The sequence below is a fragment of the Myotis nattereri genome (assembly GCF_964212035.1).
Source record: "Myotis nattereri genome assembly, chromosome: 11".
Taxonomy (NCBI): Eukaryota; Metazoa; Chordata; class Mammalia; order Chiroptera; family Vespertilionidae; genus Myotis; species Myotis nattereri.
Genome location: NC_138086.1, coordinates 17,754,863 through 17,815,810, shown reverse-complemented (window position 1 = coordinate 17,815,810; position 60,948 = coordinate 17,754,863). Strand labels below are relative to the sequence as shown.

The 60,948-nt window shown below is 40.5% G+C and overlaps 1 protein-coding gene across 1 annotated transcript; it reads left to right on the top strand.

Moving 5' to 3' along the window:
• Positions 1-681: 681 nt before the first annotated feature.
• Positions 682-23,804, top strand: GPR37 (G protein-coupled receptor 37; the record flags this gene model as incomplete). The annotated part of the gene is made up of 2 exons (XM_081102563.1): positions 682-1,740; positions 22,493-23,804. 2 exons carry the CDS (start codon positions 682-684, stop codon positions 23,309-23,311), a joined length of 1,878 nt encoding a protein of 625 aa, XP_080958689.1. The 3' UTR covers positions 23,312-23,804.
• Between the last annotated feature and the right edge of the window lie 37,144 nt (positions 23,805-60,948).

The following is a 60,948-nucleotide window of genomic DNA, read 5'->3' as shown; positions in this document are numbered from 1 at the left end:
TCCCTTCTCGGCGGGGACTCGCCGCCCAGCAGCCCGCGCCTCCTCCTGGTCAACTTTGAGCAGGAGGAGAAGCAACTTTGACAATCAGTGGCCGGGGGTTCGAGTCCCGATTCGCCCCGGCAGCTGGGGCCTCGCCAGTCGCCTGGGTTGGGGGGCGGCGAGAGTTTCCTGGGCGCAGCTGGGCAGCGTCTGGCTGTTTTGCAACCTGTTTCCAGCGAGCGGGGAGCGCGCCTCGCCGGCTCCCGGAGCAGCAGCATCGCAAGGATGTGAATAGGCAGAGCGACCGTTACCCAGAAGGCAGCCACCCAAAGGCAGGGAGGAGCGTGGGGCTTCGTCCGGGCTTCTCTCCGTCGCAACATTTAATCCACGGTCCGGTGTCGGTTGCAACTTTTCAAGGTCAGCCACCGGGAGCGGAGAGTCCCTCTCGGAACCTTGGGGACGCGCAGCGCTCGGCTTGGATTTGGCTGAGAAATGCACCGGGCCCGGACGAGGCAGGATCGTAGCGCCGGAGGGTTGTGACCCCCAAATCCCACCCCCCACCCCCCAAGCTCCCGGTCAGCTCCCGTCCCCCGCTCGCCGGGCGGGGGTGTGTGACATGTGTCTAACTCTCAGCAGCAACTTCGGCAGCAGGTGTCGGCCCTGAGCGGGAGCCGCGGCTGCCGGGCGCACCCTCGCCGAGCCATGCCGGGCAGGAGCGCGCCTCTCGCCCGCACCTCGCGGTGGCTGCTCCCGCTCCAGCTCCCGCTCCTGCTCCTGCTCTTGCTCCTGCTCCTGCTCCAGGTGTCTGCCTCTGCTGCTCGCGGGCCCGCCCCTGCGCCCAGGAACGAAACTTGTCTGGGGGGAAGCTGCTCCCCTGCATGGAACCAGCGTCGCAGCCGGGACGCCTGGGGACCCGGTCCTTCTGCAGGAGACCTGCCCCGCCGCGCGCCCGGGAAGGGGGAGCGGGAAGCAGCGGCGCGCGGGGCGCCCTCGTGGGACCTGCCGGCGGCCCGGGGTGGTGACCCAGGTGCGGGCAGAGGGGCGGAGGCGTCGGCGGCGGAGCCCTCGGGACCTCCAGCCAGACCACCTGGCGCCTGGAGGTGGAGAGGTGCCGGGGATCCGGAGCCCCCTGGACCTTTGGGGAGAGGGAACCCCGCTGGTCTCCAGCTCTTCCTTCAGACCTCGGAGGAAAAGGAGGAGGGTCCTAGAGGCGCTGGCATTTTCGGGCGCAGCCAGGAGCCCGGTGTGAGGACGGAGCCCGGAGCCGGCGACCTTTATTACTGGCCGAGGAGAGCCGGGAGAAACCGGGGTTCCCACCGCGACTCCCCCTCCAAGACGGGCAATGGACCACTGGGGCACGAAGGGCGGATGATTGCACCCCCCGGAAGGGCGCTGGCTCAGAATGGGTCCTCGGGGGAAGGGGTCCACGAAGGCGAGGATCCCCGCCCGCGAAACAGCACAAACCGGCGCTTGCGACTGAAGAACCCCTTCTACCCGCTGACCCAGGAGTCGTACGGAGCCTACGCGGTCATGTGTTTGTCGGTGGTGATCTTCGGGACCGGCATCATTGGCAACCTGGCGGTGATGTGCATCGTGTGTCATAACTACTACATGCGGAGCATCTCCAACTCCCTCTTGGCCAACCTGGCCTTCTGGGACTTCCTCATCATCTTCTTCTGCCTCCCACTCGTCATCTTTCACGAGCTGACAAAGAAGTGGCTGCTGGAAGATTTCTCCTGTAAGATTGTGCCCTACATCGAGGTAATGCCTTCCAGAGGGTCTGAAACTATTGGCTTTACCCATTTCCGGGTTTTATAGCATCAGCACTGCTGCTCGAGGTACCTACCTGACTGCTGAACCCCTTCACTTTTTCTGTGGGTCCCTCCTTCATTTCTCTTGCCAGTTTATCTATCTGTCTATCTATCTATCTATCTATCTATCTATCTATCTATCTATCATCTATCTATCAAGAGGGTAGCTTTGTTCACTCACCCTCAAACTCATCTGCTCCCAGATTGTGCAATAATTATGATCTCATAATGTGTAGAATTGTTTTGATTTTAAATTTATTTCCCTGAATAGAGTGTCACATATATTTCTGATTTGGCACCAAGCAGAGATTCTAGAGTTAATAAGTGGCCAGTGCATGGTTGTCATGATCAGAATCCAGCAAGAAAAAACTTGTATAATTCATCTTCTAGATTTCCAGGCTCCAAGATGATTTTCCCCTCAAGAGATTATTGCATTTTTTTTCTTAAATATCAAAATAGGAGTAATATTTTATTCAACAAAGGAAATCTGCCTTTCTTTGTTTGTCAGTTGGCCTCATGATATATTAATAACCTCCTAAATTAGTTTAAGTGTCTTTGGCTGTCTGCCATGCTGTCCCATCTAAACTCTCATATCACTTCTTGTTTCTTTCTGTTTCCTTCTCAATTTCTCAATACTTTCATTTATTTTGTATGAACGAGCGTAAGCAAAAATAACACTTTGGCCATCCGGGGACAGAATTTATTTAACATTCTCAAAGTATATATGTTTAACATTTGCCATTGGCTATTTTAAGGGGTTGACTCTAAAACTAGAAGATTTTTTTAAGAAGAGGGGCATATAATAGGTTCTAAACTTTGGAAACAAAATTTTTTCTGCATAAAATTTGACTGTTTCACCCTACAGCTAGTGTCCTGCACTGTTATTATGGCAGTTGGAATGTGCTCTTTAAATGGCCTCTCTTTAAACACCAGCTCTTGGAAGGAGCCCAAGGGCTTTGCTGCCAGTTGCGTCTTTAGCCAGCTGGCCCTTGATTTCCTCCATTCATACTGCTTGTTTCATTTATGGAAGCAGAAGAAGGGAAACTGTAAATATTCCAGAGCCCCTGATCCCGTCTGGCACCAGGGCCAGTGACACTATGTTCAACATTGTCCCAGGGCCTAAGGCTAGGGGATAAGTACACAGAAACAGTACCTACTTAGAAGGACCAAGACAAGAGACAGTAAATAAGACCCTGTGTTATCCTGGCAGGGATCAGATGCAGAATCAGGCCGTGCTTGCTAACTCAGCTGTTCCTACTTTACCAGGATCCAGGATTTCTCTTGTTGCCAAGCTCCAAGGAACTCTGAAATATCCAGTGTATTTGGTAGACCATTCAATGTTGAATTGCAGAGAGGTAGTTGAATTTATGTTGGTGAATATGTGTCTACCAATTGCCTTTTCAAGGTCAATTTCAACTTAAAATTTCTTTTGTTTAAGAATGTAGAAGAAATTAAAATATGTAAAGAAGAGGCAACAGTAAACTACAAAATAAACAGGAGAGTTACTCCAATAAAAGGCATATGTATTGGACATGGAGAAACCTTTATCATTAGAGGAAAAAGTAATAAAGAAGACAGGAAAAAAAGAAACTGGGGAAAGAAACATTTTTACCAAAGTTCTTGGAAAAAAAACTTTAAAAGTAAAGAATTCCATCCGAATTCACACAAAAATTGGTTAAATTAATGAGACCTATAAATTGTGAGCGATAGTATTTATTATGTATGGGTTTTCATTTTTCTAATTCTAAGAAGTTTTAAAAAATATCTCCTGTGATTTCATCTTCCAATTTAATTCTCTGCTCCTTAAGAATACTTGTTTTTACCTCTTCTTATTAACACTAGTGGCCCGGTGCATGGATTCGTGCACATGGAAATTAATTAGAAGAAATATTTGCCCTTGATCTGTAATAGAAATGTCAACAACCAAATTCATGATCAAAACACACACGTGCAGTTGGGGCCAGTGAGAGCTTTATATGTATTGCACATGTGCGAGTCAACATTTATTTCTAAATTGCCAGTGCTGGTCATATGTACTGGCCAGTTGGTTGGTCTGACAGATGTAGGGTCAGAAACTTAGCCTTTTATATATAAAGACTAGAGGTCTGATGCACAAAGATTCGTATAAGAATAGGCCTTCCTTCCCCTGGCTGCCAGCACTGGCTTCCCTCTGGCACTCAAGACATGGGCTGCTTTGCTCCTGCCACTGCCAGGCATCTGGGACCAGGGCTGCTTTGCTCTGGCTGCTGCCGCCACCCACCAGGGGCATGCTTCGCACCTGGTGTGTGTCCTCTGGGGCTGGGGGTGGCACCCAGTCCCCTCCCGCCCATCTGCGTGCACAGCTCCTCCTGAGCAGTCCTGATGCAGCCTCCTCCTGAGCAGTCGTGATGCCTGGCTAATTTGCATATTACCTGATTTTCTATATATATAGATGGTTATTTTTTGGTCTCTGTATTTTTTCTTCTTTATAGACCTACTTAAAAAAAGTTATTGGTACCAGGCTTTATTTTCCCTAGAGAAGCAAAGGCTTTGGGGGGAAAAGATTTACTAATTTTTTAATTGAAAAATCAGACTACAATATATATTTTTACTGTTAAACTATGAGTGAAAATCTCAGTCTTTAATCTAAAATGTAAAATGTGTTCTCTACATTCCTACCTAATCTTAGTTCTCTGAAATAATTTTATAATGTTTTATCATGCTTAGTGAAAATAATTACAGACAGTCCTCTCGACATACGTTGTTTCATGGTTATGTTGCCATCTCCCATTTATTTATTAAAAAAAATAGTTCCGTCATTTCAATGTATGTACATAGGTGCTTTATGTTTTTTATTATTTATTTACCACAAGTAAAGGTCAGGAATTGTTATCTTTCTTTTAATTTTTTTTTCTGTTTCACTTCATTACTGCTGTGTATGTGCTCCATGTGAGTGATGTAGGTGCTTATGTAGGTGGATTCCGACTTACGGTGAAAATCATGCTAAGTCGCACTATAGGAACAGATCTCTGACTTAACCCAAGAACCTATTGTATTGGACTACCAACAGCTTCATAATTCCTGATTATGACAATAAGTACAGTCCAAAACCCAAAATAAAGCATTTCTGCCTCCAGGAGGCACTGTTATTTTCACAGAAGTCACAGAGATTTATTTGAGCCTGTTCCATGTCAGGTTTCCCCCAAAACAGACCCTAATGTGGGAATTTGTTTGCAGGAAGTATGTTGGGTACACACTCAAGTTCAACACCTAGTAGGGAATGAAGCATGCGGGACTGGGCAGAAGGAGAAGTTGAACTGAGATGCAGGTGCCACAATGACCACAGGGAGCTCTAGGTCTGAGGTGGCCCTGCCAAGATATCCTGAACTGAGGCCTGAGGGCCCACACTTTATGTTCCCTAATGGACCAGTCATTGGATACAAGTGGCTCCCAGAAAGGGGGCACAACCTTGAGCTGAGTGGATCTCTTTGGTCAAGGGCAATTTCTAAAGAGGGATGCATTTAAAAGCCATCAACCACCAGTAGCACTAGTGGTTGGGTGAATCAGCACTTCATTAGGGCGGCAATCTGGGTGGGGAACCACAGCCTTCACCACAGTAGCTTTTGGATTATCATGTTAAATTATAATCAGATGGCATTTTAAACCCACTCCTTGATCTTAAAGATGAAACATGACATTCAGAGAAAAGAAATGACCACCCTATGTATATATACCTAGTCAGTGGCAATCAGATTCTTTGTCTCAACACTTGATGTTGATGTTTACTATTAGACTAACATCTTTGAGGCAAAAGGGTTGCTGGAGTACATTCATTTTTATTTCTGTTCTTTGGCATCTTTAAACAGTATTTCTATATCCAATAGATGATAATAAAATAATAGGCATCAATTGGTATATGATGGTATTTATAGCTTCTTATATTATTACCAGAGGCCCGATGCACAAAAATCGTGCAAGAGTAGGCCATCTTTCCCCCAGCTGCCGGCACCAGCTTCCCTCTGGCACCCAGGACCCAGGCTTCCCTCGCAGCCCCTGCTTCATCTGGAAGGTCGTCCAGAAGGACATCAGGTCTAATTAGCATATTATGCTTTTATTATTATAGAAGTTTCATCTTGTTTCTCATAAATTGACAGTAAGGTTCTATAGTTGTTAGCTCATTAATTTTTTTTAAAATTGCAATAACCCTAGACAACTGCACTTTAAAAACATAATTATTTTCGTGATCAAATAAAGTTCTATAAGTTATATTTTATGTTCTTAAAATCACAAAGTGTTTTAGAATAGTGAAGAACATTACAACTTTAAACAATTGAAGGTTTAAAGAAATCAAACATTTGTTTAAGCTTTCTCCAAAACCTGTCTCTTCCCAATCATTTTCCTCTTGACCACAAGACTTCTAAAAATTATTTGAGATTGTATCTTCTTTTATTATCTAGCTTTTGCCTTTTCTTCATCTATATTTATTTGTTTCCTATTTTCCTTTCTTTTTTTATCACATACCCTCTTATTGATTTACAATGCATGCTTTACCATTTTTTTCTGTTTTCATGTTATTTTTAATATTTCTCATTTAAAAATTTTATCCATAATTTATTTTTATTGAAGTATTATTGACTATAACATTATATTAGTTTCAGGTATACAACATAATGATTTGATATTTATATACATTGTAAAATAATCGTCACAACAGGTCTAGTTAATACTTCTCACCTTACATAGTTACCAATCTTGTGATGAGAACTTTTAATATTTACTTTCTTAGCATCTTTCAAATATGTGATACAGTACTATTACCTATTATAATCATGCTGTGCATTACATCCATAATTCATTTATTTTATAGCTGGAAGTTTGAACCTTTGACCCCCTTTAATCATCTCTTCCACCCTGCATCTTACTCCTGCCTCTGGCACCCATCAATCAGTTTATGACTTGGTTTTTTTAATTTTGGGTTTTTTGTTTTGTTTTGTTTTGTTTTGATTCCATATATAAGTTTAGTCATGCAGTATTTGTCTTTCTGTGTGACTTATTTCACTTAGCATAATGCCCTTGAGACCCATCCATGCTGTTGCATATGGAAAGATTTTATTCTTTTTTATGCCTGAATAATATTCCATTGTGTATGTGTGTGTATGTGTATATATATATATATATATATATATATATATATATATATATATATCTCACGTCTTCTTTATTCATTTATCTGTCAATGGATACTTAGGTTGTTTTCATTATCTTGGCAATTGTATGCTGCAATAAACATGAGGGTGTATATATCTTTTCAATTTAGTACTTTAGTTTTCTTTAGATAATTTCCCAGAAGTGGAATTGCTAGATCATATGGTAGTTCTATTTTAAAGTGTTTGAGGAACCGCCATACTGTTTTCCATAGTAACCACAATTCATTTTGATTGATCTTTACAAATCTCCTCTTTTGCATTATTTTCATTTTTTACCAGTTTATTTTTTTTTATTTTTTTTATTTTCTGCAATGCGAGGATTAGCATAATCTTAAGGAGGTAGTGGAATTTTGGGGAGAGTTGGGTTTGTATAGAAAAATAGGAGACATTTCTTCAGCAGAAATTATAGGTCTTTGCAATTTGCATGCAACTCTTCTTTTTATTTCGATTTGTTGACATAGGCTTGAGGAGAGCATCCAATCTCCAGGATCTATCACTATAAAGTTTTATCATATTTAATATTGCTTTGAGTGGAAATATACTGGGAACACTTGTAGTTGATAACTTAACTTCTTCCTTTTCTTAATCCTCACTGGAGAATATTTTTTCCATTGATTTATTTTATTTTATTTTATTATTATTATTATTTTTTAGAGAGAGTGGAAGGAGGGAGGAAGGGGGAGAGAGAACGAGAGAGAGAAACATGGATGTGAGAGAGACACATTGATTGGTTACCTCCAGAACATGCCCAGACTGGGGCCTCAGAGATTGAACCTACAACCCAGGTATTTTTCCTTGACCAGATATTAAACCCGAGACCCTTCGGAACTCAGACCAATGCTCTAACCATTGTCAATGCTGGCCAGGACTGCTTCCTTTTTATTCCAGGATTATGATGCTTTGTGGCTTAGTGATAAGGACCAAGGGCAGATGGAGTGGTATGAAAGGAAAATAGGAGAGAAGGCATCCTAACAAATGCATTATTTTAAACTGGTTTATGAGATAGTCATCAGACAAAAACTATACTCAAATCAAGATTTATATGTGGAGAGAGAGAAAGGGGGAAAGATAGAACTAGAGTTAGGGATTGAGATAGAGACAGAGATGATAGAGATAGAGATAGAGATATAGAAAGAGAGAGAGACAGAGACAGAGAGAGAGATGGAATAGAGGATTACAGTAGAAGAATGGCAGAGGAGTTTCCTATCACACCATCTAACAAATGGTTAATGCCAATATTCAGGCATTGAATGTGGCAAGTGAAATATCTCTTTGCTCATTACTTGATGGAAGCCAACCAGAGTCCATGTATCCTCTGATACAGATCCACTGCTAAATATTTATTTCTTTGGACCTTAATGGGAGGTTTTGAATTATATAGATTCTTTAGTTTAAAGAAGTCACACCTTCATGGTGTGTGGTAGGGCAGAAGACATCAAATAGTTCTAAGATAATTCCAGCTCTAACTGTATTTTTTACATTTACTTGGATACAGATTCCTGCGTGAGGATGGAAAATGAATAAAGGGAATGCATTTCACTAGGGTCTCTGGACTAGAAATGATTTGTGAAAGGTCTAGAATCTCTTGTGATGAAAAGAGCCAGTTTCTCCCAATGGCTTTAGAAATACTGGTTTTAAAGTGAATGAAACAAATGGCCCTTTCATTGCTTTAAAGATTGTAGTTAGCACCAATGGGTAAGAAAGGAAGGTACTGAAAGCAGAAGATGATGGTACAACACAGGTAGGCAATTCTTCACAGGTTTCCCTTGAGTCCCTACATTCATGTAATAGCACATTCCTCTTGGCAGATGGTAAATTTGATTGAGTGTTGGATTAGCCATTAGGTATTCTAATGGACTTTTAAGTGGAAACATACAGTTTTATGAGCAATTTGAAAGTTACTAATATTCTCAGGGAAAATAGACTCAGTGTGTGAGAGTGGTGCTTAAAAAATATTTAATGCTTCCCATTAATCCCTTTATAATTATTTTCTGCATTCCCATGCAAATGAAAATATTTAGCTGATAACTCCTGCAGAAAGGAAAAAAAAATGCTATAGAGTATGCTCTTATTTATAATTCCATTCATGAACAGTGTATGGTGAAGTTTACTGAATTTGGGTTCCATGTAAGAAATAAAAGCTTTGTGATATTCAAATGTGAAAGTCAAATAATTTTTTTCAATTGTTGATTGTAAGAAGAATGTCATACTTTTCTACAGCTTGTCAATGAGGTATAAACAGGAAAATGATTTTTCTTTATCTCCCTTCTAGAAATATTAGTTGGCATTCAGTTTTTAAGGATTATATATAGAACAGCAGCACCCAATAACTGACTAAAGAACAGTTTGAATAATTCATTTTCTATCATCCCTTTCTATATATGTCATCATTCATTCATTTATTCACTATACATTCATTCATCAAATATTTATTGGGCTTCTTTTTTCTATGATAGACACTATGTTAGGAGGGGACTGGAGTGGAAGGGGGAGGGGAAGAGCTGAAAAAGTGTCCAGCGATGACTAACATAGATGAGTCACTGCTACTAATGTTATGGGAAAGTAAAATAATGTCTTCCCTCGTGATGAAAACTATAATAAAGGTTTAAACAAGGTGTTATGGAAGTTCACGAAAGGCCATGGAATAGGTCAGCTCACAATTGTACCTGGTTATGATCAAAGACAAATTAAAGTGAAAACTGTGCTCCCTCTAATTCTTTTTGAATATTATTTTTACAGTTAGTCTTCATAAATGCCATACATCCTAGATCTGTGGTGAAAAGTTACACCAATGAAAATATTTTAACTCTTGCATTCTTATTTTCTCAACCTTTCCTGGCATAAGAGAGCTATAAGAATAATTGGCAAAATTATTTAATCGATATGACAGTCTTAGAAATTTTGTTTATAAAACAGAGTTATTCTAAATATTCTTAAATATTTAATTATTATTTGGAATATAATTTCTGAGATAACCATCCTTATTAACCATACTAGAGGCCTGGTGCACAAAAATTTGTGCACTTGGGGGTGGGAGGGTCCCTCAGCCCAGCCTGTTTCCTCTCGCAGTCTGGGACCCCTTGGGGGATGACCACCTGCTGGTTTAGGCCTGCTCCCTGGGGTACTGGGCCTAAGCTGGCAATCAGACATCCCTCTGGCAGCCCGGCAGCCCTCGGGGGATGTCCACTTGTCAGCAGGGAGCAGGACTAAGCTGCAGTCGGACATCCTTAGTGCTGCTGAGGAAGCAGGAGAGGCTCCCACCACCACCGCTGTACTGGCAGCCATCAGCCTGGCTTGTGGCTGAGCAGAGCTCCCCCCAGTGAGAGCACACTGACCACCAGAGGGCAGCGCTTGGATTGAGCATCTGCCCCCTGGTGGTCAGTGTGTGTCATAGTAACCAGTCATTCCCAGTCTTTCTGCTGTTAAGGTCAGTTTGCATATTACCCTTTTACTATATAGGATAGAGGCCTGGTGCATGGGTGGGGGCTGGCTGGTTTGCCCTGAAGGGTGTTCTGGATCAGGTGGGGGTACCTGGCCAGCCTGGGTGAGGGGCTGATGGCTGTTTTCAGGCTGGCCACACTCCCTTTAGGGTGGGGGTCCCCACTGGGGTGGCTGGCCAGTCTGGGTGAGGGACTGAGGGCCGTTTTTAGGTTGGCCAGTGACTGAAATTCCCAGCCTCTCCTTTTTATCTTTTTTTTCTTTTTTATTCTGGGATTTATTTACCTTCTATAATTGAAACTTTGTTGTCATCACTGGAGCTGAGAGCTGGGCTCCTGCTCGCTCCAGCTCTGAGGCCACGGCCTGCTGAAAGCAGGTATCTGGGGTTTCTTTAGCTTCTATAATTGAAACTTTGTTGCTTTCGGAGCTCAGAGCCAGGCCACGGTAAGCGGGGGACCTTGGCTTCCTCCATCACTGGAGCAAGCAAGCCTCCTGCTCGCTTCAGCTGCGTGGCTGCCAGCCGCCATCTTGGTTGGGTTACTTTGCACATCTCGCTGATTAGCCAATGGGAGGCATAGTGAAGGTACAGTCAATTACCATGTTTGTCTATTATTAGACAGGATAGGACATTAATTAAATCGAATTTTAAAATTTTATTTAAATGACTAGCTTATGTAGCAATGTAATAATAGTACATTAAATTGAGTCCCTTCCTTCTGAAAATCTTAATGGTATACCTATTATTTAATTTGACCTTAGAGAACCTAGGAAGAAAAGCTGACTAGTGAGATACTTTAGACCCTGTCATTGAGTGGTGGGAAGGAGAACATGAAGAATGCTTTTCCAAGAATTGGATTAATCTCTCAAGCACACAGTCAGAGTGAGGACTTACCCTGAGTTCCTGAGGGCTGTCAAGTGTCAAGGTATCTGTCTACAAAGCATCCTTCAAGAGAAAAGAGGAATCGAATATGTCTGCAGAAGCAAAATAGATGTGAGCTTATATGTCTACCCAAGGTGGAGTAGGTGTGGGTCTACCTTGTCCTTGGCCCTGAGGCTGCCTGGTTCTTGATAGAGTGTTTCCACCTCTAATAGCTCTTCCTGTGTGTTGCACCTCTATTCAACCGTGTCATGTTGGCCACACAAGGATCTGTGTTTGGGATGTGGACTGTGGGGAGACAGATGGACGGGCTGCTGTGCAGTGAGGTTTGTCTCTGTCACTGCACTTCTTCTCTCATCCCCAGGGTTCCTCCTGTCCTTGTACTTCCTAAGAATTGACCTGTCAATGTCCCATAATTAACTCAACTTTATTGCCGAGACTAACTCTTAAGTATCCTAATTAGAATGGTAGTCTTTGTGCCAGAAGAGATGATCTCATCTAAAATTTCAAGGTGGAGAGGAGAAAGGGATCGCGGCAACCTCAACTATGGGGTCTTTCCATTGGCAAAGTAGGTATACTTTCCATTAAGCCCAGAATAGAATCACAGTACCAGGCTTATTCTTGAGACAGAATATTTTTAGTTTGTGAATTTATAGTAGTTTTCAGTGTTACTTGTCAGGACATTTGAGTGGTTCATACCATTAATGATGCTAAGGTCATTGATTTGATCTCTGCCTGGAGTGATTTGTTTTTATTACATCTATGACTGTGCTTAGGGCCACCCTTTTACTCCCTGATCATCATTTTCTACTTTCTGCCTTTCCTCCTGCTTTTACTATCTTCTCCTTGTGGCAAATCACTCCCATATAGGAAAAGCATCCTGTTAATCAATTCACAATAAGTTGTGAGATTAAGAGATACTTGTCTTTTGTAAGAGGTTTGAATGAGCATGAGTACTACTTCTGAATAGACTACCAAGAAAATTTGCAGAGAAATTTTGTCTTCAAATGTGGTTTATCAATATCTTCAAATCATAATTACACAAGCACAAATGGAGGAGGCCAGCTCTAATTTTGTTTTCAGTGTAGGTTCACCATCATGCAAATCAATGTCATTAGACAGAGGGAAAACATTTGTTACTTATTCTTTAGAAACTCATCAGAATACCAAGGTAAAAAAAAACCCTGAAATTCTAGGTAACTTGATGATTGATTAGAAATATCATAATAATACCAAGCATTGAAAACTGGACTGTGGGTTGGGGTAAATATTATGTTTTGAAATGAATATGGAATATATAACTCCCTTAAGACCTGTTGTTTTCAATAGATGGCTTTTTCATTTTAGGACACATGATATTAACCTTGCTTCATTTGCATTTTTATACTAATGAGCATTTGATTATACTTGTAATTAAATCACAACATTTTAGATGAGTTATAGTAAATATCTTTTTTTAAAATATATTTTATTAATTTTTTTTTTTTTACAGAGAGGAAGGGAGAGAGATAGAGAGCTAGAAACATCGATGAGAGAGAAACATCGATCAGCCGCCTCCTGCACACTCCCCGCTGGGGATGTGCCCGCAACCAAGGTACATGCCCTTGACCGGTATCGAACCTGGGACCCTTCAATCCGCTGGCTGACGCTCTATCCACTGAGCCAAACCGGTTTTGGCAATATCTTTTTTTTACTACAAAGAAATATACTGTTACAAAAACCAGAAATCACAATTGGTAAGATACCTTATGTCAAGGTGCGACTATAACGGTAAAGAAAGATTTGCAGAATCAAGACAAGTTTGGGGGTAATATATTGGCTTTTAAATAGTCTCAATTGTTTTTAAAATAAGCAAGAGCATTTTACCAGGCATAGGCAAGACAGAGGAAGGTGGAGAATGAGTCAGTAATGACAGTTAATGCCTTCAAAATATTTTTCCCCTCAACATTGAGATCATGTATAGGTGAAATGGATTGGGCACCATTGAGATAAATGGACATTTAGGATATGTGGGTGTGTTAGATGGAATCTCAGTGGTGCTGGTAAAAGGAGAGTGGCCATGAAGAGCTCTATTTCATTTCAGAGATGTGTGCTGCTGGGAGGGGTGAGGCACATCACGCCCACTCACTCTGTGTGCTTCGGAAACTCTAGTGGAAGTGTGTCACTGCCATAGGATCATGATTTGCACGCGCTCAGAAATAAAGACCTTTAGAGAAAGGCCACCTCATTCAAAGCTGTCTGATAAACAGTGGCTCTGAAAAACACGCTGTCCCCACTGGTGCTCAAAGAAGTGTCTCTTCCTGGGGAAGTTGCCCTAAAGTGCCGAAAAGAACAGGATTATGGAACATGCGGGAGGAAGCCAAAGGCATATAAGCTGCAGCCATTTAGAGTTTTCAAAGGAAAAACCCTACCCTGTGCTCCTCCTGCTTCTTTTCCTGACTTATTGTTAGGCCTGTAACTACGGACTCATAATAGATAATCATTCATGGCCCAAATGAATGGGTTTCCTTAACAATAATGCCCTTGTTTGCAGAGTTACTTGTAAACAAAGGATAGCACAGAAATAGATGCACTTAAACATCTTTTTGAGGTAAAATATGTTAGGCTAGAGTACAGTTGTCATGAGTTTGGTTAGAAATTTCCTTATTTTATAAAAATCAGTGTATTCCAGTGGCTTTGCTGTACTTAAAGCATGTAGATTTAATTTCATATAAAAGAAATTTTGCTTAGAAGTACATTGGTCTAGCCTTGCTGGTGTGATTCAGTTGTTGAGCGTCGTCCTATGAACCAGGAGGTCATGGTTCGATTCCCGGTCAGGGCACATGCCTAGGGTGCAGGCTCGATCCCCAATAGGGGTCATGTAGGAGGCAGCCTATCAATGATTCTCTCTCACCATTGATGTTCATATCTCTCTCTCCCTCTCCCTTCTTCTCTGAAATCAATAAAAAAATATGTATTTTTAAAATAACTACATTGGTCTATTTTATCCCATTAGAGTTATCACTAATTTCTATGAAAAGGTTTAGTAAAAGATACTCTCTATGTGATTAAGAATGGGACCTCCTGTGATCTGTGTTTCTGTTTCACAGCTTCCTCTCATTCATAATACTTTCTTCTTTTTAAAATATTTTTAATCCTCACATGAAGACATGCTTTTATTGATTTTAGAGAGATAGTAAGGGAGAGGGGGAGGGAGGGAGAGAGAGAAAGAGAGAGAGAGAGAAACATTGATGTGAGAGAGACATCAATCTGTTGCCTCCAGCATGCACCCCGACTTGGGATTTAACCTACCCTGGGTATGTGCCCTGACCAGGAATTGAACCCATGACCCTTGTACACTGGACGATACTCCAGCCAACTGAACCACACCAGCCAGAGCCACAGTGCTTTCTTATGTGTCTGCAGTGAGCTTCTGAGAAATGGAGCAACAGCTAACACAGGGTCTTCATAGGTGAATGTCTTTCATAGAGTGTGTGCTCTTTGTTCATATCTTTTTGAATGAACAGGAATTTAATGTAGCACCAAGTGAATATGGTGGACCAGGTTATCTCATGATGGGGAGTTTGTCTGGCATTAGAAGCCTCACCAATTGGGAAGGCCATTTGACACAGGAGCTGCCGCTGTCCCACCGGAGAGCTCAGCTCAACTTTCCCTGCACCTGTGGGTGCCTTGAAGTCCCCAAGCCTCCCTGCTCCGATGCTGACCTGGCAGGGGCGGGGAGGAACATTACTGTTGTGACCCTGGGATAGAACACCTCTGTTTGAAGGAAAGATTGTAGAGTTGTTTATTTTGATTCTTCTTGTTTCTGTGTTTTGGTGCCAATCCTCTGAAAATGCTCAATATCTTACTTTCTCCTGTAGTTAAACATTTCTACTTCCAGTTTTCCTCTGACGTTGAGGCTCAAAATTAATAGCCTTGTCTATTCAAAGTGTTTACAGTTCTGCTTTTGTGGATGTTAATTATCCCTCCCATTGCAGTTTAATTAATAAGAGATTGCATCTTACTCATTTCATCTCTCAGAATGTTGCTTCAAAGAACTAACCATCTAAGCTAGTGCTTAAGAGCTTCACTCCCAAGAGCATATCTCATGGTGATATTGAATTTTAGCAATCAGATATGGTCATTAAATGCAGAAGATCCGGTATCCATGATACAGTTTTATAATTATATATAATTGCACCATTCATCTTGGTAGAATTTCTAATGAGCTGTATGTAAACAAGTATATTTAAAAATTGTGATAGAAATATTTTCATGTTATCCCAACATTTAGCAGTTTTAATTACGTGGATACATTTCATATCTGAGTAAGCAGAAATTAGCGCATTATCCATTATCCAAGTGATTTTTATCAATTAATATCTGAGGAATGCAGTTTATTCCTTACAGATGTTTAACGCTTTCTGTGAATGTTTTGGGAAAGTACTGAGCAGGGACTTTGTACCTTTATGGTTCTCTCACATCATAAAATTGAGTGCAAACGTGAATTTATGGGAAAAAGATGTGAAGTAAAACACTGCAGGCAGTGATAGCAGGAGGGAGCAGATAGACATCTAGCACTGGCATTGGGCTGAGGTTGCTGTGGCAACTGCTTTGTGAGCGCTGTCTGCATTTGGGGCAGCATTTTCCTTAGAGCAGCGGTTCTCAACCTGTGGGTCGCAATCCCTTTGGCGGTCGAACGACCCTTTCACAGGGGTCGCCTAAGACCATCCTGCATATCAGATATTTACATTATGATTCATAACAGTAGCAACATTACAGTTATGAAGTAGCAATGAAAATAATTTTATGGTTGGGTCACCACATGAGGAATTGTATTTAAAGGGCCAGAAGGTTGAGAACCACTGCCTTAGCGGCTCCTTTAACAATCTCTCTGGAGCTCTTGTGACCTTTCTGGACAGTTCACCCTCTTTCCGCTGGATCTTGATGATAGAGAATACAATCAGAGAAGTCCAATTTGAAAACAGAAAGCTGGAAGCAGGAGCTTCCTGAAATTAGTCTATGAAAATTGGGGAAATTGGGGAAATCGAGGTTCCCTCAACCAATGAAGCATCAAGAGTATTATAGATCAGACATATCAGGTTCTGACTCGGGACTACAGCTTTTGGGAACGTGGCTGTAGAGCTGAGCATCTTCAGATGGAAACAGTGGAGACGAGTTGCTGGACAAAACGTTGGAGCACATGTAAATCTTGCTTAAAATGTGTCCTGGCTTTTGTTATCATGTGAGATAAATACACAGAACCCAAGGAAGCCCTGTTTTGCTTTTCGAAGAAGTGAACATCTTCTAAGTAAGAGTGAATGTGTAGCACAGCTAATGATATCTAGGAGTGGCCATCCGACGCACCGGTCTTAATGTACGTCCACCCACATTCATTTGTTATTACTTCTCAAGGAATGCTTTGCCACTGATGTGTGGTTAGGTATGCAAATGCTAGCTAGCTCTTGTGATAACTGATCCAGATTTTAAATCTCTAGATTTAAAATTAGGGAGAGTAATTGGGAAGAAGAGGCTACCCCGGGTGTGTTCTTTGTAAGTAATGACAGAAAACCACCAAGAAAATAGGTGTTTTGAGCCGCTGAGAGATTGCCTCTCTTTAGAGTCGCCAGTATTTTTATGTCACCAAGCTATTCTTTTCATAGAAATGTTATTCCAAATTTAGAAAGAGTGCACAGCAGCTTTGTAGCTTTGTCTTTGTGGACTGAGTTGACATATAGAGGGACAGGGAAACGTGCAGACACATCTGCGTTAGTGAAGACCCACAGAAAGCCATGCTGAGGATTTGTGCATATTTGATAATTTGGGAATTTTTGTTTTGTTCTACATTTGTATAGGAAAATGAATCAAAATATTTCAAAAGCTAAAATGTAAATGAAAAGTTTCAAAAAACTCTAAAATAGAATTTCTGCGATTTCTACATAATATTGTTTGATGTAGACTTTCAGAAAATGCCAAGTCCTTCTCAGATTTCCATTCAAATGGGACAATTACTGATGTTAAAAATATATAATCTGATCATAGACAGTGGCACCGTGTAGACCTCAATTTTGTTGTTGTTGTTAATCCTCACTTGAGGATAGTTTCGCACTGATTTTTAGGGAGAGTGGGAGAGAGGGAAAGACAGAGAGGAAGATTGATGTGAGAGAAACACATGGGGTGCTTTGCTTGCCTCCTGCACGCACCCTGATCAGGGCTGGGGCCAGGGAGGAGCCCGAAACCAAGGTTCTAGTATGTGCCCTTGACCGAAATCAAACCTGGGACCCTTTGGTCTGCAGGCCGATACTCTATCCACTGAGCCAAACTGGGTAGGGCTAGACGTCAATTTTGAAAATCGTTTTGAGCTTTTGGCATCGATGCTGAAAGCTCAAAATAAATTTCCATCAAGGTGAACTTATTAATTTGAGGGTTAATTTTTAAAACATGAAACTAAAGATGACTTCATTAGTCATATTAGATTGCTATTTCTTATATTGTTTATGGAATACTTTCTGAAGATTTTGTTAAATAGGAATTGTGGTTATAAACTCCATCAAGACCTCTTGTTCTGCACTGACCTAGACCGTTGTTAGTCATATTATTTCTTCATTTTTGCTTTTCACAGAATTAAACCCCTCATTATATCTCATTTCCAGACTGTCTTCATCATTAGGAGAACAGTCAGGGCATGGGTACAATGTCCTTATTTTCCATATTAGAAGTGGTAGACACTGACTAATGTGTAGAGTGTAAGAAGGGGAGAGACAACTTGATGTTGGAACTCTCAGAATCCAGATGGCTTCCTGGATGCTGGAGCTGCAGGAGGAGACCATGACTTCTGCCCAACATCGTGTATGAGACTGAAAGCCGGGCCCTCTCTCCGAGCAAGGACTTCCACCACCTGGTCGTCACCAAAACTGAGGTCATCTGGAAGTCATGGATGGTTTCTCTCCGTCTGGAACAAGAGAGATTGAGGAAACACCACAAAGATTTTCTGCTGAGCATGTGACTGCACGGGCAGATGCAGAACGTGTTTGGGAAAGAACTGAATTATTCTTTGAATCTGTGTCAGGGGAAATTTGATTTGTTAGTTCGCAGGCCTGCCAACATACTCCTGCAGATCTTCTCTTTTCTTAGTTTGAATGACATTGGGCAGCTATCAAAAACCTGCAAATAATTCCCAAAGATGTGTAACAGTGAAGAATTCTGGGGGAAATTTAGAACTTTACAGAAGAAAAATGTGCTTTTGCCACAAAGATGATCGGTATAATCATTTATAAGAAGCTGCTGGATTCACCAAAATGTAGCCCAACAGAAGATCACACAGAGAAGACAGGTGACATTTTTCTAAACTTTACTGAAGTTACTGAAAAAAAAAAAGGATTTGACTGAACTTTCATGTAACAGTTACTACCATTAAGACCTTGCCTGTAGCTGAGACCACAGGCAAGCAATTATCTGGTGGGGATTTGTTGGTAATTTGTTTAAGAAAAATCCTCTTGACTCTGAATATTGTTCTGAAAATAAACTTATTTTCTGTCAAAAAAAATAAAAATCCACAAGGCAAGTTGCCATCGTTCTGGGGAGAGTGACAGCTTGAATGCAGTATGTAAACAACTCATGTTTTGAGTGCTAAAATTGTTATCACAAATGGCTTTCCTTTTGTCAACATGATCCCTTTGAGTTCTAAAAAGTTAGATATTTACATAATCTATATGTAGTCCTTGCCAAGTCATGACCTATAGCTGTGCTTCTTACACATTTCCACTAGCGGAGGGCAAAGTGAATGCATATGCCCAGGTGCCAAAGCATCCCATCTATGTAGGGAGTTTTCTTTTAGTCTCCTGTTTTCTCTTAATCCTTATGAATAGTTTACCTTCTTATTTATTGTCCTGGATTAAATATATAATGACCACATTTATTTATTTTTAAATAATCCTTTATTGTTGAAAGTATTGCATATGTCCCCCATTGACCCCCACCAGCCTGTCCTCGTCCCCCCAACCCTTGCCCTCACCGTCCCATTGTCTGTGGCCATGGACCATGCATATATGCATACAAGGTTCTTGGTTGATTACCTCCCACACACCCACCCTCCCACACCTTCCCTCCAAGATTCCGCACTCTGTTCCCTGCTTCCATGTCTGTGGACCCACTCTGTTCATCAGCTTATTTTGTTAGATTCCACTTATGAGTGAGATCATATGATACTTGTTTTTCTCTGACTGATGTATTTCACTTAGCATGATACTCTCCAGGATTAATGACCACATTTATTAAACACTAGAGACCCAGTGCACGACATTCGTGTACTTGGGGTTGAGGGGATCCCTCAGCCTGCACCCTCTTGCAGTCTGGGAACCCTCAGGGGATGTCCAACTGACCGCTTAGGCCTGCTTTTGCAGGGAGCGGGCCTAAGCCGTCACTCGGACATCCTTAGCACTGCTGCAGAGGCGGGAGAAGCTACGCTCGCTAGCCATGAGTGCCAGCCATGAGTGGAGCACACTGACCACCAGGGGGCAGCTCCTGTGTTGAGTGTCTGCCCCCTGGTGGTCAGTGCGTGTCATGGCGACTGATCGTTTCGCAGTTTAGTCAATTTTCATTTAGCCTTTTATTATATAGGATTAAATCACTTCCATTTTCCCCAAACTGGTTGAATAAATTTGATGCCCCCAGGTGGTCACTGTGAGAACCGGCTTCCCCCTTCTTGGTTGACTATGGCCTACTTGAGTGAAAAAACTGCTTCTTATTCCTTTCTATATTCCCCAGTATCTGGCAGAGCGCTGGGCATAGAGTCACTATTAATAAATGTGAGCTTGTGTTTAATGTATGCCTATGTCCCCTATTAGAGTATATGTATGATGCTCAATAAATATTGCATATAGAATATTGGATGATGGTAGGTTTACACTAGAAACATGTATTTTTAATATTGTAAAAACCTCTGTGTGAAAAAAATATATACATGTTTTTGGTTCTTAACTTTCAACTTGACTTATTGAGATGCCTAGACCATACGGGTGTAAGAGCAGTTCCTCTTTGAATACAGTGCTCTATGTAGTCAGCATCAGACCTTTCGGATCTGAAGTTTTCCTGTGGCTGCGTATTTAGACATTCTATCTGGTTTCTTTTTGTTTTTTTTCATGGTTATTTTTTATATCTCCTATTTTCTTTGACATCCCCTCATTATTCATATTTCTTTAAATTTGATGAGCATATTTATTTCATGATAATTGTACTTATGTCTGATTCCCTAATTTTTTCCCTTTGGCACATGAGCTCAGAGTGGTAGACTGTTTCTTGCATATTGTGATTTTTATTATTTATTTATTTTTAAATATGGATGTATTGATTTTAGAGAGAGAAGGGAGAGGGAGAGAGGAGAAAAAGAAAACATCCATTGGTTGCCTCCCATGCGCACCCCAACCAGGGACCAAACCACAACCTGGGTCTGTGCCCTGACCGGAATTGAACCAGTGACCTTTCAGTGCATGGCACTAGTGCAACCAACGGAGCCGCACCAACCAGGGCCATATTGCGATTTTTAATTGTGCGTTCACGTTCCCTGAAATTTTATCTGTGCGATTTCTTTGAGGCCTGGTTTTAACGTGACTCCATGCTCACTTTTCCGGTGCCCGGGGCCATTTTAAACTGCATTGTGGGTTTCTCTGAGCTGGTGTAATTTCTGGCTCTAGTCCAGCATCAATTCAGGCTTCCAGTTGGAATTTGCCCTTCCCCTTCAACTCCCCAATTCACCCAGAACCAAACCCTAAAACCCAGACAAGTTCCTCCACTATCTTGCTTGGGTTTTTTTGCTCTTTATAATCATGAAAATGTCACTCTTCAGGGCTTTACAAATTCACAAGGAATCTTTGACCTGATCTCCATCACAGTGGCCACAGTTTTGTTTACTACCTATGTACTTAGGCACCTGGACCTGTCCTTCTAGCTTAAATGACTTGGAAATCTCGTCAGGATTAGCAGATGCGTCTAGGGCAAATGTGCAGCATGGGGTGGGGGTAGGGGTTGGAGCCCGTTGGGGGAGGGGGATTGGGGAGGAGTTTACTGACCTGTTTGAAGTTTGTTTTCTCTTTGATGATGACCTCTAGAGAATTTCCCTTTTTTGTTTCCTATATATATATGCAAAAAATAATTTTAAAATACTTTCATTTATAGTTAGGAGAAATTGGAAGAGATCTCTACTCTTATCTAGTTTATTGGAAACAATAGCTCTTGAATATCTGCTGTGTGTAAGGCATGCTAATGACCCTCACACTGGAAAACGTGGCCATCCTCTTCGCTAAAGACAATGGGAAACACTCAGTGATCCTTGCTCCTTCTCCAGCCCATCTGGTGGCAGGCATTTTCATGATGACTGAAAATCTTGGGGTCGCTGTGTTCTTATCCTACATAATAAAAGCCTAATATGCTGTGTCAGACAGTTCATTTGACCGGCTGCTATGACAATCACTGACCACCAGGGGGCAGATATTCTGACCGGAAGGTTAGCTTGCTCCTGGGGTCCGGCAGATCAGGAGCGGGTGAGACAGACCAGACACACCCTGGAGCCCTCCCACAGTCCCTCCCCAGCCCCAATCATGCACCGATGGGGTTCCTGGTCCCAGCCTGCTCCCTCTCCTGTCCAGCCGGCCAGTAGCTATGATGTGCACTGACTACCAGTAGCAGATGTTCAACGCAGGAGCGGCAGCTCTTGGGTGACACAACCCGGAACCAGAGAGGAGGGAGGCCGATTCCTCACAATTCCTCTCATACTCTGGGACCCCTCAGGGGGGATGTTGGAGAGCCAGTTTCAGCCCCATTCCCGCAGGCCAGGGGGTGAGGGACCCTACCTGCCAGAGGGCCCCTGCTCACTCTGCAGATGCCCTTTGAGCCTGCCCAGGTGTGGCAGACCGGGGAGAGACTGCGGGAGGTTGGCTCCAGGGCATGCCCAGCCCATCTCCCTCGGTCCTACCCCGCTGGCCACCACCTGGGACCTGCACCGGAAGGACTAATTAATTTCCTTTCCATGTGCATGAATCCATGCACCAGGACACTAGTCTACAATAAAATGGTGTTGCACTAAATGATCTTTATAGATCCTTCCAGATCTAAAGTTTTTTGACCCTATGGCCCTGAACCACTACATTTCCTGCCCCCCTCCCCCCCCCCATTTTCATTTTTCCTTCTTACAGTGATATCACCCCTATTCTGTGTTCCTCCCACAGGTTGCTTCGCTGGGAGTCACGACCTTCACCTTATGCGCTCTGTGTATAGACCGCTTCCGGGCGGCCACCAACGTGCAGATGTACTATGAGATGATCGAGAACTGTTCTTCCACCACCGCCAAGCTGGCGGTCATATGGGTGGGCGCGCTCCTGTTAGCGCTGCCCGAGGTCGTCCTTCGCCAGCTGAGCAGGGAGGACGTGGGCTTCGGCGGCCGCGCCCCCGCCGAACGCTGCGTCATCAAGATCTCCCCGGACCTGCCGGACACCATCTACGTCTTGGCGCTCACCTACGACGGCGCGAGGCTCTGGTGGTACTTCGGCTGCTACTTCTGCCTGCCCACGCTGTTCACCATCACCTGCTCCTTGGTGACGGCGCGGAAAATCCGCCAGGCGGAGAGAGCCTGCGCGCGCGGGAACAAGCGGCAGATCCAGCTGGAGAGCCAGATGAACTGCACGGTGGTGGCGCTGACCATCTTGTACGGCTTCTGCGTCATCCCCGAGAACATCTACAACATCGTGACGGCCTACATGGCGACCGGGGTTTCGCAGCAGACCGTGGACCTGCTGCACATCATCAGCCAGTTCCTGCTGTTCTTCAAGTCCTGCGTCACGCCGGTCATCCTCTTCTGCCTGTGCCGGCCGTTCAGCCGGGCCTTCCTGGAGTGCTGCTGCTGCTGCTGCGCCGAGTGCGCGCACAAGGCCTCGGCGGCCGCCAGCGAGGACAACGACAACGAGTACACCACCGAGCTGGAGCTGTCCCCGTTCAGCACCATCCGCCGCGAGATGTCCACCTTCGCTTCGGTCGGAACTCATTGCTGAAGGACGCCGCGTTTGCTTCGGCTTTTTATTTTTTATTATTTTTTTATTTTCCTACCCTGGGAAAGTTTTTACTTCCTATTTTTTTTTTTTTTTTTTTCCTGACCGGGAAAGAAATGCAGACACAAAGAGAGAGAGAACTATTAACGACTGTAGAACTGATTTTGCAAATTAATATTTGTGCTTGGGAAAGAAAAAGGTTTATATTTAGTTATTGAAGAAGTCCGAGGAGGCCGGTAGTTTTAGATCATTTTATCTGGTATGGTGCTAATATTTTCTTTGGGGGAAAAAAAAAAAGTTCTCGCACCCTAAGGAACTGCTAATTTTCTTTCTTTTCAAAATATAATCGCTGTATGTTGATGATAGCCATGTGGTTTTGCAGGTTCTGTTATGTTCGAGTGGTAATTGAAAGTATGTTGTACATATATCATGAGATGATTTGTAGATCAGAGACATTCACAAAGTAGCACCAAATAAATGACACTTTATTCTTTAATACCATTGTCAATCTACTTTTAACCAATTTTCAATAAATCTTTTAATTGCCTTAAATACACAATTACTGGTTCTATGCACAAGTTAAAAATGGCCTTATTGTTTTATAATTTTGTTTTCCTTTAAGGCAGGTCATCACTGTGTTATAAAGTCTTCTTAATACAGTAGTACTATTTTATGTGCATGGCTCAGAAAACTATATCACATTAAAACAAATTGTATTTTAATATTTAGATACAGATGTAAAATTACTTCCAAATATTTACAAAATACAAATAAACAGACAGCAGAGTAGGAAGAAACTATCTTTTTTTATTATTATTTTTAAATTTACCTTTCAACTAGCATGTAGACCTGTAGGGTTTCCTATAAGGAATAATGAGCTGAATTAAGGACTAAAATACAATGCACTCGTCACCCACTTCCCTCTGAACACTGACCTTGCAGCGCTGTGACTCTCATGGGAAGCACTCTGAATGCTAATTTTTCTCTTTTTAAACAATGAACTTGATTAAATCTGTGTGATCTCATGTCTTTAAGTAGACTGAAAGTACCGTAGTGGAGTAATAAAATATTTATATATCTTGATTAGAACACTTGAATATTCAAATGCTACCTTTGAATTGGCATTCCGCAAACTTCCAACAAAAAACAAACCCTCTCCATCTGAAGACTTCGAATTCCTTAAGGAGTTCAAGTTGCAGCAGCTGTGTAGGACGCCTGCCAGGTGGGGCACATGTCTAAGTCAGATGGCAGAGGCGGTGACCTGGTGACACGGTGGGGCAGTGTGGCACAGTGTCTGTGTGTTCAGAACTGTTCTATAGGGGAATCCAGTGTTCTGGCTGGATTCGGCACTGTTTGGCATAGCTGAGTAGCACCGTCTTTCTTCCAGGTTATAACGTGATTTTTTTTTAATCATTACACTTTAGTGCTAGAAAAATAAAGTACTTAATCCAGACTATTCATCTTTCACATGAAACACAGGTTCTGACGGTGCCCAGGATACCTCCTCCTTCTCAGTCAGTACTGTTCAAAGGGATTTCCCCCACTTTCTGTGTGTATTCTGAGGGATTTGAAGGAGAATAAGATCAAGGCATCATTGCTTTACAGATCCCTGTAACAGGTCTTTGGAAAACTTCTCAGGGACGCTTGAGCTAGGTTTTGGCCGCTGAGCCCATCAACAATTGTGATGCCCCGGTGTCTCTCATAATATTTACTCAACTTTATAAATAAAGAAACATTGGCTGAGCACATGGTATAGAAAAGGTTTGATGCTATTACCTGCTGTAGATAAAAGTATACAGAGCTCAGGGTCAGACTTTACAAAACCAGGCAAGGGTGGGATGGGAATAAAGGTATAGGACAAGTAAATCAACAACTCTGATATCAGGTGGGACTTGTTAGGAAATTGTGAAGTTCTAGGATGGTTCACAGCTCAGGGTGGAGGACATCATGAAAGGCTTTAGGACAGGGGTGGGCAAACTTTTTGACTCGAGGGCCACAATGGGTTCTTAAACTGGACCGGAGGGCCGGAACAAAAGCATGGATGGAGTGTTTGTGTGAACTAATATAAATTCAAAGTAAACATCATTACATAAAAGGGTACGGTCTTTTTTTTTTTTTTTTTTTTTTTTTTTAGTTTTATTCATTTCAAACGGCCGAATCTGGGCCTGCGGGCCGTAGTTTGCCCACGGCTGCTTTAGGAGGTAACTGGGTGGATAGGCTTCAGCAGGAGTTGATGAAAGGTAGTATGAGAAATGGACATCTCAGGATGCGAGAGTTAATTAAAGGAGTAGAGGAAGTGGTTGAAGAGTAAGTGAATAGTCCAGCTTGGTTCCTATGTTATATGCGTGTAGAAACCTCATGGAAAATACCGATGAAAATAGGCATTGAGACCATATCATAAAAACGTATGGCCTTATGTCTTTGGCATTCTATACCTGTGTTCACATGAGAGGCCCTGCCCTTCCTCTGCCCCATACTCTCATATGGTGCCAGGTGTGGTGAAAATAGACATTGAGACTATATCATAAAATATTTAAGATGCTTCTGTTCAAGAACATTTTTTTCTCCAACCCTGCCCCCGCATTTAAAAAATAGATGGACTTTTTTCAGTCTTCAAGAACTCTCCAAGGTAACACGTGACGGGTTTCTTCCTAATGTTTTGAATTCATCTTGCACTTGAAAGTACAGTGGGGCCTTGACTTACGAGTTTCACGACTAACGAGTTTTTTGAGATACCAGCTGTCTCTCGGCCTATTTTTTTGCATTGAGTTGATAGAGTAATTTGAGTTAACGAGCTCCTTAACGAGCTCCTTAACGAGCTCGGTCTCTGAATGAATTAAACTCGTAAGTCAAGGCCCCACTGTATTCTTCAATTACTTTCTGTTGGTTTTGGCTTCCTATGTTCTTTTTCTAGGCAGCATATTCCAGTATATCTGATTACAGCTACCTTTTTCATAAAGAAAGAAGGAACAACATATTAAACATTTCTACAATTTTACAGTCATGTTTTATGAATGTCCCTTCTCTCTGGTAAGCAGAAAGTGTTTTAGTGAATGCAACTGAAGAACATTTACTGAGCTCCACTTTTGCTCTGCTACTTACATTGTCAGTCTTTGAATTTGAAATCACTCAACATAGGGCCTGTATAACAGACTAGAGGCCCAATGCACGAATTCGTGCACAAGTGGGGTCCCTTGGCCTGGCCTGCAGGAATCGGGCAGAAACTGGCTCTCTGACAGCCCATGAGGGGTTCTGGATTGCGAGAGGGCATAGGCGAGGCAGTGGGACCCCATTGGTGCATGATCAGGGCGGGGAGGGATGCAGGAGTTTGGCTAGTGGGGAGGGACTATGGGAGGGCCCCGGGGCATGTCAGGCCTGTCTAGTTCAGTCCTGATCAGCCAGACCCCAGCAGCAAGCCAACCTGCCAGTTGCAGCATCTGTCCCCCAGTGGTCAGTGCACATCATAGCAAGCTGTTGAGCGGCCTTAGCATATCATTAGTATATTATGCTTTGATTGGTTGAATAGATGACCAGACACTTAGCATATTAGGCTTTTATTATATAGGATGGGAATTACATTATTTTAGAGCCCCAAGAGATCTCAAAGTCTTCCCATATTACCCAGATCTTTATATGTACAGAGCTGATCCTCTGCGAAGTTTACTGACTTACACAAAGTCACATAACTTGACCCTGTTGAATATTGATTTAGAATAAGAATTCTAAGAATAGCCCTGGCCAGGTGGCTCAGTTGGTTGGAGTGTTGCCCCTCATACCAAAGGGTTGCAGGTTCGATTCCTGGTAGGGGTGTATACTGGAGGCAACAGAGCCACGTTTCTCTCTTGCATTGATGTCTCTCTCTCTCTCCTTTCTCGCTCTCAAAATAAATGGAACATATTATTCTCATACAAGGATAAAAAAAATTCTAAGAATAGAATATCTCCTTTCAGAGATTATAAATAATAATTCTTGCTACTTGCAGCAATCTTTAAAACACTATATTTATTTGGAGAAAATATATTACGTGTTCATTATATGTTTGCTCAATGAAAGAATAAGCAAATATTTAAACTGGAAAGCAGATGCAGAAGCATTGTTTAGCAAAGCACACACGGAAAACCAGGACTTCGAGTTAAGAAGCCATGACGAAAGAAAAAGTAAGAAAGTATAGTTTTCTTGTAACAGTGTTCAGACTGTAAAATGAGTAGTCCAGCATTAATCATATGATGTACATATCTATGGCCATATATGTAGTATGTTTTTTCAACAAAATATAACATCTGGCTGCTACAATTAAATCTTCAAACTTCTCGATCTCAAAGTTACTAAGTCCAGGTAGCCCAAAAGCCACTTTAGTACTTGCTCATTTTCTTCTTTCCCTCATTCACTCCATTCATGGAGCTAACCCTCTATGCCAGCACTGTGCTAAATCTCAGGGACATGACAGTGTATGAATCAGATATAATTCAGTCCTTTTTCCAGTTAACAGTTTACAGCTGTTGAGCGTTATTTCCTCCGTTGACTCTTTAGCAAAACATGAGTAGTGCTGAGAAAGAAACGTGCTCTGGGAGTATGCGATAGGGGAACTTGACCTAGTGGTAAAATCAGAAAATGTTTCCTTGAGGAAGTGCTAGGAAAGGGTGAGAGGTGGCAAGGGGATGAGTCCAATAGAAGAGAGTACTGTATTAAGGCTCTGTGCGAAGACAGAGCAAGTTCAGCGAACAGGGAAGGCTGCCATGCAAAAAGCCAAGGCAAGCATAGAGTAGTAAGTAGCATGAAACCAGAGTTTGAATGAAAAAAATGTCTGTTCATCTTCAATAGATTTCTGTTATGTGTAGGTAGAATAAATTCAATTTATCAATGTTATACTGACCTTCTGTGGTTCATGGGAGACCAGTCATCATTGTTATTAGAAAACTGACTTCTTATGTAATTAAATCTGTCTCAATTTTTAGCATTGATTTTTCATTATAATTCACTAAGTGTACTTCCACACTTGTTCTTCAGATATTGCAATCTGAAATGCAACAATTTGTTGATTGAAGAAATTGTATTGATATTAGAAGAGAATTATTTACTGTCATAGTAATGAGTACTTCTGATCCCTAGAACTTGGGTGCTAAATCAATTTTCATTGCATTCTATAAATTTGTAAGAGGATTAGAAGTCTTTTGGCTCAAGTACTCAGAATTTGAAGATTGGTTTTAAAAATAGTATGGTTTAATCAATCTTGACATGATCATTCTCTTGTACTAGGAATACTTTAATCAATCACATGGCTGTTAAATGATATTTACATTTCCTATTAGTCGATTGTTGTCAATTCTAAAAACTGGATTTAATATTTTTCTTATATTTTTAAGACATATAAGTAATTCATATGCAATACATTCTTTGAAATCCATAAAAATCTCCTGAGTTGAATGAATGCTTTGCTATATGGGCAGGCATGTGATTGATTTGTCTTACACATTTTATATAAGCTGAATTTACATATAATCATAGACATTTAGAATTGTTCTATTTAATCATAATTTATTTTCCCAAGTTTTGAGAGAAATGGTCTCCTGTAATTTTATTACTCATATTTGTATCAATATTATATTTAGACATTTAGGTTGACTAGGGTTTTATCCCTAATCAAATATTTTAAACTTGATAAAATCTGAAAACTTGTCTCAGACAGAACTTGAAAATTTAAGGGGTAGTGTCATTGAGAGAGAGAGAGAGAGAGAGAAAGAGAGAGAGAGAGAGAGAGAGAACATCTGGAATGTCTAGAAGAGATCATAATGATTGTGAGGGAAGCTTTCAAAAGAGTTCATAAAATGACAATCATATTTTTCTTATACCCTTAAGTGACTTTCCATCCTGAATATCTTATTGGGTCTAATTCCATTTATAATAAAAAGTGGGCTCTGATCACTAGTGCTTTCAATGCAATGTAACTGTGGCCTAACATGAAGCATTTTGGTAAAATGCATCCATGATTTTGTATAAAAACATGAAGAAGGTGCCCTCATCAGTTTGGCTCAGTGGATAGAGCGTCGGCCTGTGAACTGAGGGGTCCCGGGTTTGATTCCAGTCAAGGGCATGTACCTTGGTTGCAGGCACATCCCCAGTGGGGAGTGTGCAGGAGGCGGCTGATTCCTGTTTGTCTCTCATCGATGTTTCTAACTCTCTATCCCTCTCCTCTCCTCTCTGTAAAAAATCAATAAAATATATTTTAAAAAAAAACATGAAGAAGGTGAAGAGATTAGCCAAAGAACATATATGCATAACCCATAGCCACACATATAACAGTGTGGTGAAGCCAGAGGGAAGGGGGGCAGGGGCTAGGTGGAAGTGGGCAAAGGGGCAGGGGGAATGGAGATATCTGTAATAGTCAACAATAAAAATAAAGTTAAAAAATAAATAGAAACATGTTTAAACATGTAGACATTTAAAAACTCTCTATAGCTTGTTTCTATCACATTAATATTTCAAGTTAAAAATACAAAGAACTTGAGAAAAGTTTGTAAAGATGAATATGTCCTTTTGTGAGTTGTCAGTTTGTGGGCAGGAGGGACATCACGAATCACACTAAAGTCGCTGAAAGTCATGTGGATCAAGCTTTCTTTCATTTTGAAACTATGCCTTTGTGCCATAGAATTAGGCTAATGTGTGCAGCATTTCGCTCCCCTGTGTTTTAATCTTGCTTTCACTGGCTGCTCTGGCAAAGAAGACTTTCTGTGAGTGAGTGAGTTTGTTTCTCCGTGTGTGATTAGCCCTAGTGACTTGGTGCTTGGGCAGCATTCTATCCTGATATATTCTGATTTGAATTTAGATTGATGTAACAAGGCCCACATTAACAGGTTTGCATTCTTCTATGGGCATAATACAGTGATTGTTGGAGAAGTGTGGCTTCAAAGTCCACCCAGGGTGTCAGATGGTAAATGGGTCTTTTGTTGCCTTTGGGGGCTGGGTTATTTGTCTTTGTCTTGCTGATTTTGAGATTGTTGGACAGAAATTTAACTTTTCCTTTTTTTCATTTGGCAAGAGATTAAAAAATCGCAATAATGTTTCTTGAAAAGGCTTCATTGATTTCGATAGAACTTGGTTTCTGAATTAACTTTTATCTCCCGAAAACCTTGGGGCAGGACAAGCCAGGCATTTACACGGTGTTTGCAACAATTAGAAAGTTCACTGCTTGGGACTGATCTTTGGTCACCGAGTTGAAAAAGACTGAATGCTGTAATGCCAACCGATGGTGTGACTGTTTAGACCTGACTCATAAAGGATTTTCGCTGAAGAGTCTTTGTCTAGCGCAGGCCTGTGAGACCCAGCTGCGCCAGTCCCCGCAATGGATGCCTTTGTGTAAAGGGTCAGCCCCACTCTGGTATTTGATCCGCCCCTCTTTGTATCTCAACCTATTTCTCCATCAGCAAAGTGTGCATATAGTGCTGGGCTTTGTAACTGGGCGAGAAGACGCATGGGTGTTCAGAGGTCCCCTCGATACTGTCACCTTTTGGATGATGAAGGCTAGTGGAAAGAGACATTAGGTGAATAATTAAAAACACAATGATCAGTGCTAAGCTAAGTTAGGACAGTGACTCTGTTTCCAGTGTTGCAGTTCCCTGTTGCCAAGGTGAATGATCTGATTTGGCTGTTTTGATTGATCAGATTAACTAGAATGAACTTCATTTCCTACAGACCCAAGGACTATGTCATCAGGCTTCAGCCACTGAAAAAGGAGAGAAAATATTTTTATGGCTAGAGCCTGTTGAAGATAAAGAAACTCACACAAAGCCAGCTACATACACACACACACACACACACACACACACACGATGTTGCATACAATGATATGGAAGTGGTCAGTGAAACTGTAATGCCTCTGACAAGCAGTTATACCTGCAGCGTCTTCCTGTTTAGAATCATAATCTCAGAAAGTCACATCAATCCTTACATCAGCAGGGACTAGGAACAATGTCTCTCAACAGAAACACACTTGGCCTTTAGGACAAGACAGTTCTTTGTTGTTCTTTGCTGTGGGTGACTTTTCCTGATGTTGCAGCATGTTTGCTGTGCCTGCCCCCAGGACCCAGATACCGGTACCATCTCCTAGGGCTGGTGATAAACTCCTTCCTTTCCATCCCCACCTCCCATATTTCAAAGGCCCCTGGGGAGCAGTGGGGTGTTGCCAGATCAAGCCGAATGAGAGCCACAGTAAGAAATTACGGACACCGAAATAGTTTGAAAAATACATTGGCATAGCCGCTACTCAGAGCTTACCATGTTTTATAAAAATTAGGATATGAAATAAGACTATTCAGCTAGAAAATTATAGCATACATGTAGACAACTCCTGAGTTTTAAAATATTATTACAAGAGGGTTTTTAATTTTTTAATTAGTTATTTGTAACTTTATAAACACTTTCCCATAGAAACTGTTAGGCTATACCTCCAAGATTTATTGAACAAGTTGTAGACTTTTTTGAACGGGAAGGCCAAGGGTTTGGTGAGGTGTGAGGATGCTGTCAGGCAAGTGACCCTCCTGAATTGCGTTTGCCGAAGTCCAAAATCTGTTTTGGCCTTGAACTCTTTCAGTATAAACCAGGGACAATGGGACTTTGGTTGACAAACTCTCTGACTTAGATGTAATAAGAATATCATTATATTTTGGGGTATATAAGTATATGTTCATATCTTCTGTCTACTATGGTGTGTCTTGATATCAAAGAACCTGAGGATTTGCATTAGTAACCACATGATGGCTTGATGGGTAAAGGGAAATGACAGGTGTAGAGGGCTAGTTATTTAGGCCCTGGAGACGCCTGGACAAATGCCCTTTCATGGTGGAATTGCCAATATCTCTGATTCTGAATCTCTCTCCTTTACCTCTGTATGCCTCTGTGTTAATTTCACCGACTAAACCTAATGCTATTGCTAACCAAGTTTACTGTTCCCACATATCTAGGGAATGATGTGTTGCATCCTACTGGGGGTTGACATTAATTTTCCCTTCAGAGAGAAATAGTCTTCCTTATATTTCAGAGTTACTCTAGATGAACCTCAGAGTCATCTCATATCCTGAGATACTCATTATATTGGTACTAGAGGCCCAGTGCACAGATTCGTGGGGTCCCTCAGCCTGACTTGTGCCCTCTTGCAAACATCAGGGGATGTTTGAGGCTCAGTGCATGGATTTGCCCTCATCCCTGCAGGCCAGGCCAAGGGACCCCACCAGTGCACAAATCCGAGCACTGGACCTCTAGTATGCATATAAGATCCTCGGTTAATCTCTTGCCCCCCTCCCCACTTCCCCCTTCCCTCTGAGATTCATCAGTCTGTTCCATGTTTCCATGCCTGTGTGTCAAGTGTCTGCCCCCTGGGGGTCAGTGCACATCATAGCTACCAGTTGAATGGTTGAATGGTCACTTAGGCATATATATGTATATATATATGTATATATATATATGTATATATATATATTAATTATAGCAAATATTTATATAGCATTTACTTTATACCAGAAATAGAAATAAGTATACAAATCTGAAAACAGGTCTTACTATACAAACATTTAAAGAACTATTGTAGGACCTCGGTGAACTAAGATTATATAATAAACAGATTGCTGCAATGTTTTTCATGAGTTACGCTCCTAGTTGTTCTCTCAAGGTAATAAAGACATCGTACTCTCATCAACAGTCATAATTGCATCTTAGCCTCATTTTTCTTCCACTGAGTTGTTCTTTTCGACATTAGGCATTGCGTAGCAGTCTTCAAGCGCTAACATCTTTTACCTCACTTCAGATAGGCCTTGTGACAAACGACAGCTTCCTCAGACATTAAAAATACAGTGGGGCCTTGACTTACGAGTGTCCTGACTAACGAGTTTTTCGAGATACGAGCCGTCTCTTGGCCGATTTTTTGCTTTGAGTTGCGAGCTAAAATTCGGGTTATGAGTCAGCTTCAGATACCCCACCGCTAGTTGGCTCAACATCAGCCCAGCATCACGTGTCTCACTTGTTCACTGTTGATTTGACATACGAGTAATTTGAGTTATGAGCTCTGTCATGGAACGAATTAAACTCGTAAGTCAAGGCCCCACTATATATTGATCAGGAGAAATTGTAAGACATGGAAGAAAAATTAATCCATACCCCTCTTATAAAGAGAGGAAAAAGCCACATTTCAAAGTAACCTTTGAACTGAACAAAGCACAGTCTTAAGAGCTTCTGCCAGTTTCACATCTTCCTGAGGTGAGTGTCCCACAATACATATTCTAGACTGCCCACGCACGCGTTGTTTCCACTGAAGGACAGCCATGGATCCTGTAACTGCTTCCCCCAGCTCTAAAGGTAAGCTCATTGATTCTTACTCCATCTTTCTCTCTGGAATAATTCCTTTGGTTTCTTAACTGATGCCTTAGCCGGTGGTCGGCAAACTGCACCTCGGCAAACCGCTGCTCACGAGCCACATGCGGGTCTTTGGCCCCTTCAGTGTGGCTCTTCCACAAAATACTGGCTCTTGCACAAAATACTGACTTCTGCGCATGGGCCACGAAGTTTCAATCGCACTGTACGTGTACACCTGCACGTGGTATTTTGTGGAAGAGCCACACTGAAGGGGCCAAAGACCCGCATGTGGCTCTCGAGCCGCGGTTTGCCGACCACAGCCTTAGCCAATCAGCTCATGGCATTTCTCTTGCCACTGTGACATGTTCATGTGAAACCCAGTGTGTCAGTATTCCATGACTATTGTAACAAATTGCCACCAATCTAGTGGCTTAATCAATATGAATTTAATCTCTTACAGGTCTGTAGGACAGAACTCTGATGCCACCATGCCATGATTTGCCCTTCTTAAGAATGGCAAGATTTTTTTAAATCTTATTTATCTCATAATAGCACAATGGATTACAACAATGGAAGCTTTCTTCAACTAATTTAACTGACAAAATAAATGTATTGATAGGATAGGAGTAACTCACATCTGAAAATATAGGAATCATGGTAGCTATGAGATCCACACTAGGAACTAATGTCAGCACCACGGAGATGAATCTGACCAATCCCTTATTTGTGCTAGCACCGCTCTGCTCAAGATTCAGATATTCATTAGAGTTTGATTGGCCATAGTTGAGTCATACGTCCACCCTATGACTTATGGTAGAATACTATGATTGACAGGCCTGCAAAGATTACCATTATGAGATTTGGGAGGTGGTGGGTAATTCCATCAAGAGAAGTGGGGATATTATTAACAAGAGGAGACCGAAAGGATGCTGGTCAGCTAAAACAGGTGTTTGCTATCCTACATTCTAGGGCTGTTGGGGAAATGAAATGCAGTAAGAAATATGAGATGGTTGGGACATAGTATTCTAAATGTAGTGTTACTATTAAAACTTCCACTTATGTAAAACCAAGAGTCACTGCTTCAAACATCAAACATGCAATTTGAGAAAAATCCGTGACATTAATCAGGTTTTCTATCTGGGAGAAAGATTTACCCCCGGGGGGTGATGCACACACTCCTGCACGTTTAGAGTCGTTAGGCAGGCAGCCATCCAGATGAGCACTCAGCATGCAGGAACACCAGTGATTGGCTCTTCTTCCTTCCCAAGTCTAGGCCTAGACTAGGACAAGCTCCCTGTTGAGGAAGCTGGCATTGACTATAGCTTCAGAGCCAGTGTTCCTCCGGAGAAGGACAGTGCTTGGCTCACTGGATGATGCTCCAAGGCACATAAGGGTCTAGTGGGGAGACTTAATCTCAAACACCAGCAGGTGCTAGAAAAATGGTGCGTGGTCATGGAGACAATAAGCGTGATGGTTGGCAGCAGTTTGGAGAGGACATGCTTGATGTAAGAGGGCACCTGCTGCTCTGCTCCAGCCAATGAAGTGAGGAGAGGGAATGCAGGCCCCGTGTTGGCAGATTGCTTGATTTTCAAAGAACTAGAAATTCTGATTTTTTAGGAATGGATTTAAAAACTTGGAAAAATACTTTGTCATCTAACATTGTACAGGCCAAAGCATCTTATTTCGCAGTTGAATTTGTCCATTGGCTGGTCTGTTTGCCATTCCTGTTCCAAAAAAGGCCATCAGCCCATAACACTTCATTCGTAGTTGCTGCATTTCCTACTTTATTTCCATACTCATGCTGCCACTCATCGCTATTTATTTCAGCATGAATTTAGTTACAGATGAGAAGTGTTGGGGACAAGATGTGAGAAGCATTGGGGATGATTCTTCTCAGACAATGACTCGCACGGCTGTACTCAGGACTTAGACTATCAAGAAAGTATGTCCAGAAAGGCAGGCTGGACAGGGTGGCCGCACAAGGTGCTTGGAAAAAGGTAGAAAACAGAATCGTCTCACCTCCCTCCCAAACCTCTTCACATGCTTATTCCATAAAATGCTTGTGGAGTCAGGAATTGGGGTAAAAGACACATTATTATGCCTGGGTTTATCTTTAGTGACATTCCCTTTCTTCCTTCTTTGTTGGGCGTCTCTATGCAAAGCTATCCTGGGGAACGTCTGCCCTCCAAATGCGATCTCTACTGGATTTGTATACAGTGATTACACCCAAAGACTCCCATGGTACTGTGGTTAGGTTTTTACAAGCTGCATGCTTTGTCCCCTGGGCAATTTCCTTTCAGCAGCTGGGCACTCCCAAAGGACACTGGGGTATCTGGAAGGCTTAAAGAAATGTAGATATTTTTCAGCAGAGCTTTGTCTTATGCAGTAACGCTCCACAACACCTGACTTAATACAGGCACGGAATAAATGCTTCTTGATTGATTTATAACAGTGACCTTGCATATGGCAGAAATATAGGACCATGGCAATAGGATGCATTGGAAATTCCTCAAAAATATCTACCAGTAAACATTTTTTTTATTAAGATACTTAACATTTATATCATTCATCACTCGTTTGGATTTTCTTCTGAAGATAACATGTAATTATTACCAAGAACAGGATGCATTATTCAGTTAATTACCATTATTGTAAACTATAAAATAATATGTAAAATTAAAAAGAGATACCAAAGCAACCCGTTCTGGACAATGGCTGCTTAAGGCATGAGAAGGACCCCAGAATTTGCCTGATGAGAAATTATGTCAGTGAACATTTTGTCTTCTCTTAAAATTTGATCAAGATTTTTGGTGTCAGCATAGTTTCCAGTCGATCTCAAAGCTTCAGAAATTTCACCAAGATTCAGGTTATATTCCCAGTTATTTCCAAGAGAACAGTCTGAAACCTGTGGAGCAGGTAAGAATGAAAAAGTCAGAAAATATTTAGCATCCTCTAGTTTCCAACCAGTGTATGATTGAAACTTGAGGTTTATGGCCTCTCGCACTCTTATTATCCAGACATGTGGAAATGAAGGGTGAAGTATCCTTCTGACTTTAAATGGTTTTCTTGAGTGTCTTTAATTTAATAGAGTATCTGAAGAACATGCTGAGAAATTTGAGTAGGAAATGTATTGCCACAATCCAATGGGAGCTTGACTGCCTTAAGCGGTTTAATTGTAATTATAAACATCAGCAAGTATGTTACATCTCATTATTAATTATGGATTATGCTTTGTTTCTTCAGTTCTACAACTACCCATTGCAGGTTCCTTAATGACCCTAGAGAATTAGTGACCATTTTATGCTGTCATGCTTCTATCCTCTTTCCCATACAAACATGCAACTCTCATTTTGGGTTTATTCAGTCTTAAGACATATCAAGTGGAAAATTGGCCCAAATCCTCAGGTCTTGTAATATTGTGAAAATATGTACTCAAAGAGTTAAATAACTTTATGAATATGTATTATTTTTAAGGAAACATCTCAGTATTTCAGAGCTGCACTACCGGGCTTTACTGGGGCTGAATGTATAAGCTACATGTTTCAGTTAATGACAGAGCTATGCTTTACACCTGGAGGCTTGTTCATGGAGATGGAGGTCATAAGTGAGGTCTTATTGCAACATCTTGACAGAACCGGCCAGTATTATTAAATTAACGTCACAAATGCAAGCTAACGTGAAATAAGACAGGTATCGGATATGAGCAATGAGACTATATCAGGGCAACATGTTGTTGGACAGAACATGCCCCGCCTGATGACATGACTACAGGCACAGGCTCTACTGTTGATGAAGACCCCAGGACTACAGGGTATATACATGGCAAAATCAATTTTTCTACAATGAAATTTATATTTCTTTAATGACAAAAATTAAATTGTCACTTATTAATTTGTGTATATAAATCTATGAACTAAAATAATTAATTGCAATTATTACTAAACTAGGGGCCCAGTGCATGAATTCGTGCACCTTGAAAGGAACTGTGGGCTAGAGGCTGCAGTGGGCACAGGAGTGGGTCTCAGCCCATCCTCCATGCCCCTGCCCAGCCCCTCCCACCACCGGCCTGCCCCACCCCCCCACACCCCCAGTCTCCTCTCTGCCGGCAGCCCCTCTCCTGCCACTGCTGCACCCATGTGCTGATGGTGCCGGCCCTGCTCGCACCCGCTGAAGGCGTGGAGTGATTGGGGCTGGCGCCAGCAGTGGGTGCAAGTGGGGCTGGCACTATCAGCAGGTGCGAGTGGCAGCTGCTGCCCTGATCACCCCTCAGGAACAGGGGGAGGTGGAGAAGCCCTTAGAGGTGATCAGGTCTGGCAGCCGCTGCTTGCACCCACTGACAGCACTGAGCAATGGGGACTGGCGCCGGACAGTGGCAGCTGGCAGCAGGTGTGAGCGGTGGCTCTGGCACTGGCAGTGGGTGCAAGCACCCGGCAGGACCACAGCATGCGGGAGCAAAGAATTTTCAGTAACCACCAGAGGCTCGACCTGATGACAGCAACCAGCGCCCTGCCTTGGTCTGGCGCCCCCGCTCACCTGTCCCACCATCCCGCTGCAGCCAACGCCCACCATGTTCCACGTGTGCCCCCTCATGTTCAGCGCACACTATAGCAACCGGTTGTTCGGTTGTTCTGCCATTCGGTCTATTTGCATATTAGGGTTTTATATATATAGATATTTTTAAAAATATATATTTTATTGATTTTTTACAGAGAGGAAGGGAGAGAGATAGAGAGTTAGAAACATCGATGAGAGAGAAACATCGATCAGCTGCCTCCTGCACATCCCTACTGGGGGTGTGCCCGCAACCCAGGTACATGCCCTTGACCGGAATCGAACCTGGGACCTTTCAGTCCGCAGGCCGACGCTCTATCCACTGAGCAAAACTGGTTTCGGCATGTTTTTTAATCAAGAATTCTTCTCAGAGGAACTAAAATAAATGATAAACGCACTTATACTCTACCTACAACTTTACAGAAACATTTCATTTAATCACAGGCACTGAATGATGTAGACATAGACGGTGAATTATGAAACTGCTAATTTTATAGATTAAAACCAATAAATATTAGCAATTTCATGTAGGTCACCCTAAAAGTTGAGAAAGCCAAACAGTTGAATGACTATGTAATTTGAACAAGCTCAGAGAGTTTGTAGGGGCAGAGCCAGCTTTGTGTCAATGTCTGTCTGTGTACAAGCCTCTTGGCTCCTCTGCTTTCAGTGCTCAGTCCTGCTCGGCGTCTCCATGGCCTCTCCAGCTGTGGCAGTTACCCTGCAGTCAAAGCAACGGGAACACAGCAGCACTGCCACATTTTGCTGGGACACTGGGACACATTACGGGCTATTTCTTTCCTGAATCATCCCGTCTGCATCAGTCTATGTTCCTGCCTTTGAACCAAGGTCTTGTCCTTGGTTATGCCCTAAGTGAGCAATGAAGCAGCCAAGAGAACTTAGGCCAGTTTCCTTAGAAACCAACTAATCAGTGCACTCAGGAATATATATGTACGGAGTCAAACTAGCCAAGTGCATTGAAACACAAAGCTCTTACATAGATCTTTTATAAGCCAATAAAATTGATTTTAATTAGTGTTCTAGATGTGTTTCCCAAGACATTGCACTATGGTGGGATACATATATCTTTTCCCCCATATACATGTAATCTGAGGCATGAAACAAAAATATGCTTGTGTCTTATTGAAATTTATTTCTTTATATGTGTTTGAATTTATTTGCCATAACTGGCTTAGTTATTTGCTTCATTGTCCTGGTAATTCAAAATACAGGAGTTGGCAAAAGTATGTTTATAGTTGTGAACACGCGAGAGTTAATTCTTATATTCTTATTTATTTATTAATTATTGTATTATTTATTACCATTATTATTAACCTACTTTTCCCTACTCCTGTATATTGCATTAAAAGAAATCAATTTGAGATTTAAATTAAATAGTAACTTTTTTTGTTTTTCTTCTAGGAGATTAAAGTATATATGTGTGTATTTTTTTCCTTTCTCCCTTTCCTCCCCAACAGTCTCCTGTATATGTGGCTATTTCAGAGTCATTTTATTTTGAACTAACAAACATAGACCTAATATGGCATGGGCTAGTGTTTTCCTGATAGAGCAATGTTAGATCATTTCAGTTATGATTTAATTTTCTGGAAAAAAAAAAAGTTTCAGATCCAGTTCTGTTTTGCAGTGGCTACTGTTATGTCTTTCTTTCATTTATCCCACTAAGATTTTTATCTCTTTGTGTTTGTATGGAACAAAATAAATCTGTTTACTTAAAAATTCTATTTAAAATATGATAACAGGAGTAATAGGCTTTCCAATATTCTACAACTATATCATATTTAGTTTAGTTTCTTCTTTTTTTATGTCTAGTTTTACAGAACCAGTATTGTAGAAATTGTTTTTTATAAAAGGAAAATAAGCATAAATAGGGTATGTATTTTATTCCGTGGTTAGGGAGAGTATCAGACAAGTTGTCCAGATGTAATGCTGATTTAATTAATATAGTCCCGAATATATGCTATAATGATAGCTGGTAATATGGAATTATGTGTATGTGACTTAAACTGGAAATAATATCTAGAGCAAGATTTGGCACACTTGGGCCCAAGGGCTAAAATCAGCCTGCTACTTATTTTAATATTTTGCACAAATAGTCTTTAAAAAATCTTTATTGTTGAAAGATGCCCTCTTTTCCCCCCATTGCCCCCCTCCACCTGGTTCCTGCCCCACCCCAGGCCTTCACCACCATATTGCCTGTGTTCACAGGTAATGCATATAAGCATATACGATCTTTGCTTAATCTCTTCCCACCCTTCATCCCCCATTCCCTTTGAGATTTGTCAGTCTGTTCCATGTTTCCATGCCTCTGGCTCTATTTTATTAATCAGTTAATATTGTTCATTAGATTCCTTGTTCATTTAAGATATGTATTTATTGACATTTTATTGTTCATATTTTTTATTCTTCTTCTTCTTCTTCTTCTTCTTCTTCTTCTTCTTCTTCTTCTTCTTCCTTCCTTCCTTCCTTCCTTCCTTCCTTCCTTCCTTCCTTCCTTCCTTCCTCTTCTTCTTCCTCTTCTTAAAGAATACCCTTCAACATTTCATGTAATACTAGTTTGGTGGTGATAAACTCCTTTAGATTATTTTTCTCAGTGAAGCTCTTTTTCTGACCTCCAGTTCTAAATGACAGCTTTGCTGGATAGTGTAATTTTGGTTCTAGGTCCTTGCTATTAACTGCTTTGAATATTTCTTGCCACTCTCTTCTGGCCTGCAAAGTTTCTGTTGACAGTATTATGGGTGCTCCCTTGTAGGTAAGTAACTGTTTTTTTCTTGCTGCTTTTAAGATTCTCTCTTTGTTTTTAATCCTTGGCATTTTGTGTCTCTATATGGGCCTCTTTGGGTTCATCTTTTTTGGGCCACTGAGATTTGGGGGTTGTTTATTACTGAACCACAACCTCGCCCATCCTAAGACAAGCTCCAACTTCCCCAAAGACTCAGAATTAACTAAAGAAATACCTTAATTATTTTGTGTCAAAACCGGTAGACCATTATGTTGGCAGGCAGTTTTATTAATGAATCTTACAACTTTATCATCCAAGCATAAGGCTAACTACCTTTTAACACTTTTTAATTAAGCATAGCACTCAGTTTAATTATTCACTGAAAATTGTGTGTCCACTAAAGTTAGTTACAAAGCAATTTGGTTTCTTCTTTACTGCTCCAGTTGTAGGACTTCCATTCAGCCAGATTTCAGGCAGTTCTGAATAATGGTTTTTCTGTATTTTAGTTGTAATCTTGAAGTGGTTGTGGGAAGCGGTGAGTACCAGCATTTACCTATGCCACCATCCTAGTTCTCCCCCTATGTATGGATTATGGAAACTTTCTTGCTACAATGACACACTTGAGAAGCTGCAACAGAGATCATATGTCCTGCAAAGCTGAAAATATTTACTATCTTTTCCATTTATCTTTCAGAAAATCCCAAGAGTATTTAGAAAAAAAAATCCCATGAAATGGATATAGGCAGAAGATGAAGGTACATTCTATTTACATCTAAATTAGAAGGTAGGGAAAAAAATCTTCTCAGGCTAAATGGATGTATTTTTAAAGGATTCAAAGAAAGTTTGGTATGTAGGGACAAGTGGGTATATGAACTGATGGAGTCAATTGAGTGGTGCTTTTAGCATGTACATATTCTAAAACGGTTCTGATTCTTTCAGATTACATTTATTTTTGTAAAAATGGTAAATGAAAACACTTTAGACAAACTTAGAGTCATATGAACTAAAGATTAATCCTGGAAACTTCGTAGTATGTGTAGTTTCCAATGATATAAGTTGAGATTCCTCACAAAGAAGTCACCCGAATTCTGTTGTCATTGGGGTCCTCAAAAGTTAATAAGTATTTCTGTGCTTGCTTTACGTTTCTCACTTCAGGGATTAGACTTACACCTTGAAATATAGCCAAAACTAATTGGATCCCTGTTCCGCTGTTTCATTTTTAGCACTTCAGTATCAACTTAGGTTCCGCATTAATCTTATACATCCCTTCCCCAGCATCCCATTTGGAAAGGACTGAATCATATGAAACTAAAAATAGCTAGAGTTTGATTAATATCTTGCAGGTGCCTGAAGGGGCAGCATGTAGAGGCCTTCTTCAAAATGGTGTCCAGAATTCATAAGTCTTCGTCTTGCTATAAAAGCAGATCAATGGCCATCACTAGTGAGCAATTGAGCATGGGCTTGACGGTTTTCTATTAACACTGGGTATTATAGATGATGCCCTCTCACATCCAAATATTCATGCGACTCACAGTTGGCATCTTGCTGAAGATTAATGGCTCAATTTGAAATGATGGGTTTGTGATAGATTTCACTTATGATTGTTTTTTTTTTTTTTTACTATTTCACTTAACATTCTTCTCTTGCTAGACATTTACCAATTGGAGTCATCAAACTCAGTCAATGCAATATTTTAAGTTTGTACACAGTCACTAGCCACAGTTTTTTAAAACTTACTTTTATGTATAACTGAGTCAAAGAAATAAAATTGGTGTATTTTTTATTTTCTTGCCAATGGAAATTGTCCTTTTCTAGGTATAAATCGCTGGATGACTAGTTTAGATGTCAAGTTTGGGTGTGTGTATAATTTTTAAAATTCACATAACATACTAGTCACAGGCTATTCATAAATTACCATTCTTAACTCTTTAAAGAAAGATTAAAGACAACAAAGCCATCATTGGAAAAAGAGAAAACATTTTCAAAATTGTGATTAAGTGTTCAATAAAAATGTTTTATTGAGGTTTAAACTCAAACCCCACAGTTTAGTAAAACGTGCAGATTTTAGCTCTGGATTCCTCTTGCATTGCTCTTCCTGTTATGATACTTGTTGACTGATTTCAGTTTATCCACACATGATGTTCTGGCCTCTGATCTCCTCGACTTCCTGTCCAACCATCAATCAATAGTGTCCTTCACACAACCTCAGCCATTTACTCCCACACTTATACTTGGATATTGAGTATTGAGTTCTCTCTCTCTCTCTCTCTCTCTCTCTCTCTCTCTCTCTCTCTCTCTCTTCCCCTCTCTTCCTTCCAGCCACTCTTGATGATTACTTATTACCCTCAGCTGTTTCCTCACGTATCCAGCTCTGCGTCTGTCACCCCACTTTCCACTAAAAACCTTGATTCCGATTTCATGAGTTAATAGGAACAAAAAGAAACAACATTCCTAAACTACATGACCCCCTCTACTCACCCACATCATCACAGCCTGTACCGTCTGTCTTCCCTTACTCACTATGGATTCATTGTCCATGCTCCTAATGGAACAGCTGTTTTTATTGCAGTAGCTCCCATCCTCAGTTGCTTTGGCTTTCTGTCCTCTCTCCCCCATCAGCTTACCTCTCTGCTGTATCATTCCTATCAATGTAAAAAAAAGTGTTATTTCTTCTTGCTAAGAACAAACAACCTTCTATTGACCCCACTTCTTCTCCATCCCTGGTCTCTTTAAAGCAAAGCTTTTCAAAACTGTTGTCTATAATCTGTGACTAATTCCTTTCCTGCTCACCTCTGTCTTAAACCCACTGAACAGTGATTTGCCCCTTCAGTACCATTAAAGTTCTTATTAAGGTCACCAATAACCTCCCCACCCACTTAATCAGCAAATCATGTTGGATCTCGATTTCTAGTATATCTCAAATCTCATCACTGTATATCACTTCTATTGTTATCACCCTGGTCAAAGTCACCTGAATCATAACCCATGTGAATCATTGCATGTTGGGCTTCTGGGCAGGTATCTCTGCCAACTCTCTTCAGGTCCCCTCCGCGCACACCTATTTTCAGCACAACAATGTGATCTGGTACAAAGTAAGCATTTCATTGGACTCATTCTTTAAAAATGTTCCAGTGCTTCCCAACTCCTTCAAAGTAAAAGTCAGTGTCCATATAGCCTGTGGGATTGAGTTCCCTTCCTTCATTTCTCCTTACTAATCTCCACTGTGCTCATTTCCCACCAGTCACCTGGGCCTCCTTGATGGGCTTTTAACATGCCAGAATACTCCCACCTCAGGGGTTGGCCCTTGTTTTCTGTCTCTGCCTGGGATGCTATTTCCCCAATTTAGAAAATGGGCAAAGGCTTGAATAGATGCTTTTCCAAAGAGAACATATAGATGGCCAAGAGAAATATGAAAAAAAAAATTGCTCAACTTCATTAATCATCAGAGTTGCAAATTAAAATTACAATGAAGTATCACCTCACACCTGTCAGAATGGCTACCATCAACAAATCAACAAATGACAAGTACTGGAGAGGATGTGGCAAAAAGGGAACCCTAGTTCACTGCTGGTAGAAATGCAGACTGGTACAGTCATTATGGAAAGCAGTATGGAGTTTCTTCAAAAAATTAAAAATGGAATTTCCATTTGACCCAGTGATGCCACTACTAGGAATATATCCTAAAAATCCCAAAACACCAGTTAAAAAGAATATATGCACCCTTATGTACATAGAAGCATTATTTACAATAGCTAAGATCTGGAAACAGCCCAAATGCCCATCAGTAGATGAATGGATAAAAAGCTGTGGTACATTTACACAGCGCAATACTATGGACTTTGAAAAAGAAGAATCTCTTGCCCTTTGAGAGAGCATGGAGGGACCTGGAGAGTATTATGCTAAGCAAAATAAGCCAGTCAGAGAAAGACAAATATCACATCATCTCACTTATAAGTGGAATCTAATGAACAAAATAAACTGACAAACAAAATGGGTTCAGAGACATGGATGCCTGGAACAGACTGACAAATCTTAGAGGGAGGTGAGAAGAGATTAGCCAAAGAATGTATATGCATATCTGTACAGCCTGTGAATGCAGACAATAGTCTGGTGAAGGCCTGGGATGGGGTGGGGATTGGGTGGATGGGGATAAAGTGGTGGAAATATGGGACATCTGTCAACAATACAAAGTTAATGAAAATGTTTTTTAAATTATAACTTTAGTGAGATATAATTCCCATGCTATGCAACTTATTCTTTTAACTATACAATTTGGTATATTTAATGTAATCACAGAGTTGTGCAAAAGTCACTGTAATTTGAGAATATTTTTGACATCCTCCAAAAGAAACTCCAGTACCCACCGGCAGTCACTCCCGAGTCCCTACTCCCCTTCTCCTGACAACCATTGATCTACTTTGTGCTTCTATGGATTTTTCTACTCTGGACATTTCATGTAAATGGAACCTTGCCTCTGTGACTGGCTTTTCTCACTTAGTATAATGTTTTCTAGGTTCGCTTATGTTATGGGATGTATCAGTACGTTATTCCTTTGTGTTGCTCAATAATGTTGCATTGTGTGAGCCTACCACATTGTGATTATCCATTCACTAACTGATATGCATTTGTGTTGTTAACCTTTTTAGCTATTATGAATAAAGCTGCAATGAACAATCTTGTACAGGTTTTTGCAGGTACATATATTTTCATTTCTCTTGTGTATACAGGTATACCTAGGAGTGAAATTTCTGGATCATACTGTAACACTACGTTTAACATTTTTAAAAACTGCCCAGTTATTTTCCAAAGTGGCTACACAGTTTTTAATTCCACCGATAATATATGAGGGTTCCATTTCCTCTACAGTCTTGCTGACACTTGTTATTATCTGCCTTTTTTACGTTAACACCCCCAGTTGGTATCCAGTGCTGTCTAATTGTGCTTTTGGTTTGCATTTCCCTGATGACTAATAATATTCAACCTTTTTTCATGTGCTGATTGGCCATTAAGAAGGGCATAGTCTGATATAATTTCATTTTCAAGGAAGGCCTTTTTGAGGACAACCTATTTTAGTAAGTATAAATAGAGGTGGGATTTAGCTGGGATGAGCGGGAAGGAAAAATCTCGCCATGCTGAGAGAACAGCTATAGCACTTGATTTGGGAGGAACTGAGAGAAGGTCCATGTGGCTGGGCAGGAGTGAGGGAGGTAGGAAGTACAGTGACAGGCTCTGGGAATTCAGCAGGCACAGAAGCATACAAACCTTTCGAAGACATAACGTGGCAAATTCATTGTATTCGCAGAGTATAGGAAAGACAGATGTTTTAAGCACAGAGGTAAATAATCTGATATATGTCCATAATAGCTGATGATACATAGTACATCACATTCTAGGCACCATTCTGAGTGCTTCATATATATTTACTACGGCCATAACCCCATTGGGTAGTATATCATTTTCCTATTGCTGCTGCAACAAATTACTGTAAACTTAGTGATTGAAAATAGCGCTCTATTATTTTACAATTCTGGAGGTCAGAAATCAGCTCCACTAAGCTGAAATTAGGGTGTCGACAGGGCTGTGTTCCTTCGACAAGTTCTAGGGGATAATCCATTTCCTTGTCTATTTTTTTTTTTTTTTGGCTTTTGCTCTTTTTGGCTTGTTTTTTGTTTTGTTTTGTCTCATGAGCCTATCCCTTGGTTCTGTGTCCCTTTTCACATCTTCTCAGACACTCCTGTCCCCTTATTCTAAGGCAGTGGCTCTCAATCTTCCTAATGCCTTGACCCTTTAATACAGTTCCTCAGGTTGGGTGACCTGCAACCATAAAATTATTTTTGTTGCTACTTCATAACTGTAATTTTGCTACTGTTATGAATTGTCATGTAAATATCTGATATGCAGGATGTATTTTCATTGTTACAAATTGAACATAATTAAAGCATAGTGATTAATCACAAAAACAGTATGTCATTATATGTGTTTTCTGATGGTCTCAGGCGAACCCTGTGAAAGGGTCGTTCGACCTCCAAAGGGGTCGCGACCCACAGGTTGAGAACCGCTGTTCTAAGGGCTCTTGTGATGGCATAATCTAGGCTCATCTTTCCATCTCAAGCTCCTTCGAGTAATCACTTCTGTAAAGTCCCTTTTGTCATGCAGGAAGCTAGGAAGCGCAGTCACAGCTGTAAGGGGTTAGGGATGGGACATCTTTTCCGGAGGACAGCAGTCTGCTACTAAAGGATGTACGATCATTTCCTGTGCAGGAGCTGTTCCCGGTCACAAGGATGGCGATGGCCCTGGATTTAAACCAGAGGTCTGCGTCCAGAGAGCACACCTTTACCCTGAAGTTACCCTGCACCTCATAGTTGCTCTGTTTTTACGAATGTGTAATTCCTTCTTTTCCGATGGCATTGACCTATTGAACTCTGCATCAGAATACGGTTACTGTGATGGATAAGTGATTCTCCTGTGTGCTTGCGGGCGAAGCTCAGTAAGTCTGGTTCCTTCTGAAGTGGTGGTTTATTATCACCTACATTTTTATAAATGCTCTCCTAGATGTTAACAGTAGTGTCTTTCTTTTACCTTTCCAAAAAGTTGGCCATTGCATGGGGAAAGAAATCTCAGTGGTAAATTTGTACCTTTTAGTACAGGAAAGAAAATTTGATATTTGTGTAAATTGTTCTTATTATACAAACTAAATATTCTGTTATGTTTATCAGTTTTCACAAATGAGTATAGTGAGGAAGCACCCAGAATACTTGTCACTTAGGCCACTTTAACTCTCTGAGGCTAAATGTCAATTAATAATTTCTGCCTTATAGTGTTCGATTGTCCAGAAGATTTAATGGAGAAAAAAGTATATGAAATCATTATATAAAAATAAGAGGTGCCGAAACCGGTTTGGCTCAGTGGATAGAGCGTCGGCCTGCGGACTGAATGGTCCCGGGTTCGATTCCGGTCAAGGGCATGTACCTGGGTTGCGGGCATGTCCCCGGTGGGAGATGTGCAGGAGGCGGCTGATCAATGTTTCTCTCTCATCGATGTTTCTAGCTCTCTATCTCTCTCCCTTCCTCTCTGTAAATAATCAATAAAATATAAGAAAAAAAAAAAGAGGTACATATAGTCCCTATATGGAGAGAAATCCTAACTGGAACTGAACTGTTAAACCCTGAATATGGTAAACAATAACAGTTCTATACTTTGCAGTTTCTTAAACCTAGTCAGATATAAGTACAATAAAAATGCAGTCCACAGTGTACTTTGAATTTTAAGCCGAAATCATATGCCTTCAATTAATTATTATTGGTGGAATAATTATTTTTGTCTTTTGAGAAAAAAATTTGCCTCAATTCTACCTCATCTGTAATTTAGCCTTTCTCTTACAATTATGCTCAAAATAAGTACAGCTTTTTATAGTTTTTGGGAAGCAAATACTGTAACCAACAAATATGTCCCCCAGTAAAACCCATTGTCTTGCAGCATGTGAAACAAGGCTTCCCTTTTTGAATTGTTGGTTAGAACTCTCATAAACTGTACATAAATTAAAATGTATTCTGAAAATAAGAATGCTCTGTGAAAGGAAACATATACCTTTACTCTTAAAAAAATGTTGATAATATTGTTAAAGAAGTCTTTGTATGTAAGGGAAAATTTTATCCTTAATAATAGCAAAGCTGTTTACATGTATAAATCCACATTGAACTCTTGAAAATATGTAATAGAGTTTAAATACTGGGTGAGATTTTTGGTGGAAAAGAGGATGCCAGAAAATGATAGAAGCTCGTCTTAATTGTTGTAATTTTAGTTCTTTCATTACAGTTTTCTTGTAAGCACAGCAGGCCACACTACAATGACATGCCAGGTCGGGCCATTTTGGGGTCCATTTCTAAGAAACAGTGTGCATGTGTGTGTTGTGTGTATGTTGTGTGTGTGTGAGGAAGGGGGATGCTGAGGGAATTCCTACAAATGTGCTTCCCTCTTCTTCATCCTCCCTCGGCCTTTGTCGTGTGCTTAACTGGAGCATAATCCAGGGGTTTTGGATGTTGTGGCACAAATGGGGACGGAATCTGGAGAACTGGGTTTCAGAATCAGCTCCACTTTAAGTATGACTTGGATGGCACAGCCTTTGGGGGAACTAGCTCACTAAATTACAACTGGAAGAACTGGACTTGGTGGTTCCAAATTGCTCTTCCCGTGTGCAGGTGATATGATTTACCAGAAGTTAATCACGCAATGCACACTGTCCAGGGATGACATGGTCCAGGGATGGCCAGCACAGGGTCATTCCTACTTGGCATTCTCACAGTTGGGAAGTCTCTGCTCATTCGCTGAAGTCTTGCTTCTCCCCAGCTGAGGCCCTCTCTTTCGGTTTTGTTTTCTTGGGTATCGGTCTTTTCAGATACTCTCTGTTTCACTTCAAAACCTAATTTAAGCTCTGCCCCTGAACTCTCCTGGTCACTGAAGAAAACAGTTCCCTTCCCCGCCCCCTTCATTTTCTATTTCTCCAAGATGGAGGAAGAGGAGTAAATTCTTAAATCCCTACACCTTCTACACGTACTTCTATCTGCGTGGGTCCCAGGGGCTTAGAAACTCCCAGTGCTTCCTGTTTCACTGGTTCTCACTTTTGGCTTCTCTTGTTCACTCTTCCCTTCTTTTACTTTCTCCCTGCCTTTTTAAAAATATATATATATTTTATTGATTTCAGAGAGGAGGCGGAAGGGAGAGAGGAGAGAGAGAGAGAGAGAGAGAGAGAGAGAGAGAGAGAGAGAGAGAGAGAGAGAGAGAAACATCAATGATGGTAAACTGGGCATGTGCCCAGACTGTGACCTCTTGGTTCATAGGTCAACGCTCAATCACTGAGCCACACTAGCTGAGCTCTTCCTGCTTTTAAATGAGCATATGTAGGTTATTACTATCTGTTCTCTCTTGTTATTCATCTCTATCCATCTGTATCAGCCAAATAACAAAGTCAAATGTTTTATTCTTTACAAATAGCACATTTGATTTGCTTCTTCTCTAGGGAAGACGTATTTGTATGCTGACTACTCACAAAGTTAAGGGCATAAAGAGGGCCAGCCTCACCTATATCTGCACCTCAATGACCAAATACTTATTTTATGGCTTTTTGTTGTTGCCATGATTCCAGATTGGGAGTCGGAGGATGAGTGGTCAAGTTTTTTGTTTTGTTTTATTTCCTAAATGAGTACTAATTAAACATCTCAGGTGAAAGAGCAAGAGTAATAGCTTTTTCGTGTAGAGTAGCATGTTAACTTAGTCTCAAATCTATTCCAATGATAATTCATAATTCACAAATATAAAACCTGAACTAAAAGAATATTTATCTTGGCTACTTAAGAGATATATTACAGACAGAGCTTTGCTACCCAGTGTGGTCCTTGAACCAGCAAAGTGGGCCTGGCCCAGGAGTTCGTTAGACAAACCCAAGTTCAAGGCTTCACTCCAGGCCTAGTAAATCAGATTCTGCATTTTAAAACCACCCAGGCAATTCTGTGCATTACAGTTTGAGAAACATTGCTCTAGAAATAGTTAATACAAAAAAAAATCTGGGAAAAAATTCATATAAGTATGAAATTATAAACACGTATTTTTTATTGGTAGATTTAAAAACTCACAGGAAAAATTAGATTCATATTCGTACATAAAAGTTGCTCAGATTTACAAAAAGCACAGTATTTTCAGTACTTATAATCCTAATCGTCTTTAGGTATAATTGAAATTCAGAGGGCTAATAAATATGAGATAATAATTTTAAATGAACACTAAATGTCCTTATGCTTGGGAAAGGTAAGTAACACTGCATGCTAAAACGTCTCAGTTTAAAAGAAATGTGCCTTTATCCTCACTTCATTTGTTTCTCTCTATTGTGACCACCACTTCATTAAGGGAGTTTTCACAAAGGCTTCATCACACGTTCTTTGTGTCTCCCACCTAATTAAAATTATACTGCTCCATTCAGTAGAGGCCTAATGGTTTCAAAATAGAGTGCTGAAGCAAAGCCTCAGGTGGATCGTTAAATGAGGTGTTAATTGGATGGCAGATGCATTAATTTGGGAGTAAGACAATCAACAAGCTGGTAGTTATAGATTCAGCTAGGAGGCCAAAGGGTCATTTTAAAGAATTGCCACTCCATTTTTAAAGGGATGCTATTTATACAGTTTTGCAGTCATGGGATCTGAAAGTCAGGTGAGTTCACATTATGGTGAAATGCTAACTGCCATAAGAACTAGACAAACAACTCATTCCTTTTGAGTGGCATTTTTCTGTTTACTTCTGCTCCGCCCACCTCCCCTCACTATCCCCCACCAGCTCAGATGGGAGTGTTTGCTGCCTTCTCTCTCATCTGCAGCACCTCTCCCCCAACCTACTGTAAACCTGTGCACCCATCAATAGTCATAACTGCTTCCTTATCACACAAAGGGTGCTTCCTTTTGCCTGTTCCCTAACCTCACTTCACCACTGACTACCTGTCCTGAGACATTTACCACTTAGTCCCCCCTACTTAGGATACAGAGAAGGGGGAATGTTAGATGTGGCAAAGGGAAAGTGAATCAGAAATATAGGACAAGGTGAGCCCAGAATGGTAACACATCACATCACAGTAACCTCTCCAAGCCGGCCCCGTATATCTATCTCTAACCAATTAGTGTATATCTATCTCTAACCAATTAGTGCATGTGGTTATTCTATCTTGTGAAAGAGATCGCTCCTGCAGACAAAATGTGTTTTCAAATATGGCTGCTGACACCCTAAAGCAGTAGTTCTCAACCTTGGCTGCACATTCCTCCGGAATGAGGCCCAGAAATCAGGATTTTAAAGACTCCCAGGTGATTCTAATGTGCAGCCAAGGTTGAGAACCACTGCCCTAAAGAAAATCACCTGGAGGGCTGCTAAAAATGCAGGTCCCTGGGTCTCACTTTAGTCTTTAGGAGTCAGAACCTTCGGGATGGCCTTCAGAAACGAATCTTTACACAAGACCCCCACATGATTACATTGCATAATAAACCATAGTTGTATCTTGGTATAGACAGGACACCCAGCTTATTCAATCTATCGAAGGCAGTTAGAACAATTCCCTCCCAGTCATTCCACCCTGGCTCTAGAAAAACAAGCAAGCAAACCAACAAAATCCCCACCTGTTTATCAGTGTGTTAAAAAAAGTAGAATTTTCAGTATGGGAAAGAGAGATGAAAATTGTAAACGTTATGTTTTTTGTTGTTAACTCTCTATTAATGTTCAAAGTAGGGTATCCTTAAGGACTGTTCAGCAATTAAATAAAAATAATAAAACCACTCAGCAGCCATACTCTAAGAGGATGGTGATCTAGCTAAAAGATAGGTTAATGCAGTGGTTGGCAAACTCATTAGTCAACAGAGCCAAATATCAACAGTACAACGATTGAAATTTCTTTTGAGAGCCAAATTTTTTAAACTTAAATTATATAGGTAGGTACATTGTTATTAACTTAATTAGGGGACTCCTAAGGCTTAGGAAGAGCCACACTCAAGGGGCCAAAGAGCCGCATGTGGCTCACGAGCCGCAGTTTGCCAACCACGCAATTAACTGTTAATGTATGTGCCACCTTTTCACAATATTGCATTCACACGAACAGCTATAGGATAGAGATGGTGATGATTCTAAAGAGAAAAACTTTCTATGTTCACAAGCCATGATATATGCCTAACATGGGCTCCACAAATGTCAACAAGGCCCCATAGAACATGAATAGCTGAGAGAAAATGAGAAAGATGATGAATGGGAAATTCATCTGAGTAAGCAATTCTGGATTCAATTACTGTAACCTTTGGGGGCTAATTAGCAAGGCCCGTAGGGTGAGGCTGATACAGTGAATGCCCCAGGATGTTGAAAATATAATAAGTTTTTCTAATTTAAAATGCAAGTTAAATATTTAAAATAGGCTCAGTTCTTTGGTTGGTCAGAAACATTTTTTGACTAAACTCGATTATTGAAACACCATTAATAAATACATTAATTAACATATTCTAGAAATTAAAAAAATTATAGAAGACTGTCTTCTATGTTTATCCTCTTGGTACTCTTAATAGTTTTCAGCAAACAACAGAAAGAATATATATAATGTATTAAAACTCATAATTTCTTATGGAAGTTTCTGGGTGTGAACATAAAAACATTATTTTAACAAGATCAATAAAGTGTTACTATTTTCTATAAAAAGAAAGGTGCTATTACATGGTCAATTAGAAAAAGAATTTTTATTACTGCTATTATGAAGATTAAAAGAGCCTGCCACTGATTATTAACTGCCCGTAAATGCCTTTTGCAAATCGACTTCAAAATTTTAACTCTCTCATTGAATTGTGTTATTTTGAGCCTTGGAAAGAAAAACCATGGTGGTTTTCTAGATTTTTTTTGACATAATTAGAAAATCATTTATATCAATCTGTGTATTATTCTTCTAGGTTAGAGTTGGTTGTCTTTAGGAACAAACTTTATTATTAGTCATTTCCTTTACGAAAAATATTATACAAGTATATGTTTTAACTGAATTTATTTAAGTCTTTTCAAAGCAAACATGAGTTGGAGACAGTTATATTTATTATCTATGACTAAGAGCCTCATGGAAATCTGATACACACACAGTTTTGTTTATGTCAAATACATTATAGGCAAATGACTTATATAGATTAATCATTATTTATACTATGTCTCCCTATGAGGCAAAAGGTTTCAAATGTATATTTTAGCCCCTATATCTATATGTTAGATTGGTTGATTAGCTACTCTGGAATATAATAAAATGAATTTTCTAATCCTCAGCTAATTTGAGGTTTATTTTGTCATTATGCAAAAAATGTTGAGGTGGAAATGCTGCCTTTGTACAGCTTCAGGTCAGTAGCTTTGGTATAATTCCTAAATTGTGCTCTACAACTTGGTCCCAAATTTTCTATTCGTTGACTAGAGGTGTTCCTTTAAAGATAGATGGGGATAAAAAAATTAATTTATGGATGACTAAGCAGTAGATGCCAAACAAAGGTTTGCTATCAGGATATTTAGTAAAGCTTGAGGTGGCCAAAACTTTTTCCACCAGCTAATTATTCCCTGACATAATTTTTATATGCTTATGTGAATCTCCTCTCATATCTTCAGCAGATTCATTTTGCAAGAGTTATTGAGGATGAGAAGCAATTAGAACGTGTATACACTGCTGCTGGGAATGTCAAATGGGACTGCCACTATGGAAAAGAGCTTAGCAGTTTCTTATAAGTCAAACATATACTACCCAGCAATTCTACTCCTAGGAATTTACTTAACATACAAGAAAACATTTCCAAAAGAGGGTGCAAAAATGTTAGTAGCAGCTTTCTTTATAACAATAACAATCAAAACCTTAAAACAACCCATATGTCCATCACCAAGAAAACTGTGGTATAACTACATAATAGAATTCTACCCGACAATACAAAACAAGCAAATGGACAAATAGTTATAACCATATAATGGAATACTCTTCAGCAATAAAACAAAATGTACTACAACATGGATAGATATTCCAAACACACGTCCAAAACCATCTCCATTTCTTCCATATGTGCTGGGATATTTATGAATTTAAGTTACCATAATTTTCTTTACAAACCCAGAGATGTCACTAACAAGTCTGATTTTAAAATTGGGCAACCAGAGTGGATATGCAAGGTTTGTGGCTATAGACGTGCATAGCACGTGGGAAGGGTCCGCCACTTGCGTCTATAGACGCTTATGGCATACAAGGGGTTAAGTTGAAAGACGGAAGCCAGAAATAAAATAGTACATATTATAACATTGCATTTATATAAAGACTAGAGGCCCAGTGCACAAAATTCATGCACTCAGGGGGTTCCCTCAGCCAGGCCTGTGCCCTCTCACAGTCTGGGAGCCGCGGGTGTAAGCCGGCAGTTGGACATCCTTAGCGCTGCCTCGGAAGTGGGAGACGCTCCCGCCACCACCACTGCACTCCCCAGTCGTAAGTCCAGCTCAGGGCTTCCGGCTGATCAGCACTCCCCCTGTGGGAGCGCCCTGACCAACGGGGGGCAGCTCCTGCATTGAGCATCTGCCCCCTGGTGGTCAGTGCTCTTCATAGCGACTGGTCGTTCCACCGTTTAGTCCATTCGCATATTAGCCTTTTATTATATAGGATTATTACATAGGATTACTCATCTATGGTGTTAGAAATTAGAGTAGTAATTGCCTTTGGTGGTGGTATGGAAATGATAAGAAACAAATACAAATGAACTTTCTGGGGTGATAGAAATATTTCTTGACTTTACTGGGCAAATAATTGCCCAGATGTACACATTTTTCAATATTCATTGAACTGTACACTAATATCGGTGCATTTCACTGTATGCAAATTATAATGCAATATAAAGATCTACATACAAACATAGATACACAAATGGATGGATGGATGGATGAATGAATGAAACTTATGGTCTCTGGATTCAGAAAGTATAGATTTAAATCTTGGCTTTATAACACTGGGCTGGGTGACCTTGAAAAGTTACTTTATTTTCCTTAAAATTAATTTGGTAATAATTAGGTGTTGTGAGGATGAAGTAAGTTAATACATCTTAAGAGCATAGAACATTGCTAAGATCAAAGTGATGCTTCAAAATATTTTGGTATTATGATATTATTTTCCCTGTGACATGAAGACATCAGTTGATTGTAACTCAACATCAATGTTCTGTTTCATATACTATACTGTTTCTATCTAGGTTAGCAAGATAATTTATATGCCAATAATCATGGTGTGCCTTCTTGTTTTACAAACAATTATTTGTTACGAAAATGAAGGTACTAAATGATCACTTGCCATGTTATTGTGTTGAGTTAGAACTGTCCACAATTAACTGCTGTAATTTTAGATGTCAATGTGGCAGGAGCAAAATTAACATTTAAAGTTTGATTGAGACCATTGAAAAGTTTGACCCCACATATTTATATATTTTTATACTGAATTCCAAAATTATTAGTTTAAATACAGAGCCCTATGAATAAAAGTCTTAGACACTTTAACATATGGACAGAGAAAAAACCACTAGTCTTTATAATCGAAATAGCAGAATTAGAAGCAGTGAATACAACTTCCAGTTCATTTAATCCACTAAGAAAAGCTTGCTTTAAAAACACCAGAAAAAAATAAAAAACTTTAATAATTGAAATAATTCTTCCCTAGGATTTATCTGTTAGCTGAAAAGGTCTTAAATTTCCTATTAGAAGGTAAATTTCCAAAGGTATGATGAATGCTTAAGCGTGTCTGACCTTAATATGTTCGATTTAGCATTCCATATGTGAGCCATAAGGAAGTCCTATCATCTCTCAGGACAGCTGTAGGCACAATGAATGACTGAGGTCATTCATTATTGCCCATGATTTTTTCTAAGGCCACTAGAAAGTCATTCCTTACATTGTTAGGAGAACAATTAGAAAAGCAATAGACTTACCTAGTAGCAATTTACAGTTATTGAGTCATAGGAAAGTATTCCTCTTTCTTTATTAAATGCAGTCTCATCAGATTCCTTGTTTATGGCTTTATTTGCCTAGGCATATCTAGCTTTCTCCTATTCTTCTCAGAGATAGGTTATATAAGAAAAGCTTTAGATTTTTTGATGTCTGAAGTTCTTGGATGCATTTATATCAAATCTGTTAATTATATGGCACTCTATTTGGATTAGTTAATACTGTTCTCTTAGCTGATCATATAGATTGGGGTCATAAAAAGTATAGAGATTGATTTACTATTACTTAAACACAACTTAAGGGCAAGGGATATAATTAGCACTTATGCTAATACATGTGTGTTTTTGTTGTTTTTTTGATTTTTTTGTTTTAAAGAATAGCTTGTTGATTTTTAGAGAGAGAAGGGAGACAGGGAGAGAAACATGGATGTAACTGCTCAACATAGATCTGCTGCTTCCTGCATGGGCATGTGCCCTTGACCAGGAATCTAACCTTTTGGTGCATGGGACAACACCCAGCCAACTGAGCCACAAAGGCCAGGGCACGCAGCACTAGGCATGCTTTATTGGACTAATTTCATTTTCTACACAGTTATTACTGTAAATAATAACAGTAAAGTTATTTTTCTCAAGTATAAAGACTAGTTGAACTTCCATAGCTCCTACCCCTGGAAAATCTTTTCCTGATCTTATAGAAGTTAGTCACTGTAGACCCACAAACTTTTAGCATGTCTTCTACAAACTTAGTCCTACAGGCTATGATTTCATTACAAATTAAATGGCAGTTCTTGAACTCATGACGCCTGTCCATTAAGTCTGAGACTGGAGTGAACAATTCATTTTGCACACATTTCAAAAGTCTATAAAAAACAGGGCTATAGTATGACAGGCTATGGGAACACAACCTCAGCTGCCACCACACTTCTTTAAATATACGTATCCAAACAATCCGGTCTCCAACAAAATTAAATTAGTCCCCATTATCTTCCTTCACTTGCTGTCAGAAATGTCAGGATTTTCTTGTAAATATTTCTGACGCCTACTGGCAGATTCCTTATTGGGTGCAAAGTGAGCTATGGGAGGGGATAAGTCATCGTTTTTGCCTTTCAACTGCTGGCAAGTTGTTCAAAAGTCTTTTGCTGAGGTGAAAATTCATAAATGGGCATTGAGGAAGACGTCACTAAGCCCTGGGAAAATGGAGGAAAACATCCCATTTTAAAAGCTTTTAAGGAGGCTTTTAAAATGTCAGTTTGAGAACTGCAGGGGAATTTATTGCATTATTTCTCTACGATAATTTAAAAACAAAATGAGTCTTAATGTTATTATGCCTCTGCAGGGAGCCTCTTATAATGAAGACCTTCCAGTTAAAAAAAGATATGAGAGCAAAATTTACGGTAGATGGCATCGCATAACTAAAACTGTAATTTGTATATTAGAAGATAGTTGAAGAATTTGAAGTTTAAAATTTTCAACTTGGTAGTTGAATATTCCCTCTTATTTTCCTGTGTTCATTGATCTTTTCAGACTTATGAGAGAAGCAGTTCTTTTCAATTCTATTTTAGCCTGTCCACAAAATGTTAAAGTCAAGATAATGATGACGATAACTAAATCCTATCAATTTAATCATAGTAGTTGGCTAGAAATTATGATTAGAAAGTTTTACCCCTGTTTTCATAACAACCTCCAAAGGTTAAAAAATTTTCCTGACACATGTTTTCTATGTATCAATTGGCATAATTTACATAACATACATAATGGTCTCATTGTTTGCTCCATTTGAGGGGAATTCTATTTTAATGTAGATGGGAGAAGAAATGTTTTCTCCCAGGCTCCATGGAACACTTGCTATAGCTGCTTCCCCTTGCCTTGTAGCTAAGGCAGGACTTATGAAGCAGGAAAGAAAGGGCAACATGTGATACCGGGGTGAGGCATGAATTCAAGGTCAGCGGACAGAGCCAGCACCAGAGGCTAGCTCTATGAGTACAGCTTTGGGGTCAGCACCCCAAGCATGTTCAGTTCTTGCTTCCAGTCTACAGGGTGAAGCAAAATAATGGCTAATACTCGAGGCAACCAGCATACCACCATCCTTAAGATCTGTTAATAGGCTGTTGGTTCCACTCCCAGACCTGCCAAAAGAAAACAGCTCTCCAAGTCCCCGACCACCAGGCTGAAGTTGAGATAGGAGCTTAGAGAAGAGGATAAGATACACATTAGACACTAAGCCCTGGGAGGCGGCAGCAGGTAAAACAGGCCTGATTATTATGTTAATTATAATCATGATCAGGCCTGAGAGAGTGATAATTACTCTGTTTTGTCTGGTAATTATACTCAGTTTGTGATATCCATGTTGTTAGGGGGATGGTATTAGAGGGAAAAATCTCATGGCTATCTCCTGCATCAGGTCCCTACTTTTGTAGCAGGTCATGGGATGACTCCTAAGCCTTCCATTGAGAGGTATGGAGAGTCCTACCCCTAAGATGCTTGGAAAAGAGAAAGGGAAGGCACCAGGAAGAAGGCAGGAGACAGGACACACAACATTCAAGATCTTTAGTCCAAGATTTGGACTTCACTGCTAGAATGGGAGTGCTTGCTTTCTCAGGACTTAGGATCAAACTGTTTTGAGCATCTCTTAGGAGATTTTTTTCTTAATGTTACAGCTATTGGCTACATTATCTGTGATTTCTGTTTGAATGTGGAATTTATGGTTTAAACCAACAAAAAGATTTGTTAAATAAGATTTCTTTTTCTTGTGGAATCTGTGCTGCAGTTTGTTGACAGGATGAGGAGCAGGAGTTCCCTGAGAGGAGAAGGGAGATGCCTTCTTCTATAGGCATGGACCTCGGAATTTTGCAAAGACAAAGAGGAGTGTAGAAATATGGACACACTTCAATTACAATGAATAAATGCTAATTTAAAAGCCCACATTTCATATTCTTATGTCCTCAGCTACTTTCCAGTTGGCTGAGCGTGACTGAGCATGACACAGGGAGTGAAGTGCAAGACCACAGAATGCAGATATGCTCATGAAATTAAAATACGGTTTTAGGTTTTTCACCTGTCTTTAAGGCATAATTCGCTACCCAAGAAAACTATATATATATGTGACACTTAAACTGAGTGAGGATAATATAAAAATTTACTGATTGTTTTTTCACTCCCTGGATGTTAATACTTGGGACAATTGCATGATAGAGTTTATCTCATTGAAATTCTGGCTTGTAGAGAGAAAAGGAGACCGATTTGGCCCTAGCAAAAAGTGCCACAAGAGTCTGGACAGCATGGCTCAGTGGTTGAGCGTCAACCCATGACCAGGAGGTCACGGTTTGATTCCCAATCAGGGCACATGCCTGGGGTTGCCGGTTTGATCCCCAGTGTGGGGGCATGCCGGAGGCAGCTGACCAATGATTCTCTCTCATCGTTGATGTTTCTAGCTCTTTTTCTCCCTTCCTGTCTGAAATCAATGAAAATATATTTTTTAAAAAGTGCTACAAGATACACGACTTAGATGCAGAAACAAAGCACAGTGAAAGGAAGTCTGTGCAGTGGGTGACACTCAGGCCCATAGGGGCGCAGCTTACACTGCCTGCCCCCAGGGAAGAGACTTTCGTGTTCATACATGCCAACTCGTCTTGAATGTGTGACAACAAAAAGAACGTGATAATAATATTAATTATTGATAAATATTTGAAAAATACACCAACATGATATGCTGTCAGATTTTTTTTCTTTGAAGCTGCCTCTTTTTTATATATATATATATTTTAAATATATTTTATTGATTTTTTACAGAGAGGAAGGAAGAGAGATAGAGAGTTAGAAACATTGATGAGAGAGAAACATCGATCAACTGCCTCCTGCACACTCCCCACTGGGGATGTGCCCACAACCAAGATACATGCCCTTGACCGGAATCGAACCTGCGACCCTTCAGTCCGCAGGCTGACGCTCTATCCACTGAGCCAAACCGATTAGGGCTGAAGCTGCCTCTTTGAAGAAACATATGCTGACATACTCAACAAATCCGTTCCAATAACTATTTTGAAATTCAAAGAGAAAACATGTAATGTAAGTCTATTTTCATCAGGATTTGAGTGCATATAACTTCTTGGTTTCTTGAGATTGACATCAGTAGGAATTGGCCTCCTCTTTAGAATTTCATTTTTAAGATTCATAGGTATGGTTCTTCTGGTCATTCTCTAGAGATATTTCTGGGAGAATAAATTGTGGCTTGTTCATCATTTATTTCAGGTGACTCTCAATAAAGCAGTATTTTCAGATTTATCTGCTGGATCTCAAATATAATTTAGCTTCAAGACTAGATATATAACAATAGTAATAACAATAACAATAATGACTATTATAACATTTGAGTCTTGGTACATGCCAGGGATCATGTGTTTTTTTAAAAATTTAATCTCCTTTTATCCTCAAAATAATCTTATAGGGGTAGGATTTGTTTCCCTTAATTTTTCTTTTTTCTTTTTAGCTTCATATTCCTTATTCACAGAAAGTAA